General features: G+C 41.7%; 12 non-coding genes and 1 pseudogene across 12 annotated transcripts; 11 read left to right on the plus strand and 2 right to left on the minus strand.

The window, feature by feature from the left end:
* Positions 1-20,320: 20,320 nt before the first annotated feature.
* Positions 20,321-20,402, minus strand: trnas-gcu (transfer RNA serine (anticodon GCU)). Its single transcript has one exon. It is a non-coding gene; the product is annotated as a tRNA-Ser (tRNA).
* A 463-nt stretch (positions 20,403-20,865) lies between these two features.
* LOC141326990 (U4 spliceosomal RNA) lies at positions 20,866-21,006 on the plus strand. The gene has a single exon (XR_012354314.1). It is a non-coding gene; the product is annotated as a U4 spliceosomal RNA (small nuclear RNA).
* Positions 21,007-21,864: 858 nt separating this feature from the next.
* Positions 21,865-21,937, plus strand: trnak-cuu (transfer RNA lysine (anticodon CUU)). Its single transcript has one exon. It is a non-coding gene; the product is annotated as a tRNA-Lys (tRNA).
* Positions 21,938-23,860: 1,923 nt separating this feature from the next.
* trnat-agu (transfer RNA threonine (anticodon AGU)) lies at positions 23,861-23,934 on the plus strand. Its single transcript has one exon. It is a non-coding gene; the product is annotated as a tRNA-Thr (tRNA).
* A 193-nt stretch (positions 23,935-24,127) lies between these two features.
* Positions 24,128-24,217, plus strand: trnar-ucu (transfer RNA arginine (anticodon UCU)). Its single transcript is given in 2 exon segments — positions 24,128-24,164; positions 24,182-24,217. It is a non-coding gene; the product is annotated as a tRNA-Arg (tRNA).
* Positions 24,218-24,361: 144 nt separating this feature from the next.
* Positions 24,362-24,435, plus strand: trnat-cgu (transfer RNA threonine (anticodon CGU)). The gene has a single exon. It is a non-coding gene; the product is annotated as a tRNA-Thr (tRNA).
* Positions 24,436-25,016: 581 nt separating this feature from the next.
* trnat-agu (transfer RNA threonine (anticodon AGU)) lies at positions 25,017-25,090 on the plus strand. Its single transcript has one exon. It is a non-coding gene; the product is annotated as a tRNA-Thr (tRNA).
* Positions 25,091-25,920: 830 nt separating this feature from the next.
* Positions 25,921-25,994, plus strand: trnat-cgu (transfer RNA threonine (anticodon CGU)). Its single transcript has one exon. It is a non-coding gene; the product is annotated as a tRNA-Thr (tRNA).
* Positions 25,995-26,589: 595 nt separating this feature from the next.
* trnat-agu (transfer RNA threonine (anticodon AGU)) lies at positions 26,590-26,663 on the plus strand. Its single transcript has one exon. It is a non-coding gene; the product is annotated as a tRNA-Thr (tRNA).
* Positions 26,664-27,221: 558 nt separating this feature from the next.
* On the plus strand, positions 27,222-27,311 carry trnar-ucu (transfer RNA arginine (anticodon UCU)). The gene is given in 2 exon segments: positions 27,222-27,258; positions 27,276-27,311. It is a non-coding gene; the product is annotated as a tRNA-Arg (tRNA).
* A 144-nt stretch (positions 27,312-27,455) lies between these two features.
* On the plus strand, positions 27,456-27,529 carry trnat-cgu (transfer RNA threonine (anticodon CGU)). The gene has a single exon. It is a non-coding gene; the product is annotated as a tRNA-Thr (tRNA).
* Positions 27,530-27,927: 398 nt separating this feature from the next.
* On the plus strand, positions 27,928-28,000 carry trnat-ugu (transfer RNA threonine (anticodon UGU)). The gene has a single exon. It is a non-coding gene; the product is annotated as a tRNA-Thr (tRNA).
* A 4,436-nt stretch (positions 28,001-32,436) lies between these two features.
* On the minus strand, positions 32,437-45,113 carry LOC141325636 (tripartite motif-containing protein 16-like; annotated as a pseudogene).
* Between the last annotated feature and the right edge of the window lie 6,051 nt (positions 45,114-51,164).

A 51,164-nucleotide genomic window follows, 5' to 3' on the forward strand; every position in this document is an offset into this window, starting at 1 on the left:
AGTGCGTCTCATTTATCTGAACCAGTTTGTCATAAACACGAATTCACTGATGGAGAAACGGATCTTTGAGAAAATCCGAGTGAACTGAATCGGTTGATTCGCAAAAATGATTCAGTGTTTCGAATCACCACACGCTGATGAGACACTGCTGACCAAAACTGCAAATGCAACGAAAATAACATAATAATAATCATCATAGGCTATTTTTTATTATTTAAAATTAACGTTAGTTTACCACAGTGTGTGGGACAGCAAACGATCTTCAGTTCATGCAGGCTAATTTGTTACAAAAGAAATCATAGTTTATGGCGAGCACATGCATTCATTTTTCTCATATAAATTACATAGATTTGAATGGATTGTTGGTTTAATTTTTGTCATCTTCATTTTAGGAAAAGAAATGGCATCATCAATTATCTCAGCCACCACAGAGTCCAAAAGTAAGTTCAAGTAACTTTTAACATTGAAAAGTAAAGCTTCAAATTTAAGAATGATATAAGCAAACTTATGTTTTATTAGTTATTTGTTGTCCCAGCTATATTCAATCCGTTCGGAAACAACCACAACTGCATATGTCTAAAATTAATAAGGTTTAATCTATTATGGTTAATCTGTGATTTAAAAAAAGCGCTTCTACATCACTAATATCAATTTAAAACAGCTTCATAAAGGGTTTTATTTTAAGCATGCCGGCTTACCTTAACAAGACCTTGGAGTCCTGGGGCATTTCAGTGTTTAATGTACATCAGAGCTGTTCCAAGTCATCACTTCAAAATAAAGTACCGGTAAACATGGCGATGAAAACGTGTGCTTAAAAATCAGTGGATGGAAAATTATGTATTTAAAAGAAAAGAAAAAGAAAGCAAAGAAAACTACATTAAATATTACAAAACTAATTATTCCTAGCATAAAGCATACCATAGCTTTGAAAAAAATAAGTTTTAAAAAATAAACACATCATAACAAAGTTTCTTAGAAAGGTAATACTGTTTTTATTATTATTATTATTTTATAATCAACAGGACCCAGAATATACATCATTGGGGACAGCTACATTCGCCGTGGGGAAAAACGTGCTAGGGAGACAACCGGGACCAATCTTGGTCTGGATGCCCACGTCTGGTGGTTTGGCTGGGGAGGCATGGTTTGGAGAAACATCCTCCCCTTTTTCCATCAGTGCCTTGGAGGAAGAGCTGTGCCAGATGTCCTCTTGATTCACTGTGGCGGAAATGACCTCGGAAACATCAAGAGTGTGAAGCTGGTCGCAGTAATCAAGCAGGACTTGCAAGACCTCCACAGGAAGTTCCCGCAGATGGTCTGCACACCCTAAAAAAATGGACAAAGCTCGGCGCTTTATAAACAGTGTGATGGCTTCCTTTGTTTTGTCTATTGGTGGAGGCATTTGTCACAGGTCGGGGCGGGCCAATCCGGCTGCACCCACCCCTAAGACCCGTTACCACCCTTAGGGAGTCAGACAGAGGTCAGGCAAGGACGACGGACAACAAGGCTTTAAGTCACGGTTTTTATTGAGTATAAAAAATGGATAAAAAGTTTTAAAATAATGGGTCTTCTGGGCAGGGTCGTTCCGTCCTACGGACTCACGACTGAACAGAGGCTGCTGCAGGACAGTTCTATTTCGGGTACGTACTCCTCTTCGTCAGCAGGTGACCAACAGAGAACTCACGGCTGGAGGGCTTCACCGCAGAGCAGTCGGTGAGTCTTCGGATACAAGATCCTCTCGAGGGGCTGGCAGACACAAGGCTTTCGGCAGAAGAAGTTCACTATAAAGCAGACAGGTGAGTATACAGGCACGTAATCCTCTTCTTCAGCAGGTGACAGACAGAGAACTTACGGCTGGGGGATTTTACTGCAAAGCAGCCGGTGAGTATACGGGCCCGTATTCCTCTTCTCCAGGTGACAGGCAGAGACTTGTGGCTGAAGGGCTTCAGGCTGGAGAGCTTCGCTGCAAAGCAGCCGGGTAAATATACAGACACGTAATCCTCTTCTTCAACACTGACAGACAGAGAACTTACGGCTGGAGGAACTTACTGCAAAGCAGTCGGTGAGTATTCAGGTACAAAATCCTCTCGAGGGGCTGCCGACACAAGGCTTACTGCGGGAGTTTACTGCAAAGCAGACAGGTGAGTATACAGGCACGTAATCCTCTTCTTCTACACAGACAGACAGAGAACTTACGGCTGGGGGATTTTACTGCAAAGCAGTCAGGGAGTCTTCCGGTATGCAATCCTCCTGAAGGGCTGTCAAATAAAACATTCCAATATCTGTGGAGTACAACAATGTTAGCCTCTTCTTACGTCTTGGAACGTGATAGAAAACTCAGGTAAGTATGGACATCCAGCAGGTTTAAGTTCACACTTCACATCAAGACGGTGCATCACATCACTTCATCCCAGCAATTCAACACTCAGTGGAAAATACATATAAATGGCCGTTGCCCATTCTCAAACCTGGCACTCACGTTGAGGAGTCCCATAGACAGGAAGAGAAGATGGAGATTGAGTGATCTTCTCACAGTCTCTCACAAACAATCTTACTGTACAGCGGCTTTCTTCCTCCAGTTGCATTAATGTGCTCCTCCTCCCACACTCATAGTCCCGCACCCGTCTCTCAACCCCACTTCCTCTCCTCCTTCTATCCCCTCATGCTGCCTCCGGGATCCACAGTCCCCCCGGAAAAGAAGAAGAACGCCCTCCAGAAGAAAAAGAATCTCTCCTTCTCCTTGGTCTGTACTCTCTCCTCTTATCTTCCCTTGTTGGCAACATGTCCCAATCACAGGGCTTCAACTCCCTCATCCACAGCTGCCGACGATTTCAGCTAATCATCCCATTCGCGGGGATTTTGCGCTAACCCGGAACTAGCCCGGTGTTCCGTTTTTATGGGTCCGACGGGAGACAATCGCGGCGAACATTAGTTCCGCCTAACAAACTAAAATAAAAAAAATTAAATATTTCGTCACCTCGTGACACATTGAGCATCATCGTCAGATAAAGCGTAGGGATCCTGGCCATTTTTTGCACGATCAAGTTCATTTGACCCCTTTGGGAAATGATATATTTTTAAAAAACATTGCCCGGTGTTTGAAAGATCAAATCCAGTAGGTTTTGAACTGCTGGATTTGAACTTTCTACCCAAAGTTGTGGCATCAAATATGTCCAGGATTTTTATACTTTATGTGACCTTTGATGAACAATGTTTTTTTTTTTTTTATATACAAAGTAAGTCATCACACTGAATTCTGTCACAGTTCTTCCTCTCCTCCTCTCATTCTTTCCTTATCCCATTCTCCAAACTTTGCTTTACCTCAGCCATTTTCCCCATGGCGAATGTAGACAAAAATAAATTGTAAATAAATGTATATATTTTTTTTTCATTTGTATTATAAGGAATTAAAATACACCAATACTGATTCGTCCATCATGTCTCTTTGTAACATTACTTTCGTAATACTATTGCAGATTTGACTGACAATACATTGTGTGCCATTTTAGAATTTAAACATTTTTCATCAGTAGTTCATTTACAGACAATACTCCAAAATTAAGGCAAAGAATTCATAAAGAGTGGACAAGTACTACACAGGTGGTCAGTCCTCCATGTTTTCACTGCGTGGCACTGTGTCTGAATCTGATGTAGGTTCTGTAAATACACACATTAAGAAAAGTAATAATGAAAAACATTTATTGTAAGGTCTGCTCTGCCACAGGTATTCACAACCTTCAGGATTAATTTTTTTTTTATTATATAAATGATTTAGGCTAAATTCTTCTCAATTCTTTAAATTTTTCATATAACAGACAGCTCTGTGTAAGAAAAAGTAGAATTGGTGATAGTGTTGAAGAATAACCTTTTTGTCTAATTTATACAATTGTCATATGATCACAAAATGAATAAGGCTAAAAGCATTTGTTTTCGATCTGGCAGCTGTATTGACTGTGACATAACTGCATGCTGTCGATTGGACATGTTGCTGAAATCTGAGAAGCATATAATGAATAATTTACAAGAATATGAGATTCTTTATAATTTACTCACTTTTAATTTTTGTTTGTGTGTTGTCACTCTTCATCATTTTCAATGAGCCTAATACAGGACAGACAAAAAATGTTTTTTTTTACACAACAGATACAACCAGCATTTTAAAAGTGGCCTGTCGTAGTTGAAAGCCCACTCACCACGACAAGGTGCAGGCCATGAGTGGGACACAGGACAAGACATACTTGACAAACAAGACAAACTGAGACGAGACAAAACAGGTACATTTTACATGGGAATTCTTAACTATATACCAAAACATTAACAAAACAACAAAAACATAACATTTATTGAAACATGTAACAAATAAAATAACATTTCTCAAAAAGTAAATGAAAGAACTACTTTTTTTGGTATTGTATTTTTTGTTTTTTTATTCTTGAACAAAAAATTATAAAGTCATGTAATGGTAACTCGAAACTTTAGAGTGCAAACTATTTAAAACAAAACAGAAATACTTATTTACACTTAGAAAGAACAAAGTTCTGATGATTTTAAAGGTAAGCACTTAATATGAGAAAATATATGACTAGATTAAACTTATTTACAGTACAACAAGTTATTTACAATGGCTTCCTGTGACTGAGCAGATAATAAAACAACAACAACAACCACATATTAAAGAAAATGAAGGGTCAGTGGAGTCTTCTGTCTTCTGTGAATGATTCAGTCCTGTTTATGCGGACTGTAAATCATCACCATCAGCAGCGGATTGGAGTCTAGGTGACTTCTGTGAATGATTCAGTCCTGTTTATGCGGACTGTAAATCATCACCATCAGCAGCAGAACTTAAGGAGGATCAGTGGAGTCTAGGTGCCTTCTGTGAATGATTCAGTCCTGTTTATGCGGACTGTAAATCATCACCACCAGCAGAAGCTGAAGCAAGAGCAGCAAAACTTCAGGAGAATCAGTGGAGTCAGTGGAGGCATGAATCATTACCACACAGCTAAATCCCCAGTGTTAATTTAACACTCTGAGTGTGGACTTATATAAACACTGAAGCAGTGTTGAAGTTAATGAGATAATTAGGTGATTAATGATGATTGAACATTATTGAAGACACCTGATGTTAACAAGCAGAATCACCAAAAAAGAAAATCACAATTATAGTGGTCAGTGTTTGAATTAGTTGGGCTCTTGACCCTGTTTGGTTGCTGTTACTGTCAAATTGTTTGTTGGCCAGACAAGCCAACAAACAAAAGTCATCAAGTGGCGTTGACTGTGTTTTGAAATGTCCATCATGTAGTGACTTAAGCTCTTACTACATTCTTACTATTTTAGTTTGTTTTTATGTGACTTTTTAGTAGCTTGTTTTGTTGATGTTCAGAGTTGATCTGTTTATCTGAATATGTTGATTGTCACTGTTGTTGAGATTCATACACTGATTCTTGATGTCTATGAGTGTGTATGTGAAATATTTTTTTATCATTAAAAAAGGGTTGTATGAAATCTTTCCAAAATGTACAGAAAATATATTCACAAAATTGTGGATTCACCAAGCAGTTACAATCAGCAAAGGAAATATAACTCTTGAGATTATACTCTAGGTGAGTTCAGTGATTCAGGTTAAGTAATGAAAATGTTAAAGCATAATCATAACCACCTGATGAATTTAGCTTTTGCCTTGTCTGGCTGTTTTAACTCAGCTACAGCAGCAAAACATTATCTAACATTAAAGACGTAAGGGTCAAGAGACCAACTAATGCAAACACTGACCACTATAACGATTGTTTAAAAAAAAATTTCCTTAAAAAGTTTTTCTCCTTTGGCGATTCTGCTTATTAACATCAGGTGTCTTCAATAATGATCAGTCATCACTACTTTAACACTGATTCAGTGTTTATATGAGTTCACACTCAGTGTGTTAAATTAACACTGGGGATTTTGCTGTGCAGCAATGAAAACAACAGATGGTAGATGGAAAAATGTGACAGCTACAAATATTCTCCAATTATTCCCCATAAAAATGGATCAATTTAGTCAGCTGTCTGCGAACCATTTTACCGTCTTTTGCCATTTCAGTTTTCCTTCTTGCAAAGTGGTTAAATCTGACTTTGCAGTACCACACAGAGGCCATTTTTACCAATAGATGAATATGATTCATTTCAACACATGTAGCAAACATATGGCTGTGTAGTTGTGGGAAAAGATCTCTCTCGGCACAATCTGCTAGCACCTCACTGGAAATGGCTAATGTGATTCCACGTCCACAGGGAAGCTGACCTCCACTTGTTGTGATCCTTCTCTGAATACATTTCTCTGTGGCCAAACATACAGACACCATGCCTGGTGAATGTTTCTGCAGACCACCTCTATCTTTTTGATGAATGAAATCATGTGCAGCACCATCAGTTGTTAATGCCTGTGAGCATGGCAAGCAGGTGATTTTCTCTTTCATCTTTTTCACCACAAATCCTGCGATGTAGCTGATTGCTGCCTCTTTGTATTCAGAAAGGCTGCATACATCAGGAAGATCAGGAACTGTATCATCTTCAGTCACACCCACTTCCACCAACTGCACTTCCAATCTTCGTGCAACATTTACAGATTCAGGTGTTGAGTTGAGGATGTAAGTGCTGTCTCGAAGCAAACAGTTCCCTGTGCCAGTTTTCACTTGATGCCTCACAAGTAGGCGTTTGTATGCTCCTCTGAACTGCCTAGCATTTGGGTTGTCATTGTGACCACCTCTTGCTCTTATGGCAGCAAAGAAGAGCTCCAAGTGGTCCTGACTTAGTTTGTAGGTGAGAAGATATCTGCATGGTGCATTGGCTGTCTCAACAAGATCACGGTAGATGTTAAGTGCACTTCTGCCATTAGCAATGAAGCCATATATTGCAGTCCTTTTTTTGGTGGTGTGAAGTGGCACCATCTTGTTGTACTGCTGGACCTTCAATCCATGGAGCATGGTTTCTGCCTGATGTAAAATGGTTTCAACCCTGTCTTTAGTTGTTGGCTTCATTGGGGCTTTGAAACCTTTTCCAAGAGGATTTCTGCTGTTCAGTACATCAAAAGCTGCATCTACAGTGCGCAAAAACTGCACAGTTGCAGCACAACCTTTAAACTCATCCATCTTCAAGCCTTGCTCACAGAACTCTATGGCATCTGCCACACTGCAGCTGAAGATCTGTGCTGCCAGGTGGACTTTCATTTTTTGTTTTCTCCATTGTAAATGAGCCATCCTTAGCCTGTTACCCAGTCGCAGACCTTCGTTCTCTTGAAGTTCATTGAGGGCTTCTATGTACTTCCATTTAATCTTCCTTCCATCTTCTGTCTCAAATTCTAGGGAAGATGCAAAGGCATTACGAAGAAGCTTTAGCATGTGGCATGCATCCAGGATCACATGTACTTTAAGTGTAGGGTCCTCTGGATGCAAGAAGTAGGGCTTCATGTTGTTGATATTTAGGCCAGCGCCAAGTTCCCTTATCATAGCCATGTTGCTTGTGGGGGCATCACACGTAAGAGAGACAACTTTGACACCAACCTCATGAAGCCTGCTAAGGCTCTCCCTAATGACATTGGCCTTCTCTGATCCACCCATACCTGTGATGAGAAAGTATGCTATGGGAATTTTCCATGACTCATTTACAGCCACAACCATGAGAACCAAGGCCTGGGTGGCCAGTGTGTTGTCAATTTCTCCAGTGCCTATGTCCACATAGCCATGGAACTGGTCTCCTGCAAATTCAGTCATTTTGTGAATATACATTTCATCCATCATTAGGGCACAGACTGTTTCTTTTCCTTTCTCTCGGTTTTCCTCTACATGACTTTTTAGTGCTGTGAAAGATGCCACAGTAAATCCAGGATCGGCTGAGACGCTGCTGTACCAGTTGCGAATGGTGTGACTGTGTGGCAGAGCTTTCTGAAAATTGTCACGCACATAGTCATATGCCTTTGGGGAATAAAAATGTAGTGTGGTGGCAAACTGCCTCAGCTCCTCTGAGTACTTAGCTGTTTTTTTCCCCTGCTGTATATTCAACAAGATGTGCTTTGGCACTTCATCAATTGACTCAAGCAAAGAAGCACATTCATTGGATATCAACAGCTTCTTCTTGAGTTCTGTAGTGACATCCTTTAAGGTGGAGATCTTCTTTTTTAAACGCCTGGACTTTTTGTAAGCTTTTTTTGGTATGTTCTTAGAATTTTCTCAGTGGCCTGATTTTTCCGTTTCAAAGACCCTGGAGACCCTAGGTTGTAGCTGTGATCCTCTAGAAAGCAGTGTTTTTTTGCATTTCTAGCAGCTGAAGCTGCATAACTATGATCCTCATGGATATCTACTCTTACAGCAGTGTCACAAGGACAGATGTCATTGCTAAATAGGATGTTCCCATTGGCATTTTCAGTCGGGGTGACATTGCTGTAATCGGCAGTAGATTTCAGGCTAATACACTTGTCAAACGGAGAATCCTTATTGTCTCCTGCATCTTTGCAGACCAAAAGAGAGGAGCCACTTACCTCTGAACTATTACTCTCAAAAATTTTGCGTCTTACCACTGTAGAAGAGGACTTCACCAGATGACAAGGAAATGAAAAAATGGTTGGAACTGCTGTACTCTTCAGATGCTGATTCCCCTAAAGAAAAGAAAAAGGAAAGAAAAAAAATACAATTATATTTCTAATTACTATAATTACATAGTTATATAACTATATAACTAGAATTGTCTTAAGAAAGGATATGGATAATTTTGTTTCAGTTGATCTCATCAGTTAATTTAATGACATTGACAAATATGTTTACAAAATGTTGTCCATTTTCCAATGAAGATGTCAAATTAAATTTTGAACATTATTTTAATGTAAAAATAAAAAAAAAATGCACATTCCATTGCTAAACTATTCAAAATATTTAAATGTCTCCAAGCAGTTATGACAAATTACAATCCACTGAACCAAATGTATGCTTGGGATAAATCTAATCATCTGAATGCAATGTTTTTTTTAGCCACATTGGCATCACAGTTATTCTGCAGATTTTTATTTACCTTTAAGTCCTTGGTGAAAGCATGCTCTTCAAAATGAGCACTGCAAAGACGAGATGAGGTTGTTGGTTTCCAGTCCTTTCGTCTCATGTTCACCACCCATTGTTTGAGCCTTTCTGCGTCATGCTCACCTAAAGGAAAACTGCAAAACACATGTAGCTACTTTCACTGTTTCAATTAGCTGCCTTTTGACAATTTTATATTGACGCTTATATTGATGCTTCACATTACTTTTGCAAATTTTAAGTCATTAATAATGTTCATATGCCTAGTTAGCTAAAGTACAGATAAGTACACATAGCAAGAAATTTCTAAATATCAACAGAATATTTACATATCACATCCCTGCACTATAACAAAATCTGATCAATTTCTTATCTTTTTTTTTTTTTTATTATTTATTTATTTATTTTTTATATATTGTTAATTCTATTTTCCGCCTTCCTTTTTTGATTGAGTGGAAATGATGGCTTAATTTCATCTGGCAAAGTGGAATTCACATTTATTTGAATGTTTCATAATGTACATTCTTCGTTTTCCAAATAAATTACTAGAATACTATAATACATAGGGATAAGTCAAAATAACTACTGTTTACACAGGACACATATTGTAATTGATGTATTATATATATATATATATATATATATATATATATATATATATATATATATATATATATGACACTTTAAAGTTACACCTGTTAGATAAACTAAATAATATGCCACTAGAAACAACTTTAAAATATCAGAAACGCCATTTTAAATCAAGTTCAACTAACGGTACAGGTGATCGTTACTCTATAATTAATTAGAGTAGGCTATCATTAGTTTTGTCTTCCAGATTATTATTTTATACCCATAAAAATAATTAGTATGCCAGATAACGATCAGCTGCTTATGCTTTTTCCCGTCATGGCTAACGTTAGGCGTGTTATCTTATCCTAACATTTGTTATTTATCTTATAAAGCCCGCATTTAACGTTACCGAAAAAAACGCAGTGATCCATCAGATCCTGTAGGTCGGTTAGAACAGTTTACTGCTGAACAACTCATTTTGTCGGTGTGAAACACCACAGAAATCGAATATTAATAGTTAGCTGTATCTTCAATTTGCTCTCGAAGCTCCAACAGTCACAGAAGCTGTCAATCATATCTGTCAATTATGATGACACGCCCCATTTTTATAGCATCAAATTACTAGCTAAAATCAAACGTATCACAAAAATCAACAACGGAACGTATATCAGCCTAATATTGTATTGGAAGTGTAATTATTTTTTTTATTTTGACTCAAGTCCCGTTCGTTTACATGGAGAGGGCGGGGTTTATGACCTGTACTACAGCCAGCCACCAGGGGGCGATCAAAGAGCCCGAAGCTTCACTTTTGAGGACGTGTGAGGCACGCCCGGTTTAAACGCATAGCTGCCATGAGGACGTTCCTCCAGCGGGGAGGAGTAATAAATTATGACTAGGTTTGCAGTGCTGAAAAGCCGTTTATTGAGACATAGATCCGAGATAGCCAGCAACACCTGGTTCAATGTTAAGTCACCGTGTCAACGCTAACCCCCATTGAATTATTGTGACAAAGTCATGCTGGCTCCATATTGCTTTGGCACCGGCAATTAATGCTGAAACAAAGTCGAGAGTTCTACAGAAAATCATGAAATATTAAATCAACATAATGACATAGTGATCATGCATTTCCATGTGCGGCAAAACCCCATTTAAAGTGAAAAAGACACATTTTCAACAGCTTCTTTTTCTTTTTTTTTTTTTTTGAAACAGTTTAACAGTCAGTGACAAAAAGCTCATTCTTTAGAAAATTAAAGTGGGATAAAAAAAGGAATGCAATCTTAAAAACGATATGTTTTAGGAGTCTGATATCAGAGTACAAGCGGTCCAGTGGCTCAAGTATTAAGAAGCTGGCTCAGGTCAGACTGCTCCCTCTTTTTCTTTGGGTTCTCTGAAAGCTGAAAAAGAAAGCGTGAACTCACCTAAGCAGAGCAAGTCAATACAGCCGTCATACATACGGTCACATTCAGAAATATTAATAGGTTAAACGCAGTATGATTGACTTTTGGAAATGTTCTACTGTCCTGTCCGTTAAAAGCGTGAAAAGGGACACAAATTAATTAACTAAATAAAAATGAAATACATTTTAAAAGCGGCCCCGCCTGATCACCGTAGAACTATAATTATAACTACGGAACATCACTTCCGGTTTCTGTCGGCGCTGATAGTCTCGTGGTTAGCGCACTGACGTGTGGCGCAGCTGCAACTCTGACGACTCCACTTCGAATCCCGTCTTGGGCTCTTTCAACTATTCTCACTATCCTATTGCTCTGTCCGCTAAAAGCATGCGAAAGGCCAAACATAAAATGACTGCTTCACCTGAACGTGAGTTCGGGCAGGTGTTGATAGATTTCGCCTGTAGGTCTTATAGCCTGAAGAGCACAACTAACCACTGAACAAAAATTCAACTGTTAATGATAAGCACTGAACAGTACAGCACTGTCCCACGTGGAAAGAGCGGTTACCAGTGTGAATGAGGTGATTTCTCAATGACGGGTAAGATCCTCTTTTGGCCAAGCGGAGGGCAACCTAAGGCAGGGGGTCACCGCCACTGGGCACCTGCCCGAGAAGGGAGGTGTATATTTGAGATGGTAGCGGAGTTGAGCGGATGCTGAATAGGCCTAAAGCATCGGTAAAGAGGGGATCTGTAAGAAATTACAGCCATCTGCCTCTAAAATGTGCGCTCCTCCAGACCTGATCACCAGCAACCGCATTGCTTGATTGTGACAACCATCTACAACCTGATGAAAACATGCCAGGGCATTACACCTTGAGGAAAAGGAGCTTATTCATTAAGATTTAATGGCAATGGGCTTTCAAAAACCATCTGAGACCATGTGATGGCAGCCATTATCTCTAGTAAGACATTACAAAATATCTTTATTCATGTCAGGATGAAGTAGGTTGCTTTACTGACAAGAACTGCATAACATTTGTGGATTCAACATTATGATAAATTCCTGAATCAATGAGGCTAAGATGATATTAAACTAATATGTCTATATCAGTTTTTACTCTTGCAGGTCCTTAGACATAGCATAGGATAATTACAAGACATGGTGGTGGCTAAAGATGAAGACTGCTTTTGCTGATTGAACAGATAGTCTGGATAAATGAAGGTTAAGTAAATTAAGCATTTAAAGTAAACAATTTAAAGAAAAAAAATGCTGCTAGCATAATTGATTTTAAATAATCTAAATTGAGATTTGAGATAGAAGCTGTAACACTTTTAGCTTTGGTAAATAAAGTGTTCTATTGCAATGTTTTTAGTATGATAGTCAAAGTTAATGTTTGGTAAAGCTGTCAAATGATAATTTGCACAGCAGGAGAGAGAGAGAGAGAGACTGCTTGAGTGGAGGCAAGGATGGAACTCTGCCTCTCTTATCGGCCTGCTAAATAAGTTCAACCAAAACAAAGCCATGACTAGCATTGAGACTGGAAAAGAGGCAAGGTAAAAACTATGTAAAACTGGCAGGGAAAAATAGTTTAAATCCAAAATCGTAACCTAACATATGAATTGCTTGTTGTTGATTTGGGGAACGATTATGTTGCTTTTGAGTGTACATTGTGCACATAACATCTGGAATGATGACTGTTGGGTTAAATATAATGGCAAACTTAACAAAAGTTGATCATTCTTAGTAGGGGTGGGGAAAAAAATCGATATTGCAATATATTGTTGTGCTCTCTGTCGCAATAAATAATCGATACACTAACGGCCAATATCGATATTTTATTACAACACAAAATGATTAATTTACCCGTCGTCAGTGTCACTGTCACTACCCAATATCTACCATTCTGTTTGCGGGGGGCGCTGTTCGAGTAAATAGGGGTAAAGTGGCAGAAGCAGCGGCCAGTGAAGAACACAAGTTATCTAACAATAACAGAGAAGAAGCGCAGAAAAAGAGAAGTGAGAAAAATGGCGGAAAATAACGAAAACCAAACAGAGACGCACCCGCTAGTTGAGCATGCTGATCAGTTACGCCTGTTTCACACATACTCCGTCTGCAGTGCGTATGCGTTGAGTATTTTTTTCCGCACCCATGTTAACGGATTAGAGCATTCACACTGCACGCGGTTGCTGTCCGGCAGTACGTCCCAGAAGCGGTGTGCAAGTGCATTCAAGTGCATTGAATAATACGTTGTTTATGTGTTCTGTGTGAAAGCAAAACGAGTCTGTGCTGCTTCTGCATCGCACACGGACTTCAGACGGAGTATGTGTGAAAGTGTTCCTCAAGAAGAATATGCCTTGATGTGACCACTGTCCAGGTTAACATAAAGCACTTTACAGTAACTTACTACTGATGTTTCAGTATCATGGTTTACACATGTTAGTTAATGTTCATGTTGTTTTTTTAATGTTCAGGCACTTTTATGTGTCTAGCTGTACAGTGTTTACATTTAAGACCAGGAGGCAGTGAGTTATTATGCAAAAGCATATTTCTTTGCACAGTGTTGAAAATGTTGGCATTAATAAATGCTTAAGATTTCCTTATTATGGGTATTTTTTTCTTTTTCAGTCACATATATCGTGATATATCGTTGATGAAATTTCTTCCAATATATTGAATATCGTAGATATCGCGAATCGTGATATTATCATTATCGTGGGCCACATATCGTCACAGAATTGAATCGTGAGTTACCTGTATCGTCCCACCCCTAATTCTTAGTGAATATGATTAAAAGAGGACACAGAACATGGACGAGCTTTATATAGATTGGTTATTTGGCTCGGTCTGTTATGAGTAATAACTACTTATTTTGTCCTTTATAATGCTGATTTGAATCACTCTCTGGTTTAATATGTTTCAGAGTGTTTAGGTAAATTGAATTTGTGAAATTACCATCCATAATGGGTTAAAAACCCATGTCTAAATTTAACTGAGGGTCTAAATTAAAATACAGCTAACTGTTTGGTATCTGAATGATAAAAGGTAAATGTTTTAGACTTGATGGCAAAGAAACAGTGACACATTGGCCAAGTCACTAACCAGATTATCCAGAGAGCACCCTCAAGTTATAGTAAGAAAGGCTGGTGGGCAAACAAAGGAGGAATTAATACATTCTAAGAGTAATATGGGTTAAAGGCAAACACAGCTGTAAGGCTGTCTGTGTCTCAAGGCTGAGGTGATGTAATAGTTTGGATTGGTTTATATAGAACAGAGACAATTTTACAAAACATTTTGAATCTGCTGGATAACCTGCTGATGGAGGAATTTGGTGACAAGTAGTTTTAATAAATGTTATGTACAACAAAACTGTTTTAGGAAGTTTGGAACCGTTTATGAACACTTGTCAAGTCAAACGAAATTAATATTACAGTAACACTGGCAGGGCCTGTTGATAATGTGCACTGTTTTAAAACAGCTTTAGAAACTGAGGAAATAATATTTGCCAGTTTACATCTAAGCAATAGATTTGTTTATATGGCTACAGAATTGTGAAATCTGTCAGTTTTAGAAATTAATGATAATGATCATTGCCAAATGACAAGGGTTTTTAAGACGTTGATCAGGTAGCTTGACCTGTAACCATTTTTAAATGACAAGACAATGAGAACCAAATTGCCTTTAAACAAAGCCCTGAGAATTTGCTGAAAGTCCTGAATTATATGCTGTAATCGGAGTACAGTAATATGGTATGATAATTGAGAAGATTGAAATTACAATAATTAGGCATTTGGGTATCACTGATATAATGATATGCAAGGCAATAACAAGTTGTATACTGACAATGTCATTTGGACAAAACATAACAAAAGGGCTGTTAAGTAACAATTATGAACTATTTTAGGTTTAAGGGGAATAATTATTATGTATTCTTTTTTTTCTATTTTTTAACAATGGCTTAATTTGGGTATTACTTATGTTGGGTTTGTTTATTTTAGACTGCCATTGTTTTGGACCCCAAAATGGTCCATGATAGGGAATGAATGAGTGGATTTACAATCCCTCTTCTTGCACTATATATTATAAATAATAGTTTTTGTAAAAATAGGATATCTATCTTGAGAATGCCTATTAATTTAGCTTGGCTTCCAGGGAATAAATAAGCGTGATTCTTGTAATCATTTGATTTTCAGATATTACCAAATTAACTAAGAGGCATTATATTTGTATAAGACAGGTAAAGACAATTGTGTCTAAGGTAATGACAGCCAACAATGCACTACAGGCACTGTAGGACTTTTAGTTCCAGTGTAGTTATTAAAGGGAAAAGATATTCAGTTGTGCTCACAGGGGTTGTGAGAAGCAGCAGACCAATTAAAGAATTGTTTCCATTGAAGAAGTATAATTCTTGGAGTTGAAAAAAAAAGTATAGTATGCTTTTGGCCAATAGTTGGGATTGATTTTAGTATGTTTATATATAAGGATGTTTGTTAATTATCATTTGTTAAGGCTGACTATAAGTGGGCAAATTTTGTAGATGTTTTGTCGCAGATACCAAGTCCATTACTAGAACGGAACAACTACATGACCATCTTAAAGGTAACTGCTTTAGCGCCACTTCGATGGTCTATAATGTCACTGCTAGGTGCATTTAAATAGGCTTAATTTGTGTTTGGAAATTATTGCTAGCAGAAAAACTAAGACGAAGAGAGCACCAAGTGAATGTTACATTTACAGTAGGAACGTTTTTACAGACGTGACAGATTCGGTAGAGGAGTTTGTGGAAGTGTTAAAGTATGTTTTGTACGCGCTTGGAGGATATCTAGGACTAGCTGTCTTAATTATTTGGATGATGGTTCGTTGTTGTTTCTTGTACGTTTTTAAATATGTCTGCAGGACAGTGAATCCTGTACAAGGAGAGATGTGCCTGCTGAAGCTGTCAAACAGCTTACATCAACAATTGACCAAAGACAACGTCAACGCCCTGTTTTGAGTGGAAGGTGGGAGAGCCCCTGCCATGGGGACCGGAATTTTTAGGTTCCGGCTTGTCCATGATGGGGTGAAGAGACGATTGTGACCCGCCAGGGGAGCATGACTCAAACACTCCGCCTTCCGTAGTGACCTCACCTGGTAGACCGGACGTGGAGTATTGGACTCCACAATTGGTCTAATACGGGGGACTGAAGGAGTGGAAGTCGGGAGATATCATGCCCTTTTTACAAATTAATATCCTTATTAATTCTTACACATTTTTAGTAGATGATCTAGCTCATAAATCCGTGTTTAACTCCTAATATAATTTGTTGTTTAATATTAGTAGTGGCTAGAAAGATGTCTTAATAGAAAATCACATGATGTTAGAATAAATTGTGCTCTGAATGAGATTTGTGCTTGTTGAAGTTTCTCTTTTCTCAGACACCCGCGGTCACACCTCAGGAGGTCAGGATGACCCTCCTGATTACGTGAGCAGTTGTGACCAAGACATCTGTGATCGGGACATCTATGACATGTGTTCTTGATAACTGATCAAATGCGAATCCCTTAGACTTGTATTAGTGAAATCCTGTTGGTTTGGTTCTATTTTTCTAACTGTTAAGTGTGCGTGTATCAAGCCACACTGATAAAGATTCTTGCCTGGCTAGGCAACCTTGATGATATATAAGACCTCTGTGTGTGACTTTATGTGTGTGTTGAATATTTCACACTTATCTAGGTTCTGGACCAATCCGGATCTTGCTAATCTATGTATTGACATAATTAGGAACCTCTGTTAGAGTATAATTACTGGTGTTTTGAACATGTACTCAGAGCGGCCTACGAACTCCATCGAGAGTGTTGAAGCTGACTTCTGCTGATGAAACTGCAAACTATTTTCTTCAGTAAACATTACTTCGATTGATTGAATCTTTGACTCCTGGTTTTTGTTCATCATATCTGGTCCTTGTGTGTTTTTACTGTAAAATTCCCCTTACAGCCACGAGGTCATGGGTGATGGCGAGTGGATGGCCAGGTTGAGGACTTTTGCCAGCTCTGGGGTTTGTCCGTCTGGAGGCAACAGACCAGCACCACGGCAGCGGAAGTGGTACAACCTCTATCAGAAGGTAAAGTTACCTGTATCTCATTGTAGAATATGAATGTGTACATTATTTGTCAAACATTTTTACACGTGACTGTGTTTAATGTTTTTGAAAGAAGTGTCTTTTGCTCATTCAGCCTGCATTTATTTGATCCAAAATACAGAAAAAACAGCAATATAATTTGTACTGCATATTTGTATTTATTTTTTAATGAAAACTGATACGTTTTGCAGAATTCATTGATGAATAAAAAGTGTCCAAACTTTTGACTGATCCTGTATTTGTGTTTTATTTATTATTATTTTTTCATAGGAGAGGTGCTTGATCAGACTGGACAGCCCCTGGTAGTGGACCCTGACTCAGAAGAGACAGAGAACATGCTGGAGGATGTGGATGAAGGTGAGGATGAAGAAGACGAGGGCTTCAGGTTGGACCAAACACTTGACATTACTGAGTCGAGTCTTACTGATGACCCAAGCTTCTCTCTGTCCTCCACTCAGCCTGATGCCTCCTTCACGCCAGGTGCCTCAGCATCTCCTGACGAGTCTGTGGTATGTTAATATCTCATTTAATGTATGTATGTAATTATGTTTTATGTAATACTGTAAAATTTCTAGGGAAAACATAATAATTTGTGCTGACCTGTTGCTTTTTGTCTGAAGTTGACAAAAAAAAAAAAAAAACATCTAGAAAAATATATATATTTATTTGTTTTGTTTTTTTTGTCCCACTTCACTTTACTCATAATGTTGTTGATTTCATTTTTTTCTTTTTGTTGTATTTTTCTCACAGGCTTTGGCTAGTGCTGGTCTGCTGGACAAAGTGGACAGCCTTGCGGAGTATCTTGTGGAGCTCAGGAATCAGCCATCTCTGGCTCTCACCAACCATCAGGTCAGTTTCTCTTCTTGACCTGTCATATGTTAACACTACCACTTGTTTTGTTTTCTCATTTGCCATGTATTATATGCTCTCTCTGCTTAGGTGAGCAATATAGTTGGCAGAACCTGCTGGATTTTGGGGGTGGAGAGCATGAAGAGGCAGACATTCACCACCGCTGCCCCACTTGCCCAGTGGCCAGATTGTTGTCGCCTGATAGAGACCATTTCAAGCCCTGTGCCATCCATAAGAGTCCAAAAAAGAAAGGGGATAAAGTTTTATTTATGTGTATTGTTTTCTGCTTTCTGTTCTTTTGCACTTGCAATGAATGCACTAGTGCCATGGACATTAAGACAGTTTTATTTAATAGTATAGTTATGTTTTCTGTTCTTTAGCACTTGCAAAACATGCACAGGAGTCATTCATATTTTAAAGTTTTATTCATTTGTATTGTTTTGTGCTTTCTGTTCTTTTCACTTGCAGTTGATGCACAAGACGGTTTTGTTTATATGTATAGTTCTGTTTTCTGTTCTTTTGCACTTGCAAAAAAAAGGCACAGGAGTCATGGACAATAGAAAGTATTATTAAGAGATATTATTCTGTTTTCTGCACATGCAACATAACTATAAGAATAAAAATGTAAAAAAAAAAAAAAAAAGAATAATGAATAATTGGCTATGACTGATTGAAAAATAAAAGTTTGGTCATGATCAAATAACTCTTTTTGTTTGTCATTGTTACAGTATCATTAAACAGTTATATGCCCTTTTAAAAATGTTGATAAATTTGGGGATGATTTAATACATAAATGTAAAAAATTTTGTACTATAAGTTTTAGAACATAACTACAGCAGAAATATATTTAAAGTGCAAAAACTTTGAATAAAATATCAATAATCAGTAATATAAATCTAATAAAATATTAATTTGTCATTTCAAAAGTGATTTCATTCATTTGGACATCATTCATGTGATAATTACTGATAAATAAAACATTCAGTAAACACTTCAATGTATGGCAACGCTGTAATATGAACTGGGAAGCTTGTGATCATCCTTACTCCCATATAAATGTACAGGAAAATAGAGAAAACATTTTTTTTTTCAGATAATTTATTGTAAATTTACACTCCAAAAACATTGCTTTAAAGGACAAAGAGATAAAATTCCCTTTCATTTCTTTTCTCCTCATTTTTTTCTTTTCTCTCTCTCTTTTCTTTCTTTTTCTCTTTTCCCCCTTCTCCCCCCTCCTTCCTTTTCTTCCCCCCCCCCCTTAACAGACTATTGTTCCCCAGCTTTGGCGCAATCGGTTAGCGCGTTCGGCTGTTAACCGAAAGGTTGGTGGTTCGAGCCCACCCAGGGACGTGTGAAATGCCGGAGTTTTGCACGCGCGTCAGGTGTCCACTAACGCCTATGCCATTCTTAGGGTTGCGAGGCACAGCTTTCTCAGGGCCTTTATCTTGTGCACCTTCAATAAGCTGGCTTGTTTTAAAAGAATTCAGCGGCGGGCATTTGGTGAACATTTTCACCAGCTCGAGTAGTTTGCTGTGGCATGTGGATGCCTTCTTTACTGATGATCTGTCTCTGGGGCTCATCTAGTTGACATAGTATCCGCTGACATTCGGCTGAAGGTGCTGATCCACCATCTGCTCTTGGTACGGACTGGAACCGGGGGACTGTAGTGACCATCAGATCGGAATACAGAATGGATCTGGTGGCTACGGTGACCTCAGAATAAGAAGAAACAGACTAATATTAATGTAGATGCAAAAGTTCCATGTTGCCACAAAGTCAATACCCAATACCCCACCGGGATGACTTGAAATACAGTCAGCATCGGCAATTTTTGCCAGTCTCTCTGGAGGCTTGTTGAGAAAGATAGTCTTGCTTCGTTTTGTTTCCTTTTATTGGCGTGGCTGGTTGTTGGTCCTCGTCAAAGAGGTGTCCACCGATCATAGCGTGCCGGAGCCAGAAGACTTGTTGTTTTGTCAGTATGTTCTCAAGACTTTGCGGCAGGTATCAATAAACTACAGCACAATCACAGCTCGCCGCTACCCATCGTAAACAGGTTGGGCCTGTCTGTTCCGGTGGGCTCTCAGTGGTGCTAAAGCATCAAATGAAGAGGATGGGATTCGAACCCACACAAACCAAGGCGTGCCGAGCACAACGGGCTAGCCTTGCAAGCGCCTTAACCACTCGACCACCTTACGTTTTGCGCGGTCCTTTTGTTTAACACTCCCGATTCAGACCACCAGCTCATTAGTAGAGCGCTCAGTGAACTGAACTGAGTGTGTCAGACAGGGAAGACACACAAAAATTGCAGAGTGGGGTCCCCAGGACCGAGGATCACTGCTAAATGTACCGAACGACGAGGATGGGATTCGAACCCACGCGTGCAGAGCACAATGGATTAGCAGTCCATCGCCTTAACCACTCGGCCACCTCGTCGTATTACATGCCGTCTTTTATTTAGCACTCCCGATTCAGATCATCAGCTCATTAGTAGAGAACTCAAAGAACTGAACTGAGTGTGTTAGATAAGGAGGACACACAAAAAGTTCAGCATGGGGTCCCCAGGACCTAGATTAAGGTCCAGTGCTAAAGGAACTGAACGACAAGGATGGGATTAGCAGTCCATCGCCTTAACCACTCGGCCTCCCCGCCCCCTTGCTGACTGAGAGAGGCCATGCTGCGGACCTTTTCAGCTGCTGCTGCTGTGCTTTCAGCAGGCTGTTTTGAGCACAGAGGGAATAGTGAATGAGCCATCTTTTACACACCTCTAATCTGTTCCGTAGAAACACGGTGCAGCAACCCGTGCCAGGAGACTGTTTGTGCGGCAGTTTAAAGCTTGCTACCACCTTGTCGGTTCACATCCACGTAGGTGCCTGCAAAGGTCACGACCGTCGCCGGCATTCTTTCGCAGAGGCAATATTGTAGCCTATGAGGTTTATCCGAGGCGCGATCATTGCTGGTTGAAAACTTTACCCAATACCCCGCCAGGATGACTTGAAATACAGTCAGCTTTGGCAATTTTTGCTAGCCTCTCTGGAGGCTTAGAGTATTGTTGAGAAAAAATAGCCTTGTTTTGTTTAGGTTTTGTTTCTCGTCGAAAAGGTGTCTGCTGATGATTGAGCGCCAGAGCCAGAAGGCTTGTTGTTTTGTAAATATGTCCTCAAGACGGGTATCATTAAACTGCAGCGCAATTACAGCTCACCGTTACCCATCGTAAACAGGTTGGGCCTGTCTGGTCCGGTGGGCTCTCAGTGGCGCTAAAGCTTCCAGTGCATGTCGAGCACAATGTATTAGCCTTCCACCGCCTTACCCGCTGGACCACCTCGTCATCTTGCGTGGTTTCTTTGTTTAACACTCCTGAACCATGTGCATGTGGATGCCTTCTTCGTCTTTTGTTTCAGCCGCCGAGGGCCTGTTTTCCACTGAGGCCCTGCGTCAAACTCCCTATGAGACACAATCGAACGTTAGTAGTAACCTCCGATTACGGCCGAATGTGGATTCTGCTCGGACGACGGGGCACCGGTACATCCTTTTTAGCTTTGGCTTGTTAGCCAAACGCTACAGCAGTTTGCCATTTCCCATGAAATCATCCTTGATTTCCTTAAGAAAGGTGCCCCAAATTGGTGGAAAATCACATCTCAACCATACGCTGTCCAAAGCATTGACCCGCCTTCACGCGGCAAAACAGAACGTGTTGTTGGCCCGCACTGCTGGGTCAAACTGCGCTTCCCAGAAACAGATTGGGTCAAAACCGAGAGAAGAAAACTCTAAGCCTGCTCTAAGCCCTACCCACGGGGAGGGCTCGACAGTCTCGCACAACGCGAGAGCCTCCGTTTCGCCTGTGTAATTTGGGGGCCGATGAAAACTGGGTCCGACCCGGTGAAGAAGCCCACGACCAGCCCGGCTAGCTCAGTCGGTAGAGCATGAGACTCTTAATCTCAGGGTCGTGGGTTCGAGCCCCACGTTGGGCGGCTCTGTTGACTCTCTTTCTTCCCAAAAGGGTGGCGGGCTCCAGCGTGCCCATTCGCCGCGCAGGCTGAGTGGATTTTGCGAGCTCCGGAAACATCTTTCAAAACAGATGTCGCTGTTAGTGCGAGCAATTTTAATCCCTATCACTAACCCTAACCCTTGCTTTTACACCGGTGATCCGGCGGCAGCAAGCAACAGCGGCTGTCTCTGTGGCGCAATCGGTTAGCGCGTTCGGCTGTTAACTGAAAGCTTGGTGGTTCGAGCCCACCCAGGGAAGTGTGAAATGCCGTAGTTTTGCACGCGCGTCAGGTGTCCATGAACGCCTATGCCATTCTTAGGGTTGCGAGGCACAGCTTTCTCAGGGTGTTTATCTTGTGCACCTTCAATAAGCTGGCTTGCTCTAAAAGAATTCAGCGGCGGGTGTTTGGTGAACATTTTCACCAGCTCGAGTAGTTTGCTGTGGCATGTGGATGCCTTCTTTACTGACGATCTATCTCTGCGGCTCATCTAGTTGACATAGTATCCGCTGACATTCGGCTGAAGGTGCTGATCCACCATCTGCTATGACCATCAGATCGGAATACAGAATGGATCTGGTGGCTACGGTGACCACAGAATAAGAAGAAACAGACTAATATTAATGTAAATGCAAAAGTTCCACGTTGACACAAAGTCAATACCCAATACCCCACCGGGATGACTTGAAATACAGTCAGCATCGGCAATTTTTGCCAGTCTCTCTGGAGGCTTGTTGAGAAAGATAGTCTTGCTTCGTTTTGTTTCCTTTTATTGGCGTGGCTGGTTGTTGGTCCTCGTCAAAGAGGTGTCCACCGATCATAGCGTGCCGGAGCCAGAAGACTTGTTGTTTTGTCAATATGTTCTCAAGACTTTGCGGCAGGTATCAATAAACTACAGCACAATCACAGCTCGCCGCTACCCATCGTAAACAGGTTGGGCCTGTCTGTTCCAGTGGGCTCTCAGTGGTGCTAAAGCATCAAAAGAAGAGGATGGGATTCGAACCCACACAAATCAAGGCGTGCCAAGCGCGACAGATTAGCCTTGCGTCGCCTTAACCACTCGACCACCTTTCATTTTGCGCGTTGCTTTTATTTAACACTCCCGATTTAGACCATCGGCTCACTTAACTGGACACGCGTGCAGAGCACAATGGATTAGCAGTCCATCGCCTTAACCACTCGGCCACCTCGTCATATTACGTGGAGTCTTTTATTTAGCACTCCAGATTCAGATCATCAGCTCATTAGTAGAGAACTCAAAGAACTGTTCTTAGTGTGTTAGATAAGGAGGACACACACAAAGTTCAGCATGGGGTCCCCAGGACCTAGATTAAGGTCCAGTGCTAAAGGAACCGAACGACAAAGATTTTTTTGGCTTTCTGGTAACTCTCATACTGTCCAGAGTTGCCCTCAGGTGGTCGAAATTTGTAGACATTCTCTATTAAGCGTACCAGCACCTGGCCAGCCTCTGGATGTTTTGACCCTTGGATTAACCCCTCCGACAGCCTTGCATGCGGTTTGGCGCCTTGGCTTAGTTGGTTCATAAACAGGAGATCCTGGGTTCAAATCCCAGCGGAGCCTTGGACACTGCCGAGCTTGTGTTTACCAAAAAACGGACGGCAAATGGGGACACAGAGGAGCTCGAGTTGTGATTTTTGCCATTTTGTTAAGCCCATCATGCGCAATGTTGCAATCGGACAGCAGAAACCATTTGGAGGCCTCCTGTTCTCAGCGTAAATTGATTTAAAGAAAATGTCAATCATATTTAAAAGCTAGCAAAACATGCCCAAGAACCAATTCAGTGAGGTATGGCAATCACTGTCTTGCATCAAATGGAGGCAGCAGGACATTCGAAATGTTTATTCATGCATCGTCTAAGACGCCATCCCCACAATTAGCATGCGGGTTGGCGCTGTGGCTTAGTTGGTTAAAGCGCCTGTCTAGTAAACAGGAAATCCTGGGTTCGAATCCCAGCGGTGCCTTTCCATCAGTGGCTGTCTCTGGCCTCGCTGTTGGATGGGAGATCCCGACGACACTCTGTTTTTGAACCATGCCTAAACTGTGCAAAGACCTGAGGACCTGTCTTTCTGCCTACACAGCGTGCCACTCAGCCGAGCTGGACGGGCACAAATCTGTAAGAAAAGGGCTCAGTGGCCCATCCTGGCAGACCTACAGGGCTCTGTGGCGCAATGGATAGCGCATTGGACTTCTAAACTGCCAGATGAGGCCATTCAAAGGTTGTGGGTTCAAGTCCCACCAGAGTTGTGGCTTTTGGCTTTCTTGTAACTCTCATACTGTGCAGAGTTGCCCTCAGGGAGTAGAAATTTGTAGACATTCTCTTTTATGCGTGCCAGCCTCTGGATGTTTTGACCCTTGGAGTCACCCTTCCGACAGCCTTGCATGCGGTTTGGCGCCGTGGCTTAGTTGGTTAAAGTGCCTGTCTCGTAAACAGGAGATCCTGGGTTCAAATCCCAGCGGTGCCTTGAACGATTTTCCAGTCCAGCAAGCGCAAGCTTTTCCGAAAGCGACCTGCAAACAGGGATAGCGAGTGGTTAATTTTGAAAACCACCCCGACTCAGTTGTCGGCAAACGCCTTAAAGCTGTCCAGCGCCCGGTCAGCCAACCCCTGGCCTTTTCTCTGGAAGGCTGGATCGTCTGAGTCGATCGTGCTGCCCGGCTAGTCTAGTAAACAGGAGATCCTGCGTTCGAATCCCAGCGATGCCTTTGGTAGCGTGCCACAATACAGCCGAGATTGTGTTTACCAAAAAACGGATGGCAAATGGGGACACAGAGGAGATCGAGTCGTGCTTTTTACCATTTTGTGAAGCCCATCATGCGCAATGTTGCAATCGGACAGCAGAAACCATTTGGAGGCCTCCTGTTCTCAGCGTAAATTGATTTAAAGAAAATGTCAATCATATTTAAAAGGTAGCAAAACATGCCCAAGAACCAATTCAGTGAGGTATGGCAATCACTGTCTTGCATCAAGTGGAGGCAGCAGGACATACGAAGTGTTTATTCATGCATCGTCTAAGATGCCATCCCCACAATTAGCATGCGGGTTGGCGCCGTGGCTTAGTTGGTTAAAGCGCCTGTCTAGTAAACAGGAGATCCTGGGTTTGAATCCCAGCGGTGCCTTGCAAATGGCAGCTTGGACCTTTTTGCCCTCCCTTGGACCTGAGGCCCTTACAGTGTCTCTGCCTTTCAAACGACACTGGACACTGCAATTGTGCAGAGACCCGAGGGCCTGTCCTTCCTGCAGAGAGAGAACGCGCTCTCTTACCGTTGGACGGCCACAGACCCGGAAGGTCAGCCTGGGTTTGAATCCGAGCAATGCCTTTGGTGCGCCCCACAATACAGCCAACGTCGTGCTTTACGGCGAATGGACGGCGAATGGAGACACATAGAAGCTCGAGGACAGCGGGCGGTTTCCCTTGCAAAACTACCCTCTCACCTGCTTTTGAAGGATAGGATCCTAGGCTAACTGGTCCCACCAAGGAGGCGCCGTGGCTTAGCTGGTCAAAGCGCATCCCAGCGGTGCCTTTCCATCAGTGGCTCTCTCTGGCCTCGTTGTTGGATGGGAGATCCCGACGAGACTGTTTTTGAGCCATGCCTAAATTGTGCAAAGACCTGAGGACCTGTCTTTCTGCCCACACAGCGTGCCACTCAGCCGAACTGGACAGGCACAAATCTGTAAGAAAAGGGCTCAGTGGCCCAGCCTGGCATACCTACAGGGCTCTGTGGCGCAATGGATAGCGCAATGGATTTCTAGACTGCCAGATGAGGCCATTCAAAGGTTGTGGGTTCGAGTCGTGGCTTTTTGCTTTCTTGTAACTCTCATACTGTGCAGAGTTGCCCTCAGGGAGTAGAAATTTGTAGACATTCTCTTTTATGCGTACCAGCACCTGGCCAGCCTCTGGATGTTTTGACCCTTGGAGTAACCCTTCCGACAGCCTTGCATGCGGTTTGACGCCGTGGCTTAGTTGGTTAAAGTGCCTGTCTCGTAAACAGGAGATCCTGGGTTCAAATCCCAGCGGTGCCTTGGACGTTTTTCCAGTCCAGCAAGCGCAATCTTTTCAAAAGTGACCTGCAAACAGGGATAGCGAGTGGTTGATTTTGCAAACCACCCCGACTCAGTTGTCGGCAAACGCCTTAAAGCTGTCCAGCGCCCGGTCAGCCAACCCCTGGCCTATTCTCTGGAAGCCTGGATCGTCTGAGTCGCCCTCCCGGAGGGCTAACGTGCTGCCCGGCTAGTCTAGTAAACAGGAGATCCTGCGTTCGAATCCCAGCGATGCCTTTGGTAGCGCGCCAGAATACTGCCGAGCTTGTGTTTACCAAAAAATGGACGGCAAATGGGGACACAGAGGAGCTCGAGTTGTGATTTTTGCCATTTTGTTAAGCCCATCATGCGCAATGTTGCAATCGGACAGCAGAAACCATTTGGAGGCCTCCTGTTCTCAGCGTAAATTGATTTAAAGAAAATGTCAATCATATTTAAAAGCTAGCAAAACATGCCCAAGAACCAATTCAGTGAGGTATGGCAATCACTGTCTTGCATCAAATGGAGGCAGCAGGACGTTCGAAGTGTTTATTCATGCATCGTCTAAGACACCATCCCCACAATTAGCATGCGGGTTGGCGCCGTGGCTTAGTTGGTTAAAGCGCCTGTCTAGTAAACAGGAAATCCTGGGTTCAAATCCCAGCGGTGCCTTGCAAATGGCAGCTTGGACCTGAGGCCCTTACAGTGCCTCTGCCTTTCAAACGACGCTGGACACTGCAATTGTGCAGAGACCCGAGGGCCTGTCCTTCCTGCAGAGAGGGAACGCACTCTTTTACTGTTGGACGGCCACAGACCCTGAAGGTTTGAATCCGAGCAATGCCTCTGGTTGCACGCCACAATACAGCCAACGTCGTGCTTTACGGCGAATGGAGACACATAGAAGCTCGAGGACAGCGGGCGGTTTCCCTTGCAAAACAACCCTCTCACCTGCTTTTGAAGGATAGGATCCTAGGCTAACTGGTCCCACCAAGGAGGCGCCATGGCTTAGCTGGTCAAAGCACATCCCAGCGGTGCCTTTCCATCAGTGGCTGTCTCTGGCCTCGCTGTTGGATGGGAGATCCCGACGACACTCTGTTTTTGAACCATGCCTAAACTGTGCAAAGACCTGAGGACCTGTCTTTCTGCCTACACAGCGTGCCACTCAGCCGAGCTGGACGGGCACAAATCTGTAAGAAAAGGGCTCAGTGTCCCATCCTGGCAGACCTACAGGGCTCTGTGGCGCAATGGATAGCGCATTGGACTTCTAAACTGCCAGATGAGGCCATTCAAAGGTTGTGGGTTCAAGTCCCACCAGAGTTGTGGATTTTGGCTTTCTTGTAACTCTCATACTGTGCAGAGTTGCCCTCAGGGAGTAGAAATTTGCTGACATTCTCTTTTATGCGTGCCAGCCTCTGGATGTTTTGACCCTTGGAGTCACCCTCCCGACAGCCTTGCACGTGGTTTGGCGCCGTGGCTTAGTTGGTTAAAGTGCCTGTCTCGTAAACAGGAGATCCTGGGTTCAAATCCCAGCAGTGCCTTGGACAATTTTCCAGTAAAGCAAGCGCAAGCTTTTCCGATAGCGAGTGGTTAATTTTGCAAACCGCCCCGACTCAGTTGTCGGCAAACGCCTTAAAGCTGTCCAGCACCTGGTCAGCCAACCCCTGGCCTCTTCTCTGGAAGCCTGGATCGTCTGAGTCGCCCTCCCGGAGGGCGAACGTGCTGCCCGGCTAGTCTAGTAAACAGGAGATCCTGCGTTCGAATCCCAGCAATGCCTTTGGTTGCACGCCACAATACAGCCGAGCTCGTGTTTACCAAAAAACGGACGGCAAAAGGGGACACAGAGGAGCTCGAGGACAGTGGGCAGTTTCTCTTGCAACACTACCCTCTCACCTGCTTTTGAAGGATAGCATTTCAGGCTAACGGGTCTCACTGAGGAGGCACCGTGGCTTAGCTGGTCAAAGCGCCTGTCTTGTAAACAGGCGATCCTGGGTTCCATCCCAGCGGCGCCTTTCCCCCATTGGCTTTCTCTGGCCTCGCTGTTGGATGGGAGACCCCGACGACACGGTATGTTTTTGAACCGTGCCTCAATTGTGTCTTTCTGCCCACACAGCGTACCACTCGGCCGAGTCAAAGCAATGTAGTCAAATCTACTCCGAACCATCACTCTAACTGTTTAGAAGCAGATCTCTTATTCTGGGACTTTGTGGGACTTTCCAAACTCCCTTAAAACTGCAGCTGTTAAAACTGTTACGGATTGGTCAGGTTCTGCACCCACAATCACGCCCCGATCACAGTCACCTGAATACTGATCATCATGCACCTTCACTCAATCATCATCTCACTACAAGAGCACCTCACACACAGCCATCATTGTCCGGGCTCGTTTGCACGAAGCGGACTCATTGAGCTTCACTCTAAGTGGTCTCAAATCCCTACTAAACTTACCGTGATCCTTAGCTTCTGATTACTTACCTGTCTTCTCGTCTGTTCTAGTCCAAGTCCAGTCTTTGTCTCCAGTTAGCGGTGTGTCAGCCGTAAGTCCGTCGACGGAACTCCAACGCTGTGTGTGTGAGTGTGGTCATCTTCACCGGTCCTCCTCCCGTCGTCCCTGGAAAGGAAAAGCAGCTAATCATCCACAATCCAGCTACATTTCAAGAATCACACCCTGAGCTGTTATACTCACCCGGTTCTGCACGCTATTACCTTCAACTTGCTCTGCTGAAAATAAACCTGTTAATACTCACTCTCATCTCTCTCGTTTGGTCTGCTTACGTAACAAAAACCCTTCGGAAAAATAGCAATGTTGATAACACTATATTGAGTAACTATAGACCAATATCTAATCTTCCTTTTTCAGGCAAGGTTATCGAAAAGGATGTTTTTAATCAGCTTAACCACTGCATAAACTCAAATAGATACCTGGATAATTTCCAATCTGGTTTCAGACCACATCATAGCACAGAGACAGTGCTCATAAAGTTAATAAATGATATCCGCCTAAATTCTGATTCTGGCAAACTATCAGTGCTGATATTGCTAGATCTCAGTGCTCCGTTCGACACTGTTGATCATAACATTCTTCTAGATAGACTGGAAAACTGGGTCGGGCTTTCTGAGATGGTCCTCAAATAGTTCAGGTCATACTTAGAAGGGAGAGGCTATTATGAGAGTAAAGGAGAACATAAGTCTAAGTGGACATCCATGACATTCAGAGTCCCACAAGGCTCAATTCTTGTGCAGCTGTTGTTCAGCCTGTATATGCTCCCACTAAGTCAAATAATGAGAAAGAACCAAATTGCATATCACAGCTATGCAGATGACACCCAGCCCCATTGACTCTCTCTGCCAATGCATTGATGAAATTAACAGTTGGATGTGCCAAAGCTTTCTTCAATTAAACAAGGAGAAAACAGAACTCATTGCATTTGGAAACAAAGATGAAGTTCATAAGGTAAATACGTACCTTGACGCTAGGGGTCAAAAAACTAAAAATCAAGTCAAGAATCTTGGTGTGATTCTGGTGTCAGACCTCAGTTTCAGTAGCCATGTCAAAGTAGTAACTAAATGGGCATACTATCATCTCAAAAACATTGCAAGAATTAGATGTTTTGTTTCCCGTCAAGACTTGGAGACTTGTTCATGCCTTTATCACCACCCAGCCAGGGCTTCATGGGCGGCAAATGTGGCAGTCTTATGTGGGTCCTAATTGGGCAATTCATGCCAAACACATTTGGACTCCACCTGCCCAAAGGGGTTCAAAGTGGGTTTGTAACCGGGATCCACATGGGGGCCAGCCGTGGATGCCCAGATGGGTTTTAAGTGGGATCTATAAGGGTCTTATGTGGGTCTGAACAGGGCAATACCGTGCCCTTGCAGCACCCCCTCCCCCAATTCATTACAATTAAAAAACCTTCAATAAAGTGTCAAAGCATGCTCAAGGTGGACAATTAACATTTTTATTAAAAAGACAAAAAACAGTCTGCAATTCAAAGTCTGTGCAAATGCCATATAAAATTTACATTTTACATTTCAGCTTTTTTTTAAAAGAAATACGGCACAATTACATTAAAAAACCATGGGACAGTTTCATCAAAACTTTGAATTAAATATGTTTACCTTAAAAGTATTAGAAATTATTTCCTGATAATTCACTCAGCCCCATGTAATCCAAGATGTTCATATCTGTCTGTCTTTAAGTCGAAAAGAAAGTAAAGTTTTTGATGAGTAGATTTCAGGATTTTTCTCCATATAGTGGACTTCAGTGGGATTAAGGTCAAGGATAAAGGTTTCAAAATTTCAATACAGCTTTCAAAGGGCTTTACAAGTTCCCAGTGACCCTTATTCCTTGGATGGGATGATGTAGAGCCCTTTGAAGCTGCATTGACAATAAAATTTGGAACTTCAACCTTTTGGCTCCCTTCGAAATATGTAGAAAAATCCTGGAATGTTTTCCTCAAAAACCTTTTTGACAGAAAAAGAGACAGACATAAGCATCTTGAATGACAGAGGGGTGAGTGAATTATCAACAGGAAATATTTGTGTCAGAATTGATCTAAAAACTGAATAAATACAAAACCAACACATATACAAAATTATCAAGACTAACAATTTTATTAGTTTCAGATGTAAATTTAGATTGAATTTTCATTACCAGTTATTCAGAGCTCCGAGGTGAAATTTAACTGAAAATTAGAGTTGAGCCGGATACTCGGCTGAAACGAGTATCCGGCACGGATAAAGCACTTTTGCCAAGTATGAGTATCATACGAGTAATACGAGTCAATATCTGTGCTCGGATTGAATAAAAATTCTCATTGGGTAGTTTACTGTGTCTGCGTTCTGTGATAGACTAATCACAGCGCCCCTCCCCTACACACATACAGATTTAGGGGCCGTTCACATGTAGCGTCTTTTGCGCGCTCTAATTCGTTATTTTAAATGTAGACGCGCGGCTTGCGCGCGCATAATGGAAGCGACGTGGTGCGACGCGCTTGTTTTTTCCAGGCGCGTCCGGGCCGCATCGAGATAAAAACAAATCACCTTTTCAGAATGCAGCAAGCGCACCGAAGCTTGGAGCTAGAGCGCAGCTGATGGTTGCTTAGAAACGGCAGATGCTTTCAGAGCGCAAGCGCCCGAGCGCTTTGTTGATAAGGAAGAAAGCGGCGCACCTAGCGTTTTCCACGCGTTTTTAGGCGCGACATGTGAACGGTCCCTCTCTGCTCACACACACACAGAACACTGAGAAGAGAAGAGAACAGCGCATTCTTTCCCTGTCACTCAGGTTTGCGGGGTTTTTTTTCGTTAACATTTAGGGTTTCTTCAGCTTCAGGTTTGTTTTTTACTTTGGTTTGTTTGTAGTACTTACTTAACCAGTAGAGTTTTGGTAAACGTGGGGTTTGTTCAGACGTGGTTTGATTAACTGACGTGGTGCTTGGTAAAAGCGACTCGCAAAAGTTTTTGAATTTTTTTCCTTTTTTAAACCGTCAATTGGCTCTGACCAGTTTTTTTTTTTACTTCACGCACTGAGTGTCTGACACTTTCTTTTTTGTATTTCATAAATAAAAAAATTAATAAAAAAAGGAAGTAGTGGTATTACAAATTAATTAGTTACACAAACACACACACACACACACACACACACACACACACACACACACTCTCTCTCTCCCTCTCTCTGCCGTTCATCTGAGTTTTTTTTTTTAAACCTTCTGCTGGTTCGAAGTAGTGGTATAAAAAAAACTATATTACAAATGAATTAGCTACACACACACACACACACACACACACACACACACACACACACACACACACACAAACAAACAACTGATTATGCTATCTATACGAGGATTTATTACACATTTATTTTGACATGTTGTTTCATTGACACAGTATTAATGTAATGAAGAGGAAATAGACTGTAAAAAAGAGACTCTAATCCAGCTCACTGTTACTGATCCATCATGCAGGTCAATCCTGCTGAGAAAACCAGCATATGCTGATTAGGTATGTTTTGGTGCTGGGATGCTGGTTTTAGCTTTTTTATGCTGGTCCCTTGCTGGTTTATGCTGGTCCTTAGCTGGTCCTTTGCTGGTTTATGCTGGTCATGTAGCTGGTTTATGCTGGTCCCTAGCTGGTTAAAGCTAGTCCTTTGCTGTCCTTAGCTGGTTAAAGCTGGTCCTTTGCTGGTTTATGCTGGTCATGTTGCTGGTTAATGCTGGTCCTTTGCTGGTTTATGCTGGTCATGTTACTGGTCAAGGAACAGCATAAACCAGCAAAGGACCAGCATAAACCAGCAAGGGACCAGCATAAACCAGCAAGGGACCAGCAAAAACCAGCAAGGGACCAGCACATACCAGCTAAAACCAGCATCCCAGCACCAAAACATACCTAACCAGCATATGCTGTTTTTTTCAGGAGGGAAAGCATTGCAGAATCTCTCTAAAATCTATTCTGATTCAACAAGTTTCACTGATGATCCAGGACAAACATTAAACCCACAATAGAGTGGCTGAGTGAATGAGGTGTGGACTGTGTGGATGAGGCTCATTGTGTCAGAGACGCTGTAGAAGGACAGAGTCCCTGCTCTATGGTCCACAAACACTCCTATTCTACTGCTGATGGACTTTACAGGGATTTCAGTCCATATCTTATTGTGTCCAAATGAGCATCTGTCATGAGAGCAGGACAAACTCCAGGACTGATCATTATATCCAAACACACACTCATTACCCTCTCCTTTCCTTCTGATGTTCTTATATGACACTGATATTAACACACCATAATATCCACTCCACTTCAGCTCCCAGTAACAGCGTCCACACACACTCTTGCTACACAACACCTGCTGACACATATCAAATCTGTCTGGATGATCAGGATATGACTGCTCTCTTTTAGTGGAAGTAATCACTCTGTTGCTCTTAGACAGATGGAGGTGTTTATTCACAGAGTTCAGATCCAGAGTGAGCTGATGGGAATCTGATGGAGATAAAAACACATCAGAATCATTAATTATGAATTTGTTTGATGAATTCATGTTCAGATTACCATCTTTGTCTCAGTACAGCTGACCAGATATCCTGAGCTAATCATTATTTACATGATAAAACTCTTTTATTGACTCTTCTTTCACTTACTTGAAGAAAAACAAAGTGTTTCTCTCAGTTTGTTTTCTTTGTGACTTACATTTTAGGAGGTCCTTTCTGGACTTGGGGACAATATGGGTTAAAGTGACTGTGGAAATCAACAGACATGAACAGTGTAATTATTATGTCAAGAAAAAATGTTCCTGTGTCAAATCAAAAGACATTTCTGATATAATGTTCTCTATTAGAGAAGATGTTGGATTTCTAAGAGCAGATATATCGGTAACACTTTACAATACGTGTGCACAAATAAGCATTAATTCATGTTTAATTAATGCACAGATAATCACAAGTTAATGAAGAACTAAACAATTTATTAATGATTACTACATCAGCAACTAATGAACATTCTATATGATTCATAGATTAAGTAATCAATACATTATTATTAGTTAATTGTGCCATAATGTATTAATTCCCTAATAACTTATTTTATTAACTAATAGTGCAAATTCATGTGTTAGTTACTACAGTGGTCAAAGCTATGTACTTCAACTTCCAGTTGTCTGCTTTAATTACTCATTAGCTAATGATTTGCAGAGATATCATTATGTTATGACTTTACTTATTGAGGCACAAAACTATTAGCTAATTGTTAAGTAATATGTCATTGTGGTTATGATATAGAATTAGTCAGTTATGCGCCTTAATGTGTTGAAGCCATGCATTTAAACTTCCAGTTGTCTGCTTTAATTAATCATTAGCTAATGATTTGCAAAGATATCATTATGTTATGACTTTACTTACTGGGGCACAAAAATATTAACTAATTGTTAAGTAATATAGTTATAGCTAATGATTAATTAAAGCAGACAACTGGAAGTTTAAATGCATGACTTGAACCCATTTTGCTAATTAACACATGAATTTACACTATTAGTTAATAAAATTGGTTATTAGGGAATTAATACATTATGACATACTTAATTAATAACAATTTATTTATTACTTAATCTATGAATCATATAGAATGTTCATTAGTTGCTGATGTAGTAATCATTAATAAATTGTTTAGTTCTTCATTAACTTGTGATTATCAGTGCATTAATTAAACATAAATTAATGCACATGTGTGCACACGTATTGTAAAGTGTTACCGATATATCTCCAGGACTTTACCTCTGTCTGAGATTTTCCTGAGCTCCTCTTTGCAGAAATCCTCCAGTTTGTCCCTCAGCTGACAGACAGATTCTCTCAGGTCATCAAAAGTGATGAGATAACTGAAGGGATCGTCATTTACATCTGCAGAATCAGGAGGTGCTGAGAGAGACTGGAAACTCTACAGAAAATGTACAGTAAATTTAGACAGAAAACAGTAGACTAACAAAAACAGAAGACAAATGAGTATACTGAACCATTATTTATAATTTTTGACCCGAGTCACTGCCCTGATGTCACGGGTTGTTAGAGTGAGAAACACGATGGAGCCATGAAGTCCAAAACAAACTCATTATTTAATAAACAAACAAGAAAAACAACCTCTTAGTACAATGGTAGACAGGACAAAGAAACAGAGGAAAGGCGGGGCTATAGAGGAAACAGTCTATATATACGTGACATTACCAACCCCCTCATGGAAAGCACGTCTTGCGCCCTGGTGAGGGCAGACACTGGGTAGAGACAAGGGAAGCCTCCAGGCAGATCAGGGAGCTCAGGAAGCCATGGCAGAGCAGGGAACTCGTAAGAGTTCAGGAGGAGCGGGTTCTAGAGGGTGCTCAGGAGGAGCGGACACTAGAGTGCTCTCTAGAGGAGCTGACACTGGGCCGGGCAGGACCAGTGGAGACAAAGGCAACTCAGAAGGGTTGGACAAGACCAGTGGAGACTAAGAAGACTCATGAGGGCTGGACGGGACCAGCAGAGATGAAGTAGACTTAGGAGGGCTGGAGGGGACCAGGAGAGAAGATTGGGGCGGAGAACTCCAGAGGGAGCGCAATGTCCATAATGTTTATGAGGCCAATCTTGGCTGGGAACTCTGGTGTGGTGGCCATCTTGGCCACCGAGCTTGCCATAGGAGAGACTGGTGTGCTTGGGTGCTCAGAAGCCAGCTGACATGATGTTGGGGAGTCCGGCTGACATGACGTCGTAGAGGCCAGGCTTTTCAGGGCTGAGGACAAGGATGGAACTTCTGAGGACTTGGGGAAGTGTGGGAGGAAACAGAGGAAGTGGGCTTGCTGGAGCTGTATGTGTAGGATGCTGGCATGTGGTGAGCTGGAGCATCCACGTGCTACCGGATGGGAGGAAGATGATGATGGAGGAGCGGACACTGGAGGGCACTCTAAAGGAGCGGACACTGGATGGCTGGATGGGACCAGCAGAGATGACGGAGACTCAGAAGGGCTGGATGGGACCAGTGGAGACAAAGGAGACTCAGGAGGGTAGGACGGGACCATAGGAGATGAAGAAGATTCAGAAGGGATGGAGGGGACCAGTGGAGACAAAGGAGACGAACAAAGGCCTGGCTTTTCTGGGCTGAGGACGAGGATGGAATTTCGTTGGACTTGGGGAAGCGTGGCAGGAACAAAGGGAGCAGGCTCACTGAAGCTGAATGTGTAGGGTGATGGCTTGGATGACGATCCTCCACATCGACTAGGAACTTGGAACCACATGAATCAAGAACATAATTTATAAAATCCGTTACAGGTCTGCGGCAAAACAAAAAAATGAAACAAGTGATCATCTTTGAGTCCCATCTGGAAGCATGCATTAATCATAGAATTGCTCCATCTCACCAGATGTAAGAGGCTCAAGAACTCCTCCACATACTGCTCCAAATATCTTCCCTCCTGCTAATCAGGAACATGACCAAATAGGGAAAAACAGGAACCAATCAGGAACAAAGACAGGGGAAACACAAAGCAAAGCAAGTCCATACACATGACACCTGAATCTTCACAAGAATTCTTGAATGGGTCATTGATTACAATTTCACCTTAAGTTTGTGTGTAATGTGCCTATTTGATCTTAAACAACATCTGCAAAAGAAGTCTTTTACAGAATGCGCTTTGCAAGGCCTACAACGAATGGCTGGTTCTAACTACAGTAAGTTACTTCATGGTTTAGTGACATCAAAAACCCTGAAATGTACATAAACCCCGCCCCTGTGAAACCACAACATGGTAGTAAAGCCATGGTTAGTCTTCGTAATGGGCTCGTAGTTCTGACGACAGATATTTGGCTACACTTCTACAAAGACAAAACTAATGGTGCTATAAAGTCAGTAGCGATCACTGTAGAGCCGCAGTCTGTAATCAAATAATCCCTTTGAGAACTGTAGGAAACTTTAGTACTAAAGTTGTAAAAAAAACAAACAACTGGATATCAAAAGATAACATAACAGCAGTAGCATTTACAAACGCATATCCAAAAAAAAAAAAAAAGGGTCATGCTTGCATAGGTTCTGCTCAATCTTCAATAATATCTCTGGGCTCGGGCTCAAATAGATAAGCCAATATTGATGCCATTGTTTAAAATACATGGGAGTACATGCAATATGACGACTCTTCTGGACAGATCAACATTTAGCTTTCTAATCTTTTACAGATAAACAGAACTTGTTACATTCCAGAAAGTTATTAGGTGGTTATTTTGTCTGTTGCTCTTTTTTTCTTTATTTCAGGTCCTTAGTGGTTCCATTGCTTGCTGCTCCTGATTGGTTGGCTCATGTTCCATTATGTCAACCAATCCCGTCATTCCATTCTTCTCATTGGTTGCTGCACATCTCAGTACTTCAACCAATCCCGTCACTCCGTTCTTCTGATTGGTTGCTGCACATCTCAACACTTCATCCAATCCTGTTACTCCATTCTTTTGATTTGACGATAATCTGTTTCAGTGCACCGTCCTCAACCAATCCCCATTTTCCAGCTGGCTTTTAAGAAGCCATTTCAGGAATTAGAGTTAGTCTTGAGACTCACTTTGTTCTGGCTACACTTTGTTTTTGTTACTCAACATGTTGGTGATATTCATGACTGAGAGACTGGTGTAGGGAAGTAAGCCACGTGGTATACATATCAACATGTAGGTAACTTGCTGTCTAGAGATACACTAGGTAAGATGGTGCGTGCCACCCTATGTATCCCTTTTGATTTAGATAGTGTAGCCAGTTAGGGTGTTTCTGCTCATTAGATTTATTTTTTCCCCTTTTTATTTTTAGATCAGACTAGATGGGGGGGGAAACTGTGATTAGTTAGGCTGGGTTTTTTGGTTTATTTTCAGCCGCACCTATAGCCAGTCTTTCTATTAGTGCCTGACTTTAAACAATTATTTTCACCTGTAAATATTCCACTTAATACCACTTCTCTTGTACTTTATGTAAATAAACACATGTTGTTGATAAAGTATTTAGTTTGTCATCACTTTGGTTGCAATCAGTGCTGGGAATTCAACTTGCCAATGTCTTACAAATTTAAGTGTGCGACCCGTATACCCCTAGAACACCAAGGGTCGTAACATTTTTGGGGGCTCGTCCGGGATCCTAAAGGTCCCGATTTTTTTATTTTATTTCTGTGGACATTGGTATCGTTGTGCTCAGCACGGTTGGCAAAGTGATTTCATTTGTAGTGGACGTTGTCTATTGCTTAAGGCGAACTAGTTCTGTATGTTGGTTTTGGATCAGGTATGGCGTCATTTAATTTGGACTCGTTTATTCAGAACCCAACTCTTGGGGAATTTGATAAATGTCGCAAAGACGATTTAATTCAAATTGCTGAACATTTTCAGATTCTAGTGAACAAGCAAAATCTTAAAAGAGAAATCCGGCAAGTTATTTATGATCGGTTGGTCGAATTGGGGATTTTTGCTGTGGATAGTGTAGCTCCAGATGAATCGAATCCACTCGGTGTGACTGAAAGGCCGTGCGATCCTGGATGGGCAGGGTTGAATGGTGATGTAGCTGAGGGGGAGACGGAGGTTGAACCCAAGGTTGTGTTACCGCCCTTTGATCCCGTATCACCTGCCTCGACTGTTTCAATGGGAGATGGCAGACTTAAGTTACGTCTAGCCAAATTGCAGTATGAGGCTCAGGAAAAAGCACGTGCCCACCAAGCTGAGTTGGAGTTGCGATTTAAGATCCGACAACTGGAGATAGAGGCTGATAAGCAGGTTAAGCTACGACAGCTAGACATTGAGGCTGCTAAAGCCGCACACCTGGCTTCACCTGTCCCTGATACAGGTACATCCACAGCTGTTCCAGTGAGGGAACCAGTTGCTTCGCCCAATTCGCACCATACTGACATAAGTAAGTACATTTCACTTGTTCCAAATTTTCGTGAAGACGAAGTTGACTCATACTTTCAAGTATTCGAACGTATTGCGTCGACCCTCCATTGGCCATCCGAAATATGGACCTTGCTATTGCAGTGTAAGCTGTCTGGCAAAGCCCAGGAGATCTGTTCCGCACTTTCAGTTGAGGAAAGCTTAAATTATGATACTGTGAAGTCTGCAATATTAAGAGGTTATGAACTAGTGCCTGAAGCATATAGGCAACGTTTTAGGAACCATAAGAAGGGTATGCAACAGACCTACGTAGAGTTTGCTCGAGAGAAGAGCTTGTTATTTGACAAATGGTGTACTGCCACTAAGACAATGGATTTTGCTGAGTTACGTGAACTTATTCTACTGGAAGAATTCAAGAATTGTTTGCCTGAGCGTATTGTAGTATATCTGAATGAACAAAAAGTAAATTCTGTGTCCCAAGCTGCTATACATGCTGATGAATTCATGCTTACGCATAAACCGGTGTTCTCTTTAGCTCGCTCTGGAACATTTACAGCGTCTCGTCCTAAAACAGTGGTGTCTATGAATTCGTCCTCTCATTCCTCTCCTCCCCGTGCTCTGGCTAAGACAGAGCAAGGAAAGGAGATGAGAGAATGTTACTATTGTCATAAAGCTGGTCACTTGATTGCGGACTGTCGTGCTCTTAAAAGTAAACATGCACGACCCACAAGTGTTGGTCTAATTCAGTCAACAGCCTCGAATAGGCCATTATTTCTAGAGAAGCAGGTCGTTGACGCAAGTTATCGTCCGTTTGTTTTTAATGGGTTAGTCTCCACAACCGGTAACCCCGCAGATCAGCGACCAATCCAGATACTCCGTGATACAGGTGCCGCCCACTCTGTGTTGATCGCTGATGTGCTTGTTTTGAATGAACAGACTTCGTGTGGTACAAGCATTCTTATGCAGGGGATTGAGATGGGCATTGTTAAAGCCCCTGTACATAAAATCCACTTAGAGTGTGAGCTTGCGAATTGTGTGGTGTCAGTAGCTGTGCTTCCAGACTTGCCAATTAAAGGTGTGTCTTTTATCCTCGGGAATGATATTGCCGGGGGTAAAGTGATGCCGTCATTAGAGGTCTTTGACAAGAAACCCGTCTCCGCTGTAGATGATGAGTTGTCCACCACTTATCCTGACACTTTTCCTGCATGTGTTGTGACTCGTTCTCAGGCCAAGCAGCTGGATAATGAGGAGTTTACTCTTGAGAATACATTTATGCATACCGATGAACCCTTGCTACTTAGAACTAAGAGTGTGGACGAACCTTGTGTTCTTGAAACAGATCAAGATAATTTTCAGAAGCTTAATTTAAACATGACCCGTGAGCAGATAATTATTGCACAGGGAAAGGATGAGACGTTAAAAAGGTGTTTTGATGCTGTACTTTCCCAGGAACAGTTAAAACGGCAACCCACGGGTTATTTCATTGAGGATGCAATGTTGATGCGTAAGTGGAGTTCTACACGTGAACAGGGAGCTGACTGGAATACCGTGTACCAAGTGGTCATTCCTTCTGTATACCGACCTCATGTACTGTCACTTGCACACGACCATGTTCTGTCCGGTCACCTGGGAATCACCAAGACTTATCGCAGAATTCTGAGATATTTCTTTTGGCCTGGTTTGAAACGAGACGTTGCCAGATATTGCCGGACCTGTCAGACGTGCCAGTGCAGTGGTAAACCAAATCAGGTAATCCCAAAAGCTCCCCTTATTCCAATACCCATTGTGCATGAACCATTTGAACGTGTAATTATTGACTGTGTTGGCCCATTGCCAAGATCAAAAGCCGGTAATCAGTTTCTTCTAACTATCATGTGTGCGACTACTCGTTTTCCTGAAGCTGTTCCGCTCCGTAAAATAACTGCGCCTACAATCATTAAAGCGCTTATGAAGTTTTTTGCAACATTTGGTCTCCCTAAGGTCATCCAGAGTGATCAGGGGACGAATTTTATGTCGAGGGTGTTCAATCAGGTGTTAAAGAGTCTTGCAATTCAACACAGCGTCTCTAGTGCTTTCCATCCTGAAAGCCAGGGAGCCCTTGAGCGTTTCCACCAGACATTAAAGTCTATGTTGCGCAAATATTGCCTAGATACGGGCAGGGATTGGGATGAAGGGGTTCCTCTTATGTTGTTTGCTGTACGAGAGGCAGTACAGGAGTCCCTTGGTTTCAGTCCAGCCGAGCTCGTGTTCGGACATACTGTACGTGGCCCGCTAAAGGTGTTGAAGGAGAACATTCTGGCTTCGGAGTCAGAGAGCAAAACGAATGTGCTGCAGTACGTCCGCAGGTTTCGGGAACGGTTGCATAAGGCTTGCTCCATGGCACGTCAAATGTTGACCTCTGCTCAAAAGACTATGAAACAAAGATATGATAAGAAGGCAATAGTTCGTGAGTTTAAAACCGGAGACCAAGTTTTAGTTTTGTTACCCATCGTTGGGTCCGCTTTGTCTGCGAGATTTGCTGGTCCATATACAATTGACAAAAAATTGAGTGACACTGATTATGTTATTCGCACACCTGAAAGACGCCGAAAAACTAGGATTTGCCATATTAACATGTTAAAAGCCTACCATCCACGCCAGTCTCAACCTGAACAGGAGGAGATGACAGTGAAACCTGCCGTTGCCCCTGTTGTGCTTGTTGCTCCTGGGACTGGAAGTTTAGAGACTGACGAGGATGGTTTAATCTTGCGTAATGCTCCACAACAGTGTGCTTTATTGCCCAATTCAGAGAAATTACGAGAGTTGCCTACATTATTGAGTCACCTGTCTAATTCCCAAAAAGAAGATATTGAGCGATTGGTTAGAATGTATCCAACTCTTTTTCGCGATACCCCGAGTCAAACCACAGTAATACAACATGATATTGATGTAAATAATGCTGCTCCAATTAAACAGCATCCCTACCGCGCAAATGCTGTGAAACGGGAGCTGATGAGAAAAGAGGTAAAATATCTCTGTGAAAATGGTCTCGCGGTACAAAGCTGCAGTCCATGGAGCTCGCCTTGCCTACTTGTTCCCAAATCTGATGGCTCCTTTCGTTTTTGCACTGATTACCGTAAGGTCAATGCCGTAACAGTGCCCGATAGTTACCCGTTACCGCGGATGGAAGATTGTATTGACAATTTAGGTGCCGCTCGGTTTGTAACTAAATTGGACTTGTTAAAAGGTTATTGGCAAGTGCCTTTGACACCTCGTGCCTCTGACATATCTGCATTCGTTACCCCAGATCACTTTATGCAGTACCAAGTTATGGCCTTTGGGCTCCGCAATGCGCCCGCAACGTTTCAACGTTTGGTTGCTACTGTACTGGCAGGTGTGCCTGGGTGCAATGCATATTTGGACGACTTGGTGATCTACTCAACTAATTGGCCAGAGCATATGTCTCAGTTGAATTCTGTGTTTGAACGGTTATCAAAAGCAAATTTAACGCTGAATCTTGCGAAATGTGATTTTGCTAAAGCAACCATTACATATCTTGGAAAACAGGTTGGGCAGGGACAAGTCCGTCCAGTTGCTGCTAAAGTTTCAGCCATCTCAGATTTTCCTGTTCCTACTACCCGGCGTCAGTTGAGGCGATTCTTAGGGATGGCCGGATATTATCGTGGATTTTGTAGAAACTTCTCAAGTGTTGCAAGTCCTCTTACAAGTTTGTTGAGCCCCTCGCAACAGTTTAAGTGGTCTTTGGAATGCCAACATGCATTCGACAGTGTGAAAGCACTGCTGTGCAGCGCTCCGGTACTCGCAACACCAAATTTTGATCGCCCATTTAAGTTGGAGGTTGATGCTAGTGCTGTGGGGGCTGGGGCAGTCCTATTGCAGGAGGATGCAGATGGAATTGACCACCCGATTTGTTATTTTTCCCGCAAATTTGATAAGCACCAATTGAATTACTCCACTATCGAAAAGGAGGCTCTTGCATTACTTATGGCACTTCAAAATTTTGAAGTGTATGTGGGTTCTAGTTCGCTCCCTGTTGTCGTCTATACTGACCATAACCCGCTTGTTTTCCTGTCAAGAATGTATAATCAGAACCAGAGGCTGATGCGCTGGTCTCTGATTGTACAAAACTATAATCTAGAGATTCAGCATAAGAAAGGAACAGACAACATTGTAGCTGACACCTTGTCTCGAACTGACATGTAAGTTTTTTTTTTTACTTGCTATTTGAACAAAATTGTGTCAGTTATTGTTTCATGTCATCTTGATTTTGTTTTGTTTTACAAACATGTTTAAAAATGTTTGTTCTTAAGGGAGGGGGTGTTACATTCCAGAAAGTTATTAGGTGGTTGTTTTGTCTGTTGCTCTTTTTTTCTTTATTTCAGGTCCTTAGTGGTTCCATTGCTTGCTGCTCCTGATTGGTTGGCTCATGTTCCATTATGTCAACCAATCCCGTCATTCCATTCTTCTCATTGGTTGCTGCACATCTCAGTACTTCAACCAATCCCGTCACTCCGTTCTTCTGATTGGTTGCTGCACATCTCAACACTTCATCCAATCCTGTTACTCCATTCTTTTGATTTGACGATAATCTGTTTCAGTGCACCGTCCTCAACCAATCCCCATTTTCCAGCTGGCTTTTAAGAAGCCATTTCAGGAATTAGAGTTAGTCTTGAGACTCACTTTGTTCTGGCTACACTTTGTTTTTGTTACTCAACATGTTGGTGATATTCATGACTGAGAGACTGGTGTAGGGAAGTAAGCCACGTGGTATACATATCAACATGTAGGTAACTTGCTGTCTAGAGATACACTAGGTAAGATGGTGCGTGCCACCCTATGTATCCCTTTTGATTTAGATAGTGTAGCCAGTTAGGGTGTTTCTGCTCATTAGATTTATTTTTTCCCCTTTTTATTTTTAGATCAGACTAGATGGGGGGGAAAACTGTGATTAGTTAGGCTGGGTTTTTTGGTTTATTTTCAGCCGCACCTATAGCCAGTCTTTCTATTAGTGCCTGACTTTAAACAATTATTTTCACCTGTAAATATTCCACTTAATACCACTTCTCTTGTACTTTATGTAAATAAACACATGTTGTTGATAAAGTATTTAGTTTGTCATCACTTTGGTTGCAATCAGTGCTGGGAATTCAACTTGCCAATGTCTTACAAATTTAAGTGTGCGACCCGTATACCCCTAGAACACCAAGGGTCGTAACAATAACTATGTGAGATATATGAGTCAGACTAATGATTACATATTAAAGCAGTCATCAGATGCAGATTTTCCACAAGTACCCTGCTGGAAAAAACATCTAAAACCAGCCTAGCCTACCAGACTTGTCATAGGTCATAGCTGGTCAGCAGGCTAGTTTTAGAGGGGTTTTGGTCACTTTCCCAGCCTAGCCAGGCTGGAGGACCTGCTTAAACCAGCTAAAACCATCCAACCAGCCTAGGCTGGTTTTAACTGTTTTTTTTTTTTTCAGCAGGGACAGCAGGATCTGGCTCAAGTCCACTATGAGCCTGTTCTTCTAGATCTCTGTTACCTGCAGGAACTGGATGTGATCCTGTGTGTGTGAAAGCTGCTCCAGTTCAGCATCTCTCCTTCTCAGATCATTGATCTCCAGCTCCAGTTGCTCCAGTTGTTCTTCAGCTCGACTCAATGCAGTCTTTTCCTGATCTCTGATCATCTGTGTGACCTCAGAGCGGTTTCTCTCAATAGAGGAGATGAGTTCAGTGAAGAGCTTTTCACTGTGCTCCACTGCTGTCTGTGCAGTGCGCTGTTAGATACACATCACAATCACACAGTTGGCCTCTGTGGGTCTGAAGAGACTATGACAAACTTCTCTTCTCCAGACTCACCTTATGAGACTCCACCGCTTCTATCAGCTACTGAAGACCTTTCTCTCTCTGCTGGATTCTCTGCTGAAAACTGCTCTGCATCTCCTTCAGTTGGTGCTGGAGGACAAACATTTATTAGAAAAAGTAAATAAACCTACTATCACTAAATCAGGTAGCCGATGCCGGATCATGTCTCATGCATCGTAAACTTTCCATAGTCCTTTGTTTTAGGCCCAGAAAGACTTGTATCAGTTAAGAAAACTTGTTATAAACCACTGCGCTGAGTAAATGATGACTATGTGTTTGGATTAAAAGCTCCTACCTGTTTTTCTGTCCTCTGTGCTGCAACTGATACAGTGTCATGGTTTTTATGTTCATCAATCAAACACATCAGACAAATACATTTCTGGTCAGTGCGACAGAAGACCTCAAGGAGTTTCTCGTGTTGATGGCAGATAATTTCTTTCAGCCGCCCAGTAGCTTCAGTCAAATTGTGTTTCTTGCCTTTGAAGAAACTCTCATGTTGATCAAGGTGATTCTGACAGTAAGAGTTCAGACACACTAGACAGGACTTGACGGCTTTGTATTTTCTTCCAGTACAGACGTCACACTCCACATCTCCAGCTCCAGTGTAACAGTCAGCAGGAAGTTTGGTATTCTTCAGTTTGTCCACCACTTCAGCCAGCATGGTGTTTCTAGCTAAAGCAGGTCTTGGACTGATCGTCTGTCTGCACTGAGGGCAGCTGTAGACTCTCATCTGATCCTCCTGATTCCAGCAGTCTGTAATACAGCTCCTACAGTAACTGTGTCCACAGTGGATCGTCACTGGATCCTTCAGGAGATCCAAACACACTGGACAGATGAACTCATTCTGATCCACTAAAATTCTTGCTTCTGCCATTTTACTGATTTAATACAAATAGCCAAACACACAATAGCTCAACTACACCTCAGTTTCTATTTCCCTGAATTCGAGACGGTTTACAATGTCCTGCTTCTGTGTTTGAATGACGTGTGTAAAAGGTTTTTGTCTGATCTAAAGGTCACAGATAGTATGTTCACTAGATACAGTGCCTTGCAAAAGTATTTATACCCCTTCATTTTTTTTTCACATTTAGTTTTATTGCAGCATTATGTTAAACTGCTTTAAATTAGTTTTTCCCCACATCAATTTACACTCCATACACCATAATAATGACAAAGCAAAAACCAGATTTGCAAATTTTACAAATTTATTCAAAATAAAACACTGAAATAGTACATTGCATAAGTATTTATTAACGCAGTACATAGTTGAAGCACCTTTACAGCCTCAAGTCTTTTTGGGTATGATGTGACAAGCTTTGCACATCTGCATTTGGCAATTATCTGCCATTCTTTGCCTCTCCTTTTCACCTCTCAAGCTCTGTCAGCTTGGATGGGTGCTGGTAGACATTTTCTAGGGTCCTAGTTGTTCCAATCGTCTTCCATTATGGATAATGCTTCTGTGAACCTTCAACCCTGCTGAAAAAACCAGCATATGCTGGTTAGGTATGTTTTGGTGCTGGGATGCTGGTTTTAGCTGGTATATGCTGGTCCTTTGCTGGTCTATGCTGGTCCCTTGCTGGTTTATGCTGGTCCTTTGCTGGTTTATGCTGGTCCTCTGCTGGTTTATGCTGGTCATGTTGCTGGTTAATGCTGGTCCTTTGCTGGTTTATGCTGGTCCTTTGCTGGTTTATGCTGGTCATGTTGCTGGTTAATGCTGGTCCTTTGCTGGTTTATGCTGGTCCTTTGCTGATTTATGCTGGTCCTTTGCTGGTTTATGCTGGTCATGTTGCTGGTTAATGCTGGTCCTTTGCTGGTTTATGCTGGTCCTTGACCAGCATAAACCAGCAAGGGACCAGCATTTTTTTTTTCAGCAGGGAATGCAGCAGATTTTTTTCTGAACTCTTCCCTAGATCATTGCCTTAACGCCTGTCACTGAACTCTCTGATGTCGCTCAGAGAGTGTTTGCTAATCGGGAAGAGGTCGCTACGATGCCAGCATCTGATCGCAAATGCTCTTCGGCTGACGTTCGGATGATGCAGCTGTAAATCCTGGCTGCTCTGCGTGGGAGCGTTTTTTCCCATCCTTATTCTAACGTATCGCTGGTTTATAATAAAACAATACACACCACACAACTCTCAATAACGGTTGCAAATGTATTAATATATTCAAGGAAGATATTAAATATACAAATACATTTACATTTATCAGATACTTGTATCAAATGAGAAGCATTCACTCTTTCAAAGATTAACGGTTTTAGTTCAGCATTTGCAGCAAAACCAGAGTAAAATCTAAATCAACATTCTTACTTCAGTAACCATTGTTTAACAATGACTGTTGCAGTAAAGCCACAGTAAGTACAAAACTAACCATTACTACAGTGTTTGCAGTAAAACCATAGCAACCACATAGTGCTTACTATAGTCGTGGTAGTATTACTACAGTATAACTATAGTAGAACCATAGAATCAAAACCTATACGTATTGCTACAGTTTAACTATAGTAAAACCATGGTTAACAGCTCTATAATTATATGCACATTTCATAATACTTATCATTTCAAAGTAGGTTTACAGAAAATGCATTTTTCCAAGGTTACAATGAAACAAAAAAATCTTTAATCAGCCAGAGGAGACTGAGACTTACTGGGGAAGATCTTCTAGCAACAAAGTAATGTCCATATGACAGCAGCTCAAAGATAAAGCAATAAATTATATGATACAAATTTTTAAATCTTTTCTGATAAAAGTGTCTAATGAAGTGTTCAGTTAAACATTATCCTTTAACATAATTAAAGGGTAAGTTCAACAATTTTCAATCCACTTTGTATGTTACAATAATAATATATTGTGAAATGAAATTTCTTTTATCAAAGCTGCATTTTTAGTATCATTACTCCAGTCTTCAGTGTCACATAATGGATCAGAAATCATTCTAATATGCTGATTTGCAACAGTCTCAAGTCTGGCAAAATTTCTAACCGGCATACACTGCTTTAAGACAGATTTTGCTTGATCTGTGCAGTGCGCTGTTAAGTCAAACACATGATTAATGATTTCTGAAGGATCATGTGACCCTGACGACTGTAGTAAAGACACTGAAAATGTAGCTTTGCATAGCATGAATAAATTACTTCTCCAACTATATTAAAATAGAAAACAATCGTTTTAAATTGTATTAATTTCACAATATTACTGTTTAACTGTATTTTTAATCAAATGCATATTGTGGCGGGCAGAATAGACTTTACCAAAAAGTAGTGTATGTTTGAGATTTTACTTACTACTCCAATGGTTTACAGCACTTTGGAGAAGAAGGTTCACTCCGAGTCTGCTGATGTGCAACAGGCCATCAACATGGATGTATCTAGGAACAAAACAAGGAATTTGTCACAGAGACCACAATATTAAGTATTCTGGTTTATAAGAAGGAAACAAGCTAAAGAAAGAATATATAATATGCTACAATTAGATAACAGAATGTGTTTTTAGGTTTAGGTAGTTACTGAAATTCAAAAGCTGCTTAAAATTACTGTAATAAATAAATTTTAAATTTTGCAAAAGAAATTAACAGACACATGGTGATATAGGTTAAATATATTGTGGAAAAATGCATACTACATTATTTCATGAGCTTTGAGTTCCCTTACAAAAATTAACCATGTTTTTTTTGTAGTAATCCCTTACAAAAATGTCCAGTGGTAATCCTATGGTACTGCAACAGTACAACATAAATTTACCACACAAAAAATGAGCATAACTAAATATTACAGGATTACCAAATGCTGAAAAACTATACTGTTCATTATTAGTTCATGTTAATAAATACTTAAATAAGTGTTAACAATTGCGTAAATAAAAAGTTGGGACAAAGACAAAACAACTGCTGTCACTAAACAGAAGGCTGGAGGCTAGATCAAAAAGTGCAATTCCAAGGCTACCAGCAAAGATTCACAAAGGGCCAGGATCAGAGTGGCTAAAAAGAGACTGCCGATCAATAGCAAGCAGAAACAACTTGGCAAGGTTGTGAGCATGTTCCTACATCAGGATGATGTCTCAACTGTCATAAATGGCAAGGCTGGAGAGATTCGTCGTAAGGGACAAATTTATAGAAAAAGAGCACTCACAGACACCTTGGCAAAACTCCATCGACGATTCCTTGCTGAACACCCTGAGCAAACCGTGTCCAAAGCTCAGTTCTTTAGATTGAAGGCATTTTGGATTATTAGGCCTAAAGTTAAAGACAGAGAGATGTGTGCATGTAAAATGCACGAGAACATTGCCTTTAAAATAAAAAGAATGGAACAACTGGGAATCATTGAAACATCAAGCCCAGAGATCTTGTGCAGTCCAGTGTGTGTGACACTGGCAACATGTCCTGCATGTATGGCAGATGTCAAAAATGCATCGAAAAGACCTTTCCTACATTCTTAGATCCTCTCACCCAGGGGAACACTGTCATCTGGCAAGAGTGGATCACAAGGTCTGTCACTGTAACAAAGACCCGAAAGGATGGATCTACAGAGGAAAAGCAGACAAAGAAAACCTTCCCCGAAAAGCGTATCTCATCCATTGACCGGTTCCTGGCCCTAACAACAGAATACCTTCCTGGTTTTGCCATTCACATGTTTAATGTCAAGCACCAATATTTGACGTTGAAAGCAATGAAAGATACCCTGACAGATGATGCTGTTGCTGTGCATGTGGATTACAGCGAAAATTACAGCTGCAAATATGCCAAAGAAATCAAGGACACCCATTTTGGAACTGGGAATGATCAGGTAACCCTCCACACTGGGGTACTCTATCTCAGTAGGGGCAGAGTGGAAGCCTTTGCATCCCTCTCAGACTGCTTACAGCACGATGCAGTGGCAACTTGGGCTCATCTTGACCCAGTGCTAAGATACATACGAGGAAATTATCCTGAAGCCCACAACCTACATTTCATTTCAGATGGCCCAACTTCCCAGTATAGAAACAAAACATCTTTCTATCTAGCCTCCACTGTGCCCTTTATGGATGGATTTCAAGGGGTGACCTGGAACTTTACTGAGGCATCACATGGCAAAGGTGCACCAGATGGAGTAGGTGGGGCTTTGAAGAATCTTGCAGACAGAATTGTTTCTTATGGGACCAGTATTCCTGATGCAGTAGGTGTTTCTCAATGTCAAGGATACGTCCTTGGCAGGACTGGTCCTTCCAAGTCACTTCCTTCAGAGGCTAGGCGAGGCTCCTCTTAAGCATTCGGTGAACACGTAAATGGAACAGGCTAGCAAGTGCACGTTATTGCGTCATTACGTCAGTGAAAAGGTCCGCTTTCGGCGCTGAAAAATGGAAGTGGAAACATTACTGGTTTGGTTGCTGTACGGCATTTTTTCTGATATGGAAATGGAGATGGAGATGGTGAGGCAGCATTGGCATCAGGCTCGAAGGAGGAGAATTTTAATTTGTCACCACCTCTGCCGACATGGGATGGTAAGTAACGTTAACACTCTTATCATTCATTTAAAAAAAAATTACATCCATTATGCCAAATTGACCTGCATTGTTTAAACACACTTGACAGTCAAAGAATCAATATGATTAAAAAGGAGTTTATTGATTTAAAAACGATTATATTACCTGAGTGAACAGAACTGCATCCATAGCAACGCTCTGTTTTTCATGGCAACGTTGTGCCGTATACTTCGCGGTGGTCTGTTATCAAGAAATAACAGACCAGAATTCAACCAAGCCATTGTAATAATATTCGATATTTAAAAATATTTATAATTTAACAACTATTTGTTAAAGACTTGTCCTATCTCACAAACTAGTTTTTTTTATTTCCCCAACTAGACAATTTTTATCCTATTGAGCAAAATGATCCCTTCAGTCTTTCTCTCCACATTTTGAACATAATTGTATGTGCGCATTCTGCCAAAGTCCCTTTAAGACAAGTCATGTCACTCGGCGGCCATCTTTGAAATGCTACTCGGGCAGGCAAGTGCAGCTTCTATCTGTTTGAATGGGGAAACATCAAATTCTCCAAAACTGTTCACCAAGCTTACGATTAAATTTCATATTTTAAATCTCTAAAGAAATCCAACAAGAACTGCCTTCTAAATATGGTTCCTTGTGCTATTTTTCTGGCTAAACGAGCCAGTGCGCATGCGCCGATTGTTTCTATAACAACCCGGGACTTCTAACGGCATTTGTAGTGACGCACTGACTTTTTTTGACGATTGGCTCTTTCACTAAGAAGGCGGGGTTTCGCGGCCATAATGAGCGTTGCATTTTTCCCCATTCAAAACTATACGAGTGACATGTCTTGTGTATTCTATAGTCTTTGTTTCTGCATATGTTTTTATTGCAACACAAGTGGTACTGGTCTTGTCGAGATGAGCAGAGCTGTTATCTTTTCCATTGACACTTTTTATTTAGAAAAAATAAATTGACAAATTGTCAAATTGACCCACAACATAATAGGAGTGTTAAGCTTATTGACTGGTAACATTCTAGCTGTTAAAACACATGCAATGGTAAAATATGTGATCAACAAAAAAAGGCTAGGCTATATGAAGTAAAAATTACAAGGTGAATCACCAGTAAAAGGGAACAGCTTTAAATACCCCCCCTGCAAATCAGTTGACACGATATGTTTAATAGTTTAATAAACATTAAATAAATGGCAAAACTGATATTATACTTAAACCTTCCTCTCTTCTACATGTTGTATGCCACAGTGCCAGTACTGCAGCAGTACTATGGAGGGGAGGACACTCGGCCATACTTCAGGCTGGGCAGAGAGGCCATGCAGCAGCTGATGGTGGTCCTGAAGACTCACAGGCAGCACGGATGGGGCCCGACTCTGGAGACACTCTTGTTCCTGTACTGGCTGGCAACCGGTTCAGCCAACAGAGTTGTCTCCAGGGTCTTTAGCATGCCTCTTCCCACAGTGCACAGAGTT

The sequence above is a fragment of the Garra rufa genome, chromosome 2, assembly GCF_049309525.1.
Source record: "Garra rufa chromosome 2, GarRuf1.0, whole genome shotgun sequence".
In the NCBI taxonomy this organism is placed as follows: domain Eukaryota; kingdom Metazoa; phylum Chordata; class Actinopteri; order Cypriniformes; family Cyprinidae; genus Garra; species Garra rufa.